The sequence below is a fragment of the Xiphophorus maculatus genome, chromosome 4, assembly GCF_002775205.1.
Source record: "Xiphophorus maculatus strain JP 163 A chromosome 4, X_maculatus-5.0-male, whole genome shotgun sequence".
NCBI lineage: Eukaryota > Metazoa > Chordata > Actinopteri > Cyprinodontiformes > Poeciliidae > Xiphophorus > Xiphophorus maculatus.
The window spans coordinates 33721782-33793870 of NC_036446.1; the positions used below are offsets into that span (position 1 = coordinate 33721782).

The 72089-nt window shown below is 40.0% G+C and overlaps 2 protein-coding genes and 1 long non-coding RNA gene across 3 annotated transcripts; 1 reads left to right on the forward strand and 2 right to left on the reverse strand.

The window, feature by feature from the left end:
- Window positions 1-23108: 23108 nt before the first annotated feature.
- On the reverse strand, window positions 23109-32525 carry LOC111608454. The gene is made up of 3 exons (XR_002752674.1): window positions 32408-32525; window positions 23291-23380; window positions 23109-23192 (listed from the first exon to the last, which is right to left on the reverse strand). It is a non-coding gene; the product is annotated as an uncharacterized LOC111608454 (long non-coding RNA).
- A 168-nt stretch (window positions 32526-32693) lies between these two features.
- ccnd1 (cyclin D1) lies at window positions 32694-38482 on the forward strand. Its single transcript, XM_005802664.2, has 5 exons — window positions 32694-33234; window positions 34504-34719; window positions 35334-35493; window positions 35596-35744; window positions 35842-38482. Exons 1-5 carry the CDS (start codon window positions 33037-33039, stop codon window positions 35995-35997), a joined length of 879 nt encoding a protein of 292 aa, XP_005802721.1. The 5' UTR covers window positions 32694-33036; the 3' UTR covers window positions 35998-38482.
- Window positions 38483-51228: 12746 nt separating this feature from the next.
- oraov1 (oral cancer overexpressed 1) lies at window positions 51229-53691 on the reverse strand. Its single transcript, XM_005802680.3, has 5 exons — window positions 53571-53691; window positions 52990-53095; window positions 52570-52640; window positions 52084-52201; window positions 51229-51914 (listed from the first exon to the last, which is right to left on the reverse strand). The coding sequence occupies exons 1-5, from the start codon at window positions 53627-53629 to the stop codon at window positions 51843-51845; spliced, it is 426 nt and encodes a 141-aa protein (XP_005802737.1). The 5' UTR covers window positions 53630-53691; the 3' UTR covers window positions 51229-51842.
- Window positions 53692-72089: the final 18398 nt, after the last annotated feature.

The following is a 72089-nucleotide window of genomic DNA, read 5'->3' on the forward strand; positions in this document are numbered from 1 at the left end:
ACCCACCAGTGTGACCACACCCTTCTACACCATTTACTTTTGTAATAAAACTTTTTGGTTAACCATCCTCTTGTTCTGGCTGATTCTGCTTTTAACATTACATTGGGCTTATTTTTTTCTAACGTCGCTAACAAACCTAATGAGCTGCGTTTTTTGGGGCTTGTTTTTTTAACATAAAGTTGCTCATTTGGGCTTGGAAAATGCAGAGACACATAAGACCCAGATGTTATCTGAGATCCGGGTAGTTTTAGTCAGGCTCCCCCTGTCCACCATTTCCCGGATGAACAGGGAAATGTTCATCTGTGTCTTTGTTAATGTTGAGGTAATATAAATATATGTATAAATACAAATATATTTGTATACATATAAATATATGTATTGCCCTGCGACAGACTGGCGGGTGAACCCTGCCTCTCGCCCAGAACGTAGCTGGAGATAGTCACCAGCAACCCTCCCGACCCCATTAGGGACAAGGGTGAACAGAAAATGGATGGATAAATATATGTATATACATATGGTGTGTATATATATACACCTCTCCTTGGGCTGCCACCTTATTGTGGTGGAGGGGTTTGAGTGCCCCAATGATCCTAGGAGCTATGCTGTCTGGGGCTTCATGCCCCTGGTAGGGTCACCCAAGGCAGATAAGTCCTAGGTGAGGGACCAGACAAAGCGCAGCCCGAAGACCCCGATGACGAACAGCAACTTTGGATTTGGTGTTCCCTCGCCTGGACGCAGGTCACTGGGACCCCACTCTGGAGCCAGGCCTGGAGGGGGGGCACGATGGCGAGTGCCTGGTGGCCGGGCTTTTTCCCATGGAGCCCGGCCGGGCTCAGCCCGAAGAGTAAACATGGGTCTCCCCCTCCCATGGGCCCACCACCCATGAGAGGGGCCAAAGGGGTTGGATGCAGTGTGTGATGGGTGGCGGCTGAGGGAGGGGACCCTGGCGGTCCGATCTTCGGTTGCAGAAGCTGGCTCTTGGGACGTGGAATGTCACCTCTCTGGTGGGGAAGGAGCCGGAGCTCGTGTGTGAGGTTGAGAGGTTGTTGCTCCCCATCCCGGCGCCTGTACGTTGGGGTTTACCCCAGTGAACGAGAGGGTAGCCTCCCTCCGCCTAGGGGTGGGGGAACGGGTCCTGACTGTTCGTGCTTACGGGTCAAACAACAGTTCAGATTACCCACCCTTCTTGGAGTTATCAGAGGGGGTACTGGAGAGTGCCAGTACCCTCTCCTCCTGTGGGGTACTCCCTTGTTCTGGTAGGGAACCACCGGTCTGTCGTGGTGAAGAGAGAGATGAGCCAAAAAGCGAAGCTCTCGATTTACCAGTCTATGTACTGTATGTTCCCACCCTCATCTATGGTCATGAGCTTTGGGTCATAACCAAAAGAACAAGATTGCGGATACAAGCGGCGGAAATGGGTTTTCTCCATAGGGTGTCTGGGCTCTCCCTTAGAGATGGGCTGCTCCTTCACATCGAGAGGAGCCAGTTGAGGTGGCTCGGGCAGATGCCAGGATACCTCCCTGGTGAGATGTTCCGGGCACGTCCCACCTGGAGGAGGCCCCAGGGAAGACCCAGAACACGCTGGAGGGACTATGTTTCTCGGCTGGCCTGGGAACGCCTTGGGATTCCCCTGGAGTAGCTGGAACAAGTGGCTGGGGAGAGGGAAGTCTGGGCCTCCCTTCTTAAGCTGCTAACCCTGCGACCTGAACCCGGATAAAGCAGAAAAAAATGGATGGATGGATGGATGGATGGATGGATGGATGGATGGATGGATGGATGGATGGATGGATGGATGACTCTTCAAACCACTCTTTGCTTTTCTCTTCTGCCTGTCTGTGAAAACAGCGGCTTTCACTTATCGTTTACATAACATCTTTGTAAGATTGTCCGTTAGCTACATCAGACATATGAGGCCTTACCTTCGAAGGTTTTATGAAGTTTGACGTTGTTGGAGCGTTTGAGAATGTCGGAATAATTTTCTAAGCATCATTACTAGTCCTGTTGCGGACGGAGCAGCCATTGCTAACATACTGTTTGTTGCCTGTGCACCGGAAGTGCTAAAACCACAGTCCGTAGCATATAGTGTTTTAGTAACTTTAAGTAATTGTAAGTCATTTTAACAATAGGTTAAGAGATGTTCTGGGCACATCCCACCTGGAGGAGGCCCCGGGGAAGACCCAGAACATGCTGGAGGAACTATGTTTCTCAGCTGGCCTGGGAACGCCTTGGGATTCCCCTGGAGGAGCTGGTACAAGTGTCTGGGGAGAGGGAAATCTGGGTCTCCCTTCTGAGGCTGCTACCCCCGCGACCCGACCCCGGATAAAGCGGAAGAAAATGGATGGGTGGATGGATGGGTAAATGTATATAGATCAATCAAATTTTATTTAGAATAGAATTACTTTATTCCTCCCAGCAGGGAAATTACTTCGCAGTTACAGCATAGAGACAAGACACAATAACAACTACCACTGAGTAGTAGCTGTAGATAAAATAAAAAAATAAATAAAATATAAAATGCTATTAATTGTAAAAATATGAAATGCTGTTAATATAAAAAGCAACTTAAGAGCAGTCCCAAAGATTTAAAAAAAATGCAGATATGTAGGCTATATGTAGATATATGTACAGCAAGTGTGCCACAGTGCAGTTGTGCAAAATTGGACTGATTAGTGCAGAACAATGATTTAGCTTTTATTGTACAGTGAGATGGCATGTGGCAGGAAGGATTTCCTGTATCTGTCCCTACGACAGCAGAGCTGGAGCAGCCTATGTGAGAAGGTGCTCCGCTGTCTGTCCACTATGTGGTGGAGAGGGTTTTGTATAGCACATTTCAGCAGCAAGGCATTTCAAAGTGCTTTACATCATATCAAACACAATGCAACATAGAATCAACAGTCAAAACATGACATTAAGTCAGGTTCCATTAATAAATTTGTAATTGATTACGTTTCAAATACAATCCTAAACAGGTGGGATTATAGTCGAGTTCACATCCATAAAAGATTTACCTGTTACACTCCTACTGTGTTATATGGAACAAAATACCTATTGCTATTTTTATTCCCACTCACGCTCACAATCACACAGTTTAAAACGATGTAAACAGCGCAGTTGCAGCGGCTCATTGCTCTCTCGGTCGGTATATATACATATACAGTCTGGACGATCGGTGCCCGCTACGAACTAGATGTTACAGCTGATTTTCAACGCTTGTTCAATATTCCGGGGGACATAGCGAGGAGCCCCGGCGCGCCGTGGATTACCATCGCAGCAGGGAGGAAGCGTCGGCGGCGTAGAGAGAGAAGGCAGAAGCGGGGCTGCAGGGCCGGCGTGCTAGCTAGGCTACGGAGGCAACCACACAAACCACCGCTCCCCAGCCTGTTTCTCTCGAACGCCAGATCCCTTGCAAACAAGATGGATGAACTGAGACTACAGGCTGCATCTCACAGCGCAGTGAAGGACAGCTGTATTCTTCTGATCACGGAGACCTGGCTGCATCCAGACGTAGCGGACTCTGCCATCGAGCTAGCAGGCTACACAGTACAGCGCCGCGACAGAACGAAGGACTCCGGTAAGAGCAGAGGAGGAGGCTCTGTGTGTACGTGAACAACACCTGGTTACTAACACAGCGACTGTCATCAGCCATTGCTCCCCAGACCTGGAGTATGTGACTGTTAGATGCAGACCAATATACCTCCCCAGAGAGTTCACCGTAGTCATGGTAACCGCTGCTAAAACAGCTATTGGACTTTTGCATGGCAGCATTAGCCATCTGCAGAGCATCTATCCAGATGCTGTGCACATCATAGCGGGGGACTTCAACCATGCAGACTTGAAGACAGCGCTCCCCAAATTCCACCAGCATGTAAAGTGTGCTTCAAGAGAGGCTAACACTCTGGACAAAGTCTACTCCAACATCAAGCTAGGCTACAGGGCTAGACCACTTCCTCACCTGGGTCAGTCGGATCACCTGTCCCTGCATTTAATTCCTGCTTATGCCCCGCTCAGGAAAACTGCTCCAACCATCACCAAAACCATCAAATCCTGGCCCCAGGATGCGACACAGCAGCTGCAGGACTGTTTCGACAGGACAAACTGGGATGTTTTTGAACATCAGGACCTGGAGGTTTTTACGGACAGTATACTGTGCTATATCAAGAGCTGTATTGACACTGTAGCTGTATTGACACCCGCATCCGGGTTTTCCCAAACCAGAAGCCCTGGATGACTCAGGAGGTCCAGCGACTGCTAAAGACCAGGAATACCGCCTTCAGGTCTGGGGACAGGACCGTCTACAGTACAGCCCGAGCTAACTTGAAGAGCGGCATCAGAATGGCTAAATCTGACTACAGGAGGAGGATAGAGGGCTACCTTGACAGCAACAACAGCAGGCAGGTGTGGCAGGGAATCCAGCATCTCACCAACTACAGGACCAACTTCACAGCTGCGGAAGGCGACGCCACGCTGGCAGAGGAGCTGAACCTCTTCTTTGCCCGCTTTGAGGTGAAGCCAACAGAGGCAGCCACACTACACCAAGCGACCCACAACACCACACTCCTCGTTGTAGAGGAGCACGAGGTGAGGCGCACACTGCGGGCTGTCAACCCAAGGAAGGCTGCTGGACCTGATGGCGTCCCTGGACGTGTCCTGAGAGACTGCGCCAATCAGCTGGCTGGAGTCTTCACCAGGATCTTCAACCAGTCCCTAGCCCTGTCTACAGTCCCATCCTGCCTGAAATCTTCCACCATAGTCCCCATACCCAAGAAACCTCACATCTCTTGCCTCAACGACTACCGGCCAGTGGCACTAACCCCTGTGGTGACGAAGTGTTTTGAAAAACTCGTCCGGGGTCACATCACAGCACTTCGCCCTCCTGGCTTTGACCACCACGTTCGCCTACAGAGCCAACAGATTCACAGAGGACGCTGTGATCACGGCCCTCCATGCTGCTCTGTCACATCTGGAGCAGCAGGGGAGCTATGTGCAGATGCTCTTTGTAGACTACAGCTCTGCTTTTAATACCATCCTCCCTCACAGACTGGTGGACAAATTGGGGGACCTGGGCCTCCCTCACTCCACCTGCATGTGGATTCTGAGCTTACTGACCAACCGACAGCAGAGAGTTAGGGTGGGAAAACATACATCCACTGCCCCTCAGCCTTAGTACTAGCTCTCCACAGGGCTGTGTGCTGAGCCCCCTGCTCTATTGTCTGTACACATACGACTGCACCTCTGCCCACCACAGCAACACCATCATCAAGTTTGCTGATGACACCACAGTGGTGGGGCTCATCTCAGGAGGCGATGAGTCCGCCTCCAGGGGAGAGGTGGAGCGGCTGTTGCAGTGGTCCAGGGAGAACAATCTGCTCCTCAACAACTCAAAGACAAAAGAACTCATAAAAGATTACAGGAGGAATAAAACGGACATTACACCACTAACCATTGGGGGAAAATGTGTGGAGAGGGTAGCTGATTTCCGTTTCCTGGGGGTCCACATTGAGCAGGGCCTCACATGGAACATGAACACCTTCGATCTGATAAAAAAGGCCCAGCAAAGACTGTACTTCCTGAGGGTTCTCAGGAAGAACAACGTCAAGGAGAAGCTGCTGGTGTCCTTCTACAAGTGCTCCATAGAGAGCATACTGACCTACTGTATCTGCGTCTGGTATAACAGCAGCACTACGGCTCAAAGGAAAGCTCTCCAAAGGGTTGTGAATACAGCCCAAAAAATCATTGGCTGCCCTCTCCCCTCACTGGAGGACCTGCACAGTGACCGCTGTCTAAGAAAAGCACAACACATCACAAAGGACACTTCTCACCCTGGACATTCTCTGTTCACACTGCTGCCTTTGGGCAGAAGATACAGAGCAATCAGAACAAGAACCAACCGTCTCAGAGACAGTTTTTACCCGATAGCAATAACAAAACTAAATGCAATCAAAAACAACCATTAATCATCATAAATGATGTATGTGAGAATGTGGCTGTTCTTATTTATTAGTTGTTTTTCTTTTTGTTTTTTTGCCAGTTTGTTGATTCTTGCGTTGTGTGTGAATTGTGAGACAGTTATTTTTTGTTTTTGGGCATGTGTACTGACTGATGGCACCTTTTAAATTTCGTTGTCCTTGTGACAATGACAATAAAGATTTATCTTATCTTATCTTATTTTAATGGGGTTCTGGCACAAGGCTCCGTACACCTCTTTCACGGAATTTCGAGCTGGGACTCCGCCATCCCTCACGGATTTTTGTGCAATTCTATGGTACCTGTTAGTGTCTAGAATTTACAGGGTTTGTGTTACGCGCAGTGACCCTCAGTCACTTGCCGTTTTTCTTCCGGCACTAGGCTCCGTACACCTCTTTCACATAATTTCGCTCTGGGACTCGGTTGTCCCTCGAGGATTTTTTTGCAATTTCAACATAGAATCAGCAATCAGATCATGACATTAAGTCAAGTTCCACTATTAAATGTGTAATTGATTACATTTCAAATACAATCCTAAACAGGTGGGTTTTTAGTCTAGATTTAAGGGATGTCAGTGTTTCAGCTGTTTTACAGTTTTCTGAAAATTTGTTCCAAATTTTTGGTGCATAGATGCTGAAAGCTGCTTCTCCTCGTTTTGTTCTGGTTCTGGGGATGCAGAGCAGACCAGAACCAGAAGACCTGAGAGGTCTGGAAGGTTGATTCAACCAACAGCAGATCTTTGATGTATTGTGGTGCTAAACTGTTTAGTGATTTGTAAACTAACAACAGTATTTTAAAGTCTATTCTTTGAGCTACAGGAAGCCAATGTAGGAACTTTAAAACTGGTGTTATGTGCTCTATCGTCCTGGTTTTAGTGAGAATGTGAGCAGCAGCATTCTGGATAAGCTGCAGCTGTTTGATTGATGAAGACGCTGTTGCAATAATCAATGCGACTGAAGATAAACGCATGAATTAGTTTCTCTAGATCTGGATGAGACATTAGTCCTTTAATCCTGGAAATGTTCTTCAGGTGATAGAAGGACGAGTTTGTAACTGTCTTTATGTGGCTCTGGAGGTTCAGGTCAGAGTCCATCACTACTCCCAGGTTTCGGGCCTGATCGCTGGTTTTTAGTTGTAATAACTGAAGCTGTGCATTGACTCTAGATCGTTCCTATTTAGGTCCAAAAATAATAACTTCAGTTTTGTTTCTGTTCAGCTGGAGAAAGTTTTGGCACATCCACACATTTGTCTGTTCTAAGCATCTGTTCAGTGATTGGATGGATTCTGAGTCACCTGGTGACATCGTAATGTAGAGCTGTGTGTCATCTGCATAGTTATGGTAGCTAATATTATTTTCTGTTATAACCTGAGTTAATGGGAGCATATAAATATTGAATAAGAAGGGTCCTAGGATTGAACCTTGGGGTACTCCACATGTGACCTTTGAAATAGATATATATCAGTGACGTTCGGTGAGGTTCATAGCTGATGAGGCACTGACTTAATCATAATCAGATTACAAATATAGACCCCCTTCATGTTGTTGTTTACATAAGGAAATTTTGTACATGTGTACAATGCTGGAGGGCAAAAATACTATTCTTTTACATGTCATGCATAGCTGCGCTGCCGCCATAGAATAATTCCATTAACTCAATCAAACTTGGACATGTAGATATTATTAATTTTGTGCTGTGCTCCACAGCAAAGGGAAAAACCGTTAAAGTACAACTCAAAACCACATCTTTCTCACTCTCGCTAACAGCGCAGTTGCCATAGGAACTGACAACGCCACAAAAAAAAAAAAAAATTCCCACACAAAGAGCAGAACATTCAGTCTGTTGCAGTAGTATGGTTTTAGGCTTAACGTTTATTTTTACGATTATTAATAAGTGATTGTTGTGGTAAGAGTAGAAAACTATAAATATATTGCTGCACTTCCCTTTACTGTATGGCTGTATGGCCAGCTCGCTGTTACTGTTTATTACTCTGCAGTTGTTTAGTCACAATGTCTGGGGTCATGAGCGCCCCCTGCCATGAGGCAAGAAAACTGCCTGCCTCACCCCAAATCTGTTCTCTGCCGTTTCTGATCGCTTCTCCGCACACAAAACTCGTTATACACACAGTTGGTGACAAAAAACACTGTACATTATATAATTATTATTATTATAAATTATCAAACTACATTTTGTTTGCATTTGCCATGTCAATCTGCTTGCATTCATAGTGCTTTCCTGGGGTTTGGAGTGGAAGCACTAGTGGCTCAGCAGGGGTGGGCAATTATTTTTTCCCTGGGGCTCACTTATTTACCTCCGTGAAGAGATTGTTCCCTGTCGTCGTCCCTTTTAAAGACTGCATAGCTGCCAGCTCCTCCATAACCTTGAAGTCCGTCGTTATCCCACGGAGTAATATGAGTAGCTGGGCTGTGTCGTGGACATCCTAGCTCTCGTCCAAAGCCACAGAGAAAAAGTCAAAACTTGGCACTTCACAATGCAGCTGTAGCTCCCGGTTCCCAGCATTGTCCTCGATCCTCCTCGTCACAGTCCGCTTCGACTTGCTCAAATGCGGCTTTTTTTCAGGGCATATTAGCACTGCAGAGTCTACCAAGCACTCTTTCACAAACTCCCCATCCGAGAATGGCTTGCTGTTTTTGGCTATTTTGTGGGATACAAAACTGGTCTTGGTTGCTGCATTTCTGGATGCGTGGAACTTGGTAAAAAAGCCTTGCTGGGTTCGCAGTTTAGCTAACAAAGCTTCCGATTTTTGCGCTTTTTCGGCGTCAGTCAAGTTTTTCTATTTCTCCCCGTGTTTCGTCTGGTAATGCCGATTCAGAGTGTAGTCCTTAAACACAGCGATCTGCACAAACTAAACACACGGCTTTACCTCCAACTTCAGTAAATAAATACTTAGCCATCCAATTTTTGTTGAAAATCCTACATTCGGAATCTACCTTTCTTTTTTTTAGCCTGAGCTGACATTTTGAGGGCTAAAGTAGTCTTCTGATAACGTTCAATCATGTGCACGTCTTGCATAAATAAGAAAAACAGCAACTTCAGAATAAAAGCAGTGCATCTTTAGTCCATGAATGAGGTGAAATTAGAAAAAATTAGAATTTATTTTGGAATTTCCAGTTAACCTTACAAGGCTGTAAGAGTCAAGTAAAGTTATGTAGTCTGGGCCGTACAATGCCCAGGTCTGTCATACGGGCCAGTCAGGGTCATCCAACTGGCCAGATGTGGCCCGCGGGCCGGATTATGCCCAGGTCTGGCTTAGCGGAACCCTTGTTTGAGGGGGCGTTGCTTCCGGGTTGGTTTTGGGGCGGACTTCCGATTTGCCTGAAACGCAATCTGGATGCTAAAGGCAGCCCTTGCTGATTTCTAATTTATTATCCTTCAGTTCAGTACACGGTGGAAACACACCAAAACTACTCTGTAAAATGTTTACCCCTTATTTGACCAGTATATAGCACTGTGTTACGGTGCCTGTGCACCATTTTGCCAATAGTTGTCAGTTTTATCAGGCGAGGGTAAATTTTGCGGTATGCCAGCCTGCGGTGGGAAAGTCCCGCAGGGAAGGTGATTAGAAGGCTGTGATGTCTTACTTACTCTGGGTTTTAAGAGTTTGATTTTGCTTTTGTTTGAATTATATTCAATGTAAGTTGTGTGTTGACTCATAAAGTAGCTCATGAGTGAAGTGAGTCCAGTCAAAGCTAAAGGTAGAGAAACTAATCTTTGTTCATAAAGTGTGGGAATTGAGGTTAAAGTTAAAATAATGCTAATTTAAATTCCGTATTGTGTTTTGTAAGTCTTGTCATTCTAATTTTTGATTGATATTCAGTTAAAATCAGTGTACATTTTGATGCTCATGCCAGTTAATATACAGCTAAATGCAGTAAAGCTCTAAAACAGTTGATTTATCCTGTTTGACACACTGTACCTTGGTTGTCGTCATATAAGTGAAGGATGGAAATGTGAAAAGGGTAATGTGTGAAGTTAATTATTGCTTGTTGGAAAAGTAAACCTGTTTTATAAGACAATGGTAATGTAAAACATTAATATTGTACACTGTAAAGGATTTGTTTATTAACAAATAAAGAAAAAACGCAATCTGGATGCTAAAGGCAGCGCTTTGGTCGTCATTGCTTACTCCTGTTTTATTATCCTTCAGATTGTGCTCATCACTGTTACAGCAGTGCTGACACTCGGGACCTGTAACATCAACACATTAAACACAGGGACTCTTACATTACTTGATGTTTTTCCCTTTGAATAATTGGGGTATTAATGTCTTTTAAAACATTAAGAGGTAAACATATGTGCAGGAGACAATATCTATGCATCTAAGTAGATGATGTCTGTCTTTTTTGCTTTAGTGTGAGACACAATATGGGGCTTGGCACTCCCATGTCTGGTATTTACTGCAGAATCCCAACGAGGCTGGAGGAGAGCCACCATCTCTAGGCTCAAAACATTCTGTTGTGAACACTGGAAAGACCGGCCCAACTTGAATTAGATCTCTAACCTCTTTGTCCTTTAGTTGACTAAAACCATAATCATAGATTATGGGGTTCATTAGCCATGTGTTATTCCAAGCACCGCATTAATCCTGGGAGCCTGTTTCCTAGCTGCTGCCACCATATGGGACAGAAACTGGAATACGCTCACAAAATGGAACATTTAATGCTCACACATACAATAGGCTCAGGTGTTATGTAATAGTCTTACATCTGCTGATTAAGTTGTTTTGTCTACATTTTCAAATCAAATGTTTCATCACTAAATCTCCTTGATTTCTTGATGGAGTAAAAGATCAAACAAAATATATAAAAGTAAATGAAATCAATTAATGAAGCACTACTTGGATATTTTTCTGCAAGTGTCGCATGGTCACATAAAGCCATGACAAAACAAGAAGAAAAACAATTCAAGACAAATAAATGCAACCAAAATTGAGTTCTGCAGGACGAAAAAAAGCTTTTATGGAACTAAAAAACAAACTATTACAGAAATCAGTCAAATTTTAGGATTACATAATTGAACAGTCTAGATTAGAAGATGACAAGGACCAGAAGAATCAAGGCCTGAACTGATTATTGACAACTCTGAAACTATAAAGAGACTGAGAGATTAAGAAAGCTTCCCACTGCTGAATCATTTGTTTGGTAAAAAGAACTCTAGTAGATCCAATCAGACCTGAGGAAAGATGTGTGTCTTTCTATTACTGCTATGAAATTCAGAGGATTTCATGAATTAATTAAGAGCAATTTTGGGGGCAGTCTCAAAATATGTTCGCAGTTTGCAAAAAAGTCTTAAAAATTATTCTGTAGAATTGCTGATGGCAAGAAGAAAGTGTGGAGACTAAAGATAGCTGACCAAGATCCAAAACAGAACAGCTCATGTATTAAACATGGCAGTGGGGGAATGACAGGAAGATTTGGTTCTGGAACAATGCCATTCATATGAAGAACCTGATAAGGAACAAGGAACTTACTGCTTTTATATACTTGCTGTTGCTTCATTCCAAACAATAGCAGGAGCTGGTGAATAAAAAAAATGCATCAATTTCAGCATGGTAGAACTTAAATAATCTGGAATCTTTTAAGTGTGGAATGCACATTTTACCCTCATCTGAAATATCGGTATCAAGATTTTAAAGTGATGACAATAGAGGGGAAAGCTATGCCAGATGTTTATGAAGGACCTTAGATATTTTTGTCAAAAATGTCATAGCTGTAAGATTTTATGACTACTGCCTGCATAGTCAACAGTCATAAAATCTTACAATTGCAACATTTTTGGAATTGTAGGATTACAATTAAGATAAAAATATTTAGGTGTCAAATATATATATTTTAAATTTTTCATTTTAATCAATTTGAGTTCTTGTAAACAACTGAATTGATAGATGTGTGATAATCAATAGGTCTATCAGCTGTAGCCAATGATTTAACCGCGGGGGGTTTAAGAAGTAACCAACAACAGATCCAGACCATCCAGCATTAATGGTTCAGTCCTTCAACTCATTTCAGAGAGATTGTCCTGTGAGTCCATTGTTTTGCTCTTTAAATCAAAACTGTTAATCTGCTTGTGGTGAGGTATTAATGTGATTTGATGGATTCCTGCCTGTGTTTCTGATTACTGTATGGGAGCTGACTGTATCGGTGTGAGCCCTCCTGCTGTTAGGGTGTGTATCACTAATTCTATAGGAGCATTGTTTTCTAATTGACACTATAACAAGCTTGTACATGTCTGCTCTGCAGGCTCATCACTCGGCCTCCATATGGTGGAGGATCCCTGGTTTAAAAGGTGCTATCATAAAATAATGTGGACACACTTCTGTTGGGATAAAGAGTAGACACAAGAGATTCTCCCAATACAAATATCATTAAATCATGCACTTTTTAATAAATACTGAAAAAAAATTATGGATTTACAAGTCTTTTAAAATGGCTGAAATAAAGTGCTAGTGTTTGGGATAACAGTAAACAGTGGCAGAAATAGTTCATTCTACTGTATATTGTTTCATGACAATATTGGCTCATTATTATAGGAGTTTCCTATAAACAATGTCTGGCTGCCATTGTGTGACTGAGAGTCATAGGAGATGAGAGATAACCATAGGAAGAAGTAAATTGTCTGACTGGCCATCACTCAGAAGTTAAAAATATTGGAATAATAATGACTTTAACAGACCCCTGTTCCTTCAATCATCCAGAATTTAATAACGTAGTTTTATGTAAAGTATCCAATAACAAAAAAATTGGATGAGTTTATTTCAGTGTGATATAAATAATTATTTAATTTTCTCTTGATTGAAGGTTTTGTGACATAACATTGAAAACTGGCTGTTCAAAGACAGACAAATGATATAACTTATTATTTTTGAATAATAATAAATGATAAATTTGTTTGTACCAAAAAGAACACAGTGCAGAACTTCCACGAGCGTAGACTTGTTGAAGATTATTTGGCATGAGTGGAGATAATCCGTATGAATGTGTCATCCAGAAAGTCGAGAACAAACAATGAAAATCTTGCCAGGAATGGAGCATTAGGTAATTACATCCAATCCATATCCATCATCCACACACACACAGAGTAGTGAGTCATATTCCTAATCCCCCGGGACGGGTTCGATGTTCCATCTGGGGCATATGGGCGAGGATGGCGCGCGTTTAGCATTTGTTTACGCCTCATCGGTTGCCCGGCCATGACCCTCCTGCTTTTGATCCTATTAGCAGGTGAGTGAGGAGATGGACATCAGACTGACAGTCTGAGTCTGGCCTCCGTTTGGCCACCTGACCTGAATACTCATTAACCCACACATATGCTGTGGTAAGGACTGGCATATTGCACTTGGCCTCAGCTAGCTCTAGTCTGAGCTAACTGTGCCCAGTCGCTAAAACTGAAATGTTTCACCAGGGTTGGGGGAAGAAGAGGAAGGGCTACAGACAAGTGATCTAACTGAAAGTGGGCCTCGGCTTTTCATCAGCAGCAGAAACTTTACACTACTGAGCCCTCTGATGGAAGAATTGCTACCTAAACATCTTCCAGAATTTGTACTAGTAGAAAAGCTTAACTTTTTAATTAAGTGATAATTTATTTCACTCTTATTGTTTTAGTGGTTTGTAATTATTAAATAATGACAAAGGCAAAATAGAAAAGTTTGGGAGTTTGTGTGTTATATGCACAAAAGATGCAAATTTTTCAGTGTTTAGCATGAGATCCTTCAAGCAAAAGAAAAATAAAGACTTAGCATCTAACTACACTATTCTTCATCATTCCATATATATACCACAGTCAATGAGTGAGCTGCTCCAATAGCGTACATAGGAACGCCTGTGGCATCAATGACATGTCCTAAATAATAATAATAAGTTACACTGACTTGCTTGAACCATCTGGCCACATTTTTCTCGCTTTACCCTGAACTTGTAGTCTTCAGGCCTCTTCATTGCTTCCTTTAAGTCAGTCAGGTGGCTTTCTGCATCTTTATCAAAATATCATCAAGGTAGAAAATAACACCATCCACGCCCTGAAGTATCTGATCTATTATTTTCTGGAAATTTGCAGGATCATTAGCAACATCATAGAGCAACTTGTTGTATATATGCAACCCTTTGTGATTGTTTATTGTCAGGTAACGCCTAGAGCTCTCCAACTGGACTTACTGGTAAGCATGGGATTAGTTTAGTTTGATGAATTTCTCACCTGCTAATTTTGCAAACAGATCTGAAGTTTTTGGGAGTGGATACTGATCCACATTTAACTAGGGATTCATGGTGACCTTGTAGTCTCCACATAATTTCACACTGTCATCCTTTTATGTCAGCATTGCTGCACAAAGATGCAGACTGGATTTGGTCAGAAAACTGACCAAATGCATTTAAGAATGCAAAGAAGGCTCTTCACTCTGACAAAGTCTTGGTACATTTTGATGCAGAACTACCAATTAACTTAGCATGTGATGCATCTCCTTATGGAGTTGGTGCTGTAATCAGTCACTAAATGAAAGATGGAAGCAAAAGACCAATTGCTTTGCATGAAGAATGTTAACTAAGACAGAGTTACTCACGGATTGAAAAAGAAGCACTTGGTTTATTGTTTGGTGTTTTAACGTTCCATGACTTCCTCTATGGAAGGAAATTCATCTTGGTGACAGACCACAAAACATTGCTGCCATGGTCTTTCTTAGCTGCGGAACGTAAACCAAACATGACGGACGGAAGGTGGTCAGCTTCTAAGCAGAAGAAACAAAATCAGATGAGTTGAGAAAGAGGAATCGTGGATGCAGAGCCGCAACAAAGAGGAGAGAGAGAAGGAGGCTTTCATAATGGACAATGTGAGATTGCTGGTAAACAACTTGGATCAACTCCAAGCCCTAAGAAGGACTCGGCCAATTTAGGAATGCAGTATTATGTGTTTTATTGAAACATGGCTGTAGGGTCATATTCCCAACTTCATCTATCTCCTGGGCTGAAGTGTTCTAAACAGACAAACTTGACTTGTGTATGAGACAGTCTACTGTTATATCCTCTGATAATCAATGTATTAAAATAGATCTATGTATTGGTGACAAACTACAGGTACTGGCAAAGCTCTTTTTGCTTTATTCTCCCCCATGCACCCTTTTCCTCTAACCCATGCCTGCAAAAATGTGGATAACCGCACACACGCCTGCACGCCTACACACAAGTAAGTCTTTCTGTCTTCCTAAGGACTTTGTATTGACCTCTAGCCTAACTCTAACCCTAAACCTAACCATTACCAGTACATGCCTAACCTAAACCTTACCTAAACTCACTTCACACCTCAGTCCTAAACCTAACCCTTTAGCCAAAAGCATGGGTCCCAGGCTGTGGGCCTCACAAGGAGCAGTGGGTCCTCATAATGTAGCATTTGTTGAAAAAACTGAGCCTTACAATGTGAGAAATGCTGAAACACACACACCAGCACACACACTCTCTCTTTCTGATTAAGGCCTGGGCTTGAGATGAAAGGCAGCAGGACCAATCATTCATGAGTTAGGGGTACCATGGGAGGAAGTGGGCGCGCCAGAGGCATTCTAGGCCGTCTAGCTGCGACTGTCAGAAGCAGAAACAAACCATAAAATAGAAAGTGAGTGCAGTGGAATGTAATCAACGTGGGGGTTTCTGGCATTGATTTCACAAAGTGCGCTGGTATATAATGTGTTCAATTTATAAGTGACGCATTCATTCTTGTTGCTTTTTTTATTAATTGTTCACATAAAGTATGTAATTTTGAAAAAATATTTTTTACATATTTGTTAAAACTGTCACCATATCATGACAGTATAATATGGTATAAAATGAACAGTCTCCTATGGTCCTGCTCTTTGCATAAATACTCTGTCAGAAACAACCAATCAGAGCCAGGAAGAGGGTCTTAGTGCTGTCAATCACCCTCTTGTACAAGCTGTTCACCTCATCCCCTTTCTTTCTGCAAGGCTGCAGCTGGTTCACCACAACGGAATCTACCATGAATGCAAAGGCTAGTTAGCATGGCTACCGATGATAGCTTACCGGAATTCTGACCCATTCTTCCTGACAGAAGCGATGTAACTTAGTCAGGTACTCAGTTAAATTGACTTGAATAATGTCTTGAAGAGAACATACTTTCAGAAGTAGCTTTACTACTCCATACTTTTTACTCTTATTTGAGTAAAATTTCTATCTCCTCTACCCGCTGTGAGTAACCTCACTGAATAAAAGACAAGCTTGTTTCAATCCATAGATACCACACAGTGTGGGATACAATTTATGTTTAGTGAGATTTCTTTGGAGATAACTTTGTTGTTTTAACGTTATTTTCTATTTGCCTTTTGGAGGTCAAGTGATTATAGAGAAAACAGTAGATATGGTCACAGGGACTACTTTGTTCTAATATATATACATTACTTCCTGTGGTTTCATAGGTATTATGTTGAACATTTAATTTGGGAAAACATTTCTTCTGCATGATGTATTTATTAGATTTTTTTTTAGCTTTACCCTTTGAAGTACCAGAATTTATATATAACTTAAAATGTGTGTCTGATTACATAATATAAAGATAGATGTTAGGATCAGTTATTTGAGTAGCCTTTTAACAAAATGCTCTTTCACTCTCTTGGACAGCCCTCCATACACACAGACAAAAACATGAGCCCCCAATTTAGCAAATATTGGGCTCATGGTGACTGAACAGAAAATCACTGTGTTCAACATGATTCCAAAATCCCCAGCATAAAAATCAATTTATGGCCCCAGAATTCTCAACAGACAACGAATGTCCTTGTGTGGGCTGATTATCAGGCTTTACAATCAATAACTTGTATTACTATATTCTGATGAGGATTGTGCAGCAGTGCATGTTTATTAAGGGCAGCTGCTGGGATCAATAAGGACAATTACACTTCAAAGGTCGGTCCATTGCATGATCAGGAAAAAGTAAATATTTTGTCTGTATTTCAGTGTTCTGATCTGAAGCACTGTGAGATCAGTACAAAGTTTTTACAACATTTTCATGGTTTGAAAATGCTTGAACCTTTTTATTTACTCCATGTGTTTAAATATCCACATTTAAACACATGGAAATTTGTTTCCACTCAACCATCGGTGAGACCCATGGGCCTGTCTGAAGAACACAGGGATATGTGAATAAAGAAGAAAAATAGACATTGGAACTGTTCTTGTGTGAAGTTAAGATCTTCATTCCCTTTGTTAGACTCTCATCCCCTTGCTGTTTCTGGTTTGGTTCTTACTGTCTGTTTGGGATTCTGGGTTTTTCACAGTTTCTTCACCAACATTCAGCCCTCTGAAGGGAACTCTGACTCATCCCACCTTTATCATCCCTGCACCTCAGCTTCAAAATACGTTTTATGTACGTGTAAGAAATAAAAAGCAAGTAAAAACTCTGATTTATGTAAAAATTTTCCGGATAAATTCTGGAAACATTTTAGTGAAAGCTTTCTACAAAAAGGACAAGTTTGGGGAAATTAAGCCAAAATGAAACAAAATGAAGACTTAATATATTGATAGAATTATGATTTTAATGTTGACTCCTTGAAACAAGTAACTATAGCAATGCCATCTGAGTGAGAACAAACAATACAAGAGACCTGCCTTCATGTTTGGTTTTTGATTCAGTATAACACCAGAATTACAGAATAAAATAGAATACAAAGGGGAAATTCAGGTGTGATATCAGCATCCAATATAAAGGTACACACAAAAATATCTTTGTGTTAAATTAACAATAACAACAATAATAATATACTGTACAAGACTATTACATAAAAATACTGTGCAGTTATTAGAAATATTAAAAGAGATGTGCAACTGAGTCAGATTACCTTCCAAAAATGTGTCATATGTGCATGTTGATTAATTGTTAAGAAAAACAAACTATTTACAATACACCACATCCGAACAGAACTACAGATGTGCAGTAACAGTGGAAATGTTACTTGAAATGAGTAGAAAAGGAAAAAATGAGTTAGAAGTTTCTAAATGAGACAAAAGGTTTAACATGACTTGGTCACACACTATACAAATACATGTTCCAACTACAGCGTCTTGGTACCTTAAGTTCCAACAAAACCATTCTATGAAAATGCTAATTCAGCTGGCTTGCGACAACTGTTCCATGTACTTCAGCAGTGGAGAATTTGGATGTGTGACATATGGCCAGACAGATGCTCCAATAAGCTCCAGGGGATTCAGCAGCTCACTGGTGGTCTAACTACATCCTAAAATGCTTAGATGATGTGTTCATCTGACATCCAGGAAGCTAATCATTCCTCAGTTACATAATGGCAGCCTGACTGTTTGTCATGCATTTACATGTAACCTTGGTTCCTCCACAGAGTGGTGAAGGTGTCACAGCTGTCAGACAGGTCTAACAAATGGCGGTTTCAGTTAGCCTTACGCTGCACAGGAATATGTTTTAGTCTAATTTAATATGGCCCTGTGTTCATCTACAGAAATACACAATTCAGTTAGAAATCACTCTTGTGTATGTACTGCTCAGAGCTTCCCCTTAGCTCTCTGCTACATCAGCTTCTTCACTTCAATACAGCCTGTTATGAATTCTCAGGCTAGTTAACATGGCCACCAATGACGGTGTATGAACAGTTTTGCAGAAACGCTAACTTTCTCCGTCATGAGCACACATAGCAACATGTACGCAAGGATGATGGTGCTTAAACCGTCTTCCTGGCTCTGATTGGTTGTTTATGACCAGAAGGGGCGCATTTCTTTAGACGCCAATAGTAGCTCAGGCAGGAGAAGGAGGAGCTTGATCTTTTCTCATGTTATCTGTCTTATACTGTCACAACATGGTGATAGTGTGAAGAAATATGTTAAAAACATTTTTGGAAAAGTTAAATACTGCAGCTTTTAGGTACTTATTGCTTAACAAGCAAACTGAGGCGTGCACTGCTGCTAAATAACGTGTGAAGCTTCCTTATGATGCATATCATCATCTCTCTGTTTACAGATCTGTCTATCTGGTGATGATCTGTATTTATTCAATCTTAAAACTTATGCAAGAACTTGATAAGAAACCTTTTTCCCTAAAATAAAAAAGAGAAACAAGATCACAGACATGAGTTTGTCCTAAATAGTTAAATGTATAGTGAGGTATCAGGTTACAGGGATTTTCCTTGCTGTGAGAAAAAGAGAAGTCCTGCAGGTTAACTAATGCAAGTATGTGAAAATGTAGCCAAGAATACATATTAGTGCAAAGTCTATGCAAATGTTATGCAAATAAAATGGGGAGTGGAACGCTGTACACTGATTTTCCAACTGAAGACTTTCTTTCTGATTTACAGCCTACATTCAGTATGTTTCTTAGACTGATAAGTATCTTTGCCACTGATAGCATAGCATAGCAGTCTAGGAAACATCTGGCATGTAGCAACACAGTGACTAACCACCAATCTCACCTAAAGAGAAAAAGCTGTGTCTCTATTCTGCATAAAATGCACAAGGTTTATGCTTGAATACCACAGAGATACATAGCTCACTGTTAAATGAAAAGATAAGTAAATAAAAAAATAAAGCTGGAGTTGCAATCAGATTCAGCTTAAAGTATTTTTCCCTGGTTTTTAACAATTTGACTTTTTTGGGTTGCCTCTATTACCAACTCTGATAGATCATCAGTAGAGCAGGCGCTGAAATTAGCTAATCTATCTGTGTTAGATTAGCTAATAGCAGCAGTAGCTAATCCACGAGAGTGATCACTTATTAATAATCATAAAATAAACATCAAGTCTAAAAGCATAATACTGTAGCGGACTGAATGTTCAGTTCTTTGTGTGGGAAATGTTTGAGTGGTTTTTGGTATTGAATTCTGATAGATAAAATGGTGTTTTTGTCAGTTGATATGGCAACAAGTCTGTGTGTACCGTAGCAGACACAAAGTGAGAAAAAGGAATACACAGTTTTTCTGTTACTTTTCCCTTTGCTGTGGCACACTGCACTGAATTAAGAACAGTTACATCTCCAGGTTTCATTTTGTTAACGGAGTTGTTCTGCCATAGAAAAGGTCTTCTTGTTTTTAAGCACTGTGTTAAATTTACAGATGTAAACAGTAACATGCAAGGGGTCTATACTGTTAAGTAGCATAACAAAATAATCTAACACTAATTTGGCTACTTTTTGTTGTTTACATTTTAGTGACTGAATATGTTTTGCTAATTTAGCATGTTTTGCTAACAGCAGTTAGCCAGGTTACCTAGCTTAACAGCGTTGTTCAGTTGACCTGAATTCCGTCTTCTGGGTTAAATGCGATGGCCCATCAGTGTTCTTATTGGTTTGTAACTAATTAAATTAGTTATTAACTTAAATTGATGTCTTCTGTTAAAGAGAGAAGTGAGAAACTGTTTAGGGAAATATTTCAATTTTATTAACTAATTCCTTTTTAAAAGCAGTACTGGAGCTTCTTTCATTCACTTGCCTGCTAGCTGGTGAAAGCCTGAGCTATTGGTGCCATGAGCCTCATTCACACATACTTGTCAACGTAGAGCCCTGTAGACTCAACTTGTTCTGAGTTTGTATGATATGTGATGGATTCCAGCTCACCCTACCCCCATCTAAAACTCCTACTGACCCATTGTGTTGTGGGTGTTTTCCTCTTATTCTTGCCCTTGGCCCTACATGGCCCCAAAGCACCCACCCATCTAGCTGAGATGGAGGTGCTGTTAGGTCATTTGTGGTGCAGGACATGGAGAACCACACACAGACCGACCCCTGACTATCTGTGTTCGCGGATCACTTCACAGGACAATCTCCCTATCCATCTTTGTGGGGTCATTGTAGACCTGCCCTCAGCTGATAAAGGAGCTTCATTCACGGGGAAAACCCTCCTTCTCTCTTTCACTGTGTGGGGAAAGCCCTCACACACTGTGTGTGTGTGCAGGGGGGTGTGCGTGCGTGGGGGTGTGTGTGTGCTATTAGAGGTCATATTTAGAATATGAAGAGGCTTCAGGACTTCAAAGGTGGACATGTAATGTTGGGGAAGATAAACTCCACCACTTCAACAGCCCTGCAAACTCATGCAAACAGTTCTGAGTTTGTTTTACTGGATTAATATCAACATACAATTAAGGAACAATAAAGTAAAAAAAAAAAAAAAACTAAAATTATGAGAGAAATAGGACATGAATGGTTAACAACTGGTGAGACTTGCACTGTACAAAAAACATTTATAACATATTGAACTAACCCTATTACCTTAAGTTATAAAAATTCTGTATATATGAAACATAACTTAAATAAAATAAATTTGACTTGAAATTGGCCTTTGTCTCTTTAAGAAACTCCTGTTCTTTCTGACACTCATCAGGTCATCCCAACAATGCTCCTCCGTTATGCTGTTTACTACCATTAAAGGATCGTTGGACTGAGCAGTAGCTCTTATGTTAAGTTCAGCAGATGTGCAGTTGCTGTTTTTTATTTTCTCTCTTCTCACTAACCTGCAAAATTAGTCCTTTAAAACTGTATTGTGTGGATTATCTTATTTGTTACTGGTAAAAAAAACACTTTGCTGAAAACATTGGTTGTGGAGTGTTTACAAATGAGCTTTTACCAATTTTTCCATAGTCAGCTGTTGTCGACCCCTGGCTTTCATTAAAGGAGCAGTATTATGTGAAATTGACTCGTTTTGGACTTTTTTTATGATGTTATTCCCTCAACAAAAACATACCTGGAGTGTTGACTTGATTCTTTCATGCATGTTTGAGAAATCCTTTGATCTCCATGGTAACCACTCAGCTATGCAAAATGCCTGGGTAAACCAAGCCTTCGAGACACACCTCCCACTCAGACCTGCAGTTTCCTGACTTTTGAACTTCCGCCTCACAGATCAGTCCTACCCTGTGAGTCCTCCACTCAGCTCCTTGAGACTAGCCAACAGCAATTAGCATATGCAAAGGCGCTTCAGCAGACCAACGTGGATTCTCAGTCATTGGATGAAAACAAATTACATCACAATTAATCACAGACATGTGATTGGTTGGTTGATGGACAGCACATGTCTTTATAAATAAACCCTGCCCCAGTCAATATTTTTAATGCTGTATTAAAATCTCTATAAAAAATACATATATTATTCCCTTTCTTTAATACAGTGAGGGCTGTATTAAAATATATTCATATGATATTGCTTAAATGCAACATGTTCATATATGAGGAACATAAATGAGGCACAGATTTTTTTTTCTTTATTTCATTTTATTTTTTTGTTGTTTCCACACAAAGTAAGACATAAATGCTTGTCCACTGTCCACTTCTGGAGCATCTGGCAGTGTTTTTTTTTTTTTGTCCAAACATGATCCAACATTGTGCTGCGTTCAGGACAGACCCGGCGTCTCTCCTGTAGTGTAGACCTGAGGTCACTGAGCTCCTGGATGAGGGAACTTGGGGTCTCCACATCACCACAGTCTGCATCAACTGTTAACACAGAACAGACAATCTTTATAAGCTACAGGCATCTTTGTTGTCTTTATGAAACTACTGTGAAATTTTGTGGCAACTTCCAGCTTAGAATGCACACACAAAACATTAAAAACTCGTAAAAAAAAACATCCTTTTAATACATTCTGACAGAACATAAAAGAACTTTAATGGAAAAAAAAAATAGAAAACACTCAGACAAAAAAAAAAATTAAAAGCACTTGGTGCGATTTCATTGATTGATGTCCAAGTTTTTATTTTTTCCAATTGGCATTATTAAAATGAATGATTAAAAAATGTGCGATGCAAAGAGTATGGCACCCTTTTCCTTCTTGAGCTACCGCCTAGCGGCCGGTTCAAAGCAAACAGCGGCAAAGTGCGTGGCTCCATCTGTACTTAAGCAGGTGGAGCGGATAGACTGAGCACAGCGGACTGCTGTTCTTAGCGTAAAGGTAGCTTTATGGACAAACTGGAAAATAAATTTACTACCACTGCTCACAACAGACCGCATAACCACCTATGAGTTGTCATCAACTTGTAGGTGGAATTGAGAACATTATGCAAAATATATAATCACCCAGCTGAAATTTGGTGCAATAAATAGTAAAATATAACTCAGTGCATAAGACAACCAGCCATTGAGCGATCGGGAATCAATGCAGGGAATGAACATAATGCATACCAGCTTCTTCCCGTCCCTGTGTCCTCATATTGAAGATCATGTCCGCCATGTTGTATATCTCTTCTGCTTATCACACTCTGCCTTGCTGTACTGTGTTATAACAAAAGAAATAAAATAATAACCAGGAGATAAGATTTACTTACAAAAATATCTGAGTGCTCATCACTAATCGTGAAGTCATAACTCACTGAATTTCACTTCGTCCTGGTGGACTCTGGAAGATCGCCTCGGCAGCGAGGTTTGAGGCCTGGCTGTTAAGGCTGAGCCATTTTGCATGTCTGAAAAAATAAAAGAAGATAAGAGTATTTTTAAGAGTTTATAACATCAGATGTAATAAAAATACAATAAGAAATCTCATCCTACATGTTTTGGCATTATGAAAAAGCTTTCCCTAAGAAACAAATATGACGCTTGTGTTCATGTGGAGATTCGCTACTTTGTAAATAAAAAGCCTTCCTACTGTGAGTTTGGCCTTGTTGTAGCGCCGTGGTGTCATCTGTTGTTTTCCGCCGGGACACTGCTGTAATATCAATACGATACTGAAAAAGTAACTGCGTATAATAGTACTTTTTTCACACATGTTGGTACATGTTCATTACATGTTGGTAATGAATGTTTGCACTGAATGTTGAACTGCAACACCAACATGTATTTACATCTCCATTTGAAGGAGTACATGGGGGAATACAGGCTTTTTTGAGCCTGTATTCCAACACGTTACAATTGCAACACTCGCTTGAGTGTTGCAATGAAAACTGAGAATGTTTAATCACAAAGTCCTGATTAGGAGGTCATTTCAGAAGAGTCAACAACTTAATATGCCATGAACATGTGCCTATGGTGACCAATATTTTACATGTGTAAATGATTGGAACTTTGTCAGATGATGACACAACTGATGTGCTTTATGTAAAGCGCAGTGTTTTCACGTCAGCAGAAACCCTTCTCTTGGAAATATGTACAGCGATGGCTCTGTCTGCATTCCATTACACAATCTTGGATGAGCTTGACAGACATGCAATGTTGACAATGTATCATCAAATTTAACCTAAAAATTTTACTTAGGGATGGAAACTTGGTTATATGCCTAAGGTGAGCTAAGTGTGGCCAAGCACTGGATGATGAATGTCACTCTGTATTTGTTCCATTTGTATGACTTGGAACATTTGAACATATTCGGCATTAATGCCTGTTTTATACTTAAACAAATCTCATTATTTCTCAAGGTAATAACACTGAGGGGTTTTGGTCGGGTCCTGGAACTGGTAAACAGACCTGGGTGGTGCACAGAAGGGAAAATGGGTGAGCTACGACAGAAACTACAGTCAGAAAGGCCGGTGATCAATACTTGGTTTGCATTTGCATTGGTCCCAGAAACTTATTTTAAATATGAAAGCCTCACCTAGGGCCAAGAGGAGGGGAATGATAGGGCAACACGGACTCACACAGTGTTTGTCAATTCTTCACAGTTCCCTACAATTTCCCATTCTGACAAAAACTCTTGCTGATTGCCCTCAGTCTCTAAGCGCACGGCAGTGCTAGGTGTCAATAGCTGTCGAATATCAGCCTTTACTTTCAGTGAATGCTGGTAAAAACGTTGTTAAAGGGTTAATAGAGAAGCATGTTGTAATCACTACCTGAAGGCAGAGTTCCAGAAAAAGCAGCAGGAGGAGAAGTGACAGAGGCCTAAATTCAAGGTATTAAATTGCAAAGTCAAAAAATGCAGAATTTTTATAACAACTGAAGGTAACATAGTTACTTGGTTGTGCTATAAAATCCCTCTGTATGCCTAGAAAATTTACAGGAGGAATAAAACGGATATTACACCACTAACCATTGGGGGAAAATGTGTGGAGAGGGTAGCTGATTTCCGTTTCCTGGGGGTCCACATTGAGCAGGGCCTCACATGGAACATGAACACCTTCGATCTGATAAAAAAGGCCCAGCAAAGACTGTACTTCCTGAGGGTTCTCAGGAGGAACAACATCAAGGAGAAGCTGCTGGTGTCCTTCTACAAGTGCTCCATAGAGAGCATACTGACCTACTGTATCTGCGTCTGGTATAACAGCAGCACTACGGCTCAAAGGAAAGCTCTCCAAAGGGTTGTGAATACAGCCCAAAAAATCATTGGCTGCCCTCTCCCCTCACTGGAGGACCTGCACAGTGACCGCTGTCTAAGAAAAGCACAACACATCACAAAGGACACTTCTCACCCTGGACATTCTCTGTTCACACTGCTGCCTTCAGGCAGAAGATACAGAGCAATCAGAACAAGAACCAACCGTCTCAGAGACAGTTTTTACCCGATAGCAATAACAAAACTAAATGCAATCAAAAACAACCATTAATCATCATAAATGATGTATGTGAGAATGTGGCTGTTCTTATTTATTAGTTGTGTTTTTTTTTGGTTGTTTGTTTTTTTACCAGTTATTTGTTAATTCTTACATTGTATGTGAATTGTGAGACAGTTATTTTTTGTTTTTCAGAATGTGCACTGACTGATGGCACCTTTTAAATTCCGTTGTCCTTGTGACAATGACAATAAAGATTTATCTTATCTTATCTTATCTTATCTTATCTTATCTTATCTTATCTTATCTTATCTTATCTTATCTTATCTTATCTTATCTTATCTTATCTTAGCTTAACTTATCTTAAAATACATCATACTGCCCCTTTGAAAGATGTTTTTGTATCCATCCCATGACTGATACTTTTCAATAACATTTTCTCTGATTGATTGGATTTTCTTCAGCCTTCATGCTGTAATGGTAGCCAGAAATCCTGATTAACTAGTGACTGGACCTTCCAGAACCAGATGGTTTTCTATTACAATTACTGAAGACACTTACTGCAGACAGCTGATCTGCAGCCACTCTGTGATGACTAGTAGCAACTGATTGGACCTCTGATGAATGAGCTCAGTTATTTTAAAGGTGGTGAATGTTTATGTACCCACTTATTGTTTTTCTCTGTAATATTTTAATTCAATTATTTTGTTGAAATCAGTTCTCATTTTAATGTTAAAGGTTTTTTTTTGTCAGAAAGCCAAATAATGTTGATCATAACTGATTTGTAAAATCAATAAAAACGCTAGAGCATTCAAGGGGTAAATACTTTTTATAGACACTGTATTTTGGAAGTAGCAGTAATCTGATCAGGTGTTCCTATTATCCAGCTAGGAGTTATTTTTATCAAGTTACAATGGCAGATAAGATGTTTACTATGAAACATCTGACATTCTAAATTACTCCCATAATATCATCTGTGGACCAGAGCGTTCAGAGTAACCACATCACTGTCTTCTGTGATGTGTTGACATCTACCTCTTGTTTCTGCCCGAATACTCAGGAGACAGAACAAGGGCCATATTGTAAAACATATTCAATAGTTAGAAAAAAGTTTTAGCTTTTTAATCTTATCTTAAGCAAAACAAAAGCTTTGGAAGTGACTCAACCAGCTTATCTGGGTAACTGTCAGACGTTTTAGCATTTTCTAAGACAGTTTTTGCTGAAATGTACAAAGTTTTAACTGGTTTACGTCAAGCGGTTATGAGTATTGAGTATTTTGTCTTCAGCGGACTCAATTACTGAATAAATTGTGTTTGGAGAATAAAAGAGTTAAATGAACAACCAGTAAAAGCAGAAGCCCTTAATAACTTTCTGCAAACTCAAACGTGAAACATTTAAAACGGTTTAGGTTGGGTTTTTTATTGTTTAGCACAACTTTTAAAATGACAGTCTTCTGAAACACCCAAAGACTAAATGAATGATTTATTCAGTCGTCAGAATAATTAGGTTTTTTGTGTTGTTGTTTTGTATTGAATTATTATTGCACAGTGTTCTGTTTTCTTTTCTTTTTTGACACAGCCGATAGTTTTTTTCTCACTGTGATTGCTTTGTTGAATTAGTAAGGCATGTATGCATGCAACAGGCTGAAATGTACAGTACATGAATACGTAGATGTAGAGTGTCTTCCCCCTCTGTTTCTTGATGTGTGTGGCAGTGTGTATGCTGTGTTATTCATGGACAAGAACAAAAGCATTAACCTTTTGCTGAAAGGAAAATCAAGAAGAGGAGTTTAAACATAGCACCCGGATGGGGCTACATCTTTAAACACAATTGAGACACACACACATTTCATTTTCTTTTTTTTTTGTAAGTGCCCGCTGTAATGACTCCATAACGAGCTTCTCTCTAATGCACAACTGAAAATGTTGTTCTTACATTAAACTGCACTAAATACAAACTCAAAAGCAAAGTTTGGTTCTTTGAAAAGCTGTTTAGACTCGTATTGTCCTCTTATTCGACTTATTCCAGAATGGAGGAAAGTTTTTGAAAACGGGAACAACTCTAAAGCAAATGGAATTGGAGATGTGATCTGGTCAGGAATAAAAAACAATCCATGTACAGATAAGGTAGAGGCTAAGTGGGTTAGTTGTAACAGGAGAAGTTGGACAGATAGGCATAAAACATAAGACCTCATCCTGTCAGAGAGACTGTAGTCTATATTGCCAAATTATTGGAATCAGGTGTTCCAATCAGTCCATGACCGCAGGTGTATAGAAACAGTCTGCTAAGCATGCAGACTGTTTTTACAAACATTTGTGAAAGAATGGCTTGCTCTCAGGAGCTCAGTGAATTCCAGTGTAGGACTGTGATAGGATGCCACCTGTGCAACAAATCTAGCCGTGAAATTTCCTTTGAAATCGTTTTAGACATAACTTTCCCGTGTGGAGCCTCCTTTCTGCCTACTGCTCTCTGTATGCATAAAACCATAAAAGTCCTGTTCCTGTATTATTGTACCCTGCAGCTTGCCAAAGTTGACAGATCAAACTTGGATTGTTCTGGTTTCTTTTGGAACAATGTGTAATCATAAAAACCTTTGAAATGTATAGAAGCGTAGAGCCACTGCCCACGCAAAAGAAAAATACAACAACATCACTTTATATTGTTAAAAGTTCAAACAACATACTTGTCATGTTTGTACTCGTTATTACAATACACTCTTCAGATTTGAAGAATAAAGTTATGTATGAATGTAACATGTTTTTTGGTATAACATGATGAATATGTTTATTTAATGTGATAATACATATTATATTGTAGAAACATGCATGAAGCCAGAGGATAATTCAGTCTCACAACAAACTGCTCAAAGCTCCTGTTTATGTAAAAGTTGTCATACCTGCTGGAGAACATCTGATTGATGCACTCAATTGTACAGTCAAGGTTAAATGTAAGAATCTGTAGACCATATAAAACAGATTATTTTTATCAGGTTTTTGCAGGTAAAACACTGGAACAAGAATTATATAATACTGCTCTAAATAAACTGAACTGAACTGAATCAAGAGAAAGTGGACTTTGTTTTTACATGTGTAAACTTACTCACTAATTATCATCAAGACTGATCATGAAATAAATGCCTCCCTGCTGCACAGAGGGTAAAATCTAATTGAGTTTATGGTGCATCTCCCTAACATGCTCCTGCATAGGGAAGTTTCTCCAACTTCTCTGAAGTGAGTTGTTTTTATTTGTACTTTAGACAGAAAATCAAACACAAATCTTCTTATGAAAGATTTCAGCTAAAGTGAAAGTGTTTATATGTATAGGTCAAAACAATAGTAGTCTTATGGTGTATTCATACGGGATAGTCTGGTAGACTCGGTTCGATTGGGGACTAAAATTGCAACATTTGTTAAATTTTCAGAACTCTAGTTCACATTCACACTGCGCTGTGTCAAACGACTAAAACTAACTGACAAACCTGTTAATCACAAAAATGATCACAGCGCCTTTATTTCTTACCCAATTTCTACAAACATGGCGTAACTTAGGCAAGGCAAGGCAAGTTTATTTATATAGCACTTTAAAACAGTACCACTGACCAAAGTGCTGTACAATCACAAGATTAAACAAATAAAAATCAAAATTAAAACACATAAAAACCAACAATGCAGTAACGTAAAACACTCTATATAATACATAAACATACCCAGATAAATACAGAAAAGCAGCATCTCAAACTGAATCAAAGGCCAACTGAAAAAGGTAAGTCTTAAGAGCAGATTTAAAAATTGCTAAAGAGGGGGCCTGTTTTACCAACATAGGTAAAGAATTCCAAAGTTTGGGAGCTGCAACAGCAAACACCCTGTCTCCTCTCTGCCTCCTGGAAGTCCTCGGCACCTCCAGGTTCATTTGGCTCGCTGATCTAAGAGCTCGAGGAGGACAGTGTGTATGTAGCAGCTCAGAAAGATAGGAGGGAGCAAGGCCATTTAAAGATTTAAATACAAATAAAAGAATCTTAAAATGCACTCTGAAATGTACCGGCAGCCAGTGCAGAGAATATAAAATCGGGGTAACATGTTCTCTCTTCCGCGATCCAGTTAAGAGCCGAGCAGCCACATTCTGGACCAGCTGAAGACGGGACAAAGAAGACTGGCTGACACCCACATATAAGGAGTTACAGTAATCCAGTCGTGTTGTGATAAAAGCATGGATTAATATTTCAAAATAATCCACTGGTACAATATTCCTAATCTTAGCAAGCTGCCTCAAATGGAAAAAGCTCGTTTTCACAACGGCACTCATTTGTTTATCCAACTTAAAATTTGCGTCCATTACAAAGCCCAAATTTGTAACAAACTTAAAGCTGAGAAAATTGCTGATGTTTGTAAGTATTCTCCCTTGATATAAATCTATAAACAGTTTGGTTTCTATCAAGATGCAAGAGAGGACTAAACAAATTCCTCCATCCTATTTGATGTTTATATGTTCAAACAAACTTCAGTTTTTGTCATTTATTAAAGGTTTAAAAATTACAGCAGCTGCAGAGCGCCACGGCAATGGGACAATAAGCTGATAAAAAGTTGTAAAACAACTTCAGACCATTTATATTCTGCTTTTCCTTGCTTAGTGTTGGCACCCAAACCTGTTGATATGACAACCGACACAACATCTTAGTTAATCCGCAGAGCAGAGAGTAATATATTGACCAGAATGTCCTGCACTGTTGCTAACTTCCTGCTTTTGAAACGGTCTCTAGTCAGGTTGCATTCAGAAAGGTTTTCTACCGTTTTAGGGTCCACTTCAACCTGACCAAGACCGAGGTTTTTAGACGGATCAGACTTCGGTTTTTAAATCCGTTTTGGAATTCAAATTTGCATTCAGACCTCCCCAAAAACTTAGACTTTCTAGTCATCTGAAAGTCAGAGTTTCAGACTTTCAGATGACTAGAAAGTCTGATTCAGAAATTAGAGTCTGATCCAGAAATCTAATCCTGGGTTGGACTGAATACACCCTTAATGTTTATGTTCTTTAACAATACGTTGTACTCTTTTCTTTTATTAAACTTATTTGTTCTTTCTTCAATTTGTTATCACACTTAGTTTACACATGATGTGCTATCAAAGTATACTTTATTTAACTTGATGTTTAAAATTTACTAAAAAATGTAAAAGCAGTACTGCTTCAAATAGTTTTATTAATCAATCACAAATTCAAAAAGTAGCTGAAGTTAATTTTAAATAAACAGTACAAGTGAGGGCAAACCAGTACAGGATCACCTTATGTCCCTGCTGTTAAATAAACATAAAATAACAATGTGTACATTGTTATTTTACTCTGAGGAGTAAACTGCTGCTCAGATTCTGCTTATGAGTGCATGTGATCCCAGTTTTGAATCTGTCTGCTGGTATTTAATGAGCTTCCACTGTCCCTTTAAATTTTTCTCTGCTGTTACCATAAAGGTGCTAGAAGAGGCTCACTCCAAAAGTCACATGCTCCAGCTCCCTTTGTTTCCCACAGAAAGACTCAATGTTTCTGTGCATGAGGGGAACTCAGAGGGCCTTTCTGCTGATAGAAACCACCAGGATCAGAATCAGAGTTGGTTTGAGCTTTCATGTGTGTTCACGTAGCAGATTTATTTATTTTTTTATATAACATTACATGAAGGAATGTAAAAAGTTCAATTAAAATAACTGAGTGATTAGTTTCACTAATAGCACATAATATAAAAATGTTTGGGTGTTTAACAATTGTGAATTATTGAATTGTGAAATGGCATCAAGATACAATCAAGGCCCACGTTTTTAGTTTTGTGAAATACATACTTTTTTTTCTAATATGTATTCAGAATGTAATACAAAATGTTAATAAAGTGGAACATTTTGTTGTACAGTATTTAACAGTACTGGAAACTCAATAATCAATGTCTACAGTTCATGGGAGTTTTATTTGAAACCAAATGTAAAAAAAACAGATAAGTTGAATAAAGTTTAGGAAGAGATGGCTGTCAGGTAATTTAAATGCCTACCACATGTGTCTTTACAAGGTGTGTTTCTATTTGCATTGCAGAACAATGTTGGTTGTCCTAACCCCCACAACAACAACAAAGTCAAACTATGTTCTGAAAGTAAGTCAGGCTGAGACTCTTCAGGCAATACGGTAGTAAACCCCACAGCCAAAAGAGGAATTCCTGGAATGTGAAAAGCTCTCATTCATATTGAAAGTACAATAAAACATTCTCAATTGACACATTTAAAACTGAAGTTCCACAGATCAATGTGCACAGTGTTGTAGGTCTAAACTGGTGTAATGTGTATTAACTTGTAAATGTGAGAATCCACCGCTCTACATCGAGTGAGGTGTCTTTTATTGAGTTTCACAGGTTTTGTGGTTGAATACAGCAACATAATGTTGTCTTATTAAAATAGCTTATTTGAAAATCTGTGTCAAAGGACTTTGATGGGGTTGTCAATGATACTTTCAACTTTTGCAGTACAATGAACTTTTCCCCACATAAAAAGTTACAGCACCAGTAATAGTCTGCCTAGTAACAGCAATTCTTCCTATTGGTCCAGCTCCAGTCTCCTCCTGTATGTGTCTGTGCATGTGTCTGTGTGAGTGTGCAAGAAAGGCTGTTATTTCATGCTTTGCTCTCAGATGTTTTAAAGTTCTCTTAACTAATTTGTAGATAGATTAGTGTAATGTGAAATTCCCGCCCTCCCCTCTTCCAAATTGCTCAGTGGATACAGTAACCAAGTCCAGATCTGTAGGCAAAGATGTTTATTAATTCAGGTGTATTGTTGTTAAATTACTTGAGCAACTAAAGGACGAGGAGATCCTCATTTACTGAGTTTATAACCAGTTGCACTGTGGTTGGGGTGCCCTTACTTGTTTCTTTAACAGAACCCTTAGTAAAGGAATATTTCATCCAGTCTCCTTTGTCGCAGGACTGATATCTGGAGTAAATAGGATGAATGAATAAAGCAGTGTTTCACTATTCCCCCATGTGCTCACCTCATGTTTGCTCACAAAGCTGCTGCTTTCATTCAGCCTCAGGAAGACACAGGAAGAAGCATGATGAGGAGGGATGTTATCGCCCCCTACCGACTTTAACCTGACAGGTCGGCCAACAGACGCTCCTCAGACTCCGTCCCGGACCTCTCACCTCCTCCCCAGAAGCTACATGCAGGCGGAGGGGGGGTTTCAAAAGGGAGGTCTTCCCCTCCCTCCCTTCCTCTCTCTCTCTCTTTCCGTCTGTATATAGGCCTACATCTATATGTATATAACACAATCCTTCCTCGCGCACATTTCTTTGATCCCCCCCTCCCCCTTCAACAACAGCTGACGTCATCGCGTGTATCACCTCCTCCTCCCGGAGTGCAGTTAGTGTGTGCGGCCGTGCTCGAGCACAAGCAGGTCTGGGCGCGCGGAGAAGGGGTTTTTGTCTCGCGGAGCGAAGTGGTCTGTTCCTCAGAAGGCTCGCGCACACCGAAGGAACAGCAGCACGCAGCAACGAACAGAACAAAGGGATTTAATTTAGCCGCCTGTCTCCTCGTGCCTGCTCCGGTCTCTTCCTGCTGTAAGCTAGCCGGGGACATTTCACCAGGACAGTCCTGCCACTACGTTCTCGACCGAGGTTTATTATGGAGGAGCAGCTGCTGTGCTGCGAGGTGGACTCTATCAGGAGAGCCCACCAGGACGAGAACCTACTTAATGACCGAGTCCTACAGACTATGCTGAAGGCAGAGGAGAACTACTTACCGTCCCCCAACTACTTCAAGTGTGTTCAGAAAGAGATTATACCCAAAATGAGGAAAATACTAGCCACTTGGATGTTGGAGGTTAGTTTTCAGCGTATTTGCTTTAACCTAAACGACAGGAATTTTGTTTGTTAGATTTATTTGTAAATCTTAAAATAAAAACCTAAAAAGGAACATTCTAATTAATGTTAAGGTTATAGAAGGATAATGCACACAATGCCATTCAAAGCAGTAGCTTGAACTGAGTGCTGGCTGCTTCTTCGCGAGATTGTCTTCAAATCCAAATTCCCATCAATATAGCCTGGTATATGGTTGATTATTATTATTGAGTCTATAAAATCTACACAGCTGCTTTTATTTCCTCCAAAATAACAGCAATGTACACGTATGCAGTTTGGCCCGTGCCAGAAGCCTATTACGCGCCATCTTTGTTGTTGTCCTTTAAGGAAGATTTTAATACCATTAAAAATCTAGAATGCAAACAGGAGTGACAGTGAAGCGATAAAATCAACAAGAAATCCACGTCCTCCATGAGACCTTTGTTTAGTGTGTGCATGTCGCCATTCTGCTGCTATTAACTGCTAAACTTTGTCTTCCTTCTTCTCAACTCGGCTCTTTCTGTGAAGGTCGCTCAGGGAAAAATGCGTTTTTTAACAGATCTCGAAGTAAATTCGCAGCGTTAAAAGTCGGGTTTGATTGCTTAGATGTTATCAGACATTTACATCAACTTTTGGATAAAGTTCTTCGCCGCTATATATTTTTTATTAATTTTTAAAGTCTCGCATCGGAGCGATGTCGGGAAGTATCCCCCGCAGCACGTGAAAAGGCTTCGTCGGAGAAATATTTTTTTTTAAATTCCATTAATGTCGCATTCCAGGATTTTTTCTCCCAATCCGATCAGAAATTCGATAAGGATCATTTAGATGCCATTTTTAGCCGGCTTAGTAATTTTTAAATATTTATAATTATTTTTTGAAAAGATGACGAAGTTGAAATTAGAGTGAAACTTGCATCTACGCCACCTTTGTGTCTCGGTCAGAACTGACTACGAACTAAATCCAGATTATTTTCACTGGAGCTAAAAAGCTTCTATAAAGACTTCGTTGACTTTGTAGTTTATATTATTTCGTGTTTAAACCACATTTGAGTTTGCTTTATAAATTCTGATCCCAGTTTGATTTATTTAATACCAAAGCCACGTGAGGTTAATTTTGTTATGTTTCTATCTTTTGTCAGTCGAAGTAATTGTCGCTGGAGCTCATTTTGAGTTCAACCAGTTTATAGCTGATAAAATGGGAGAAAATGTTTGTGCAGCAGCAGCAGCTTCTAACGCGCTTTTCTCACCTCCAGGTCTGCGAAGAGCAGAAGTGCGAGGAGGAGGTTTTTCCGCTGGCGATGAACTATTTGGACAGATTTTTATCAGTGGAGGCCACCAGGAAAACAAGACTGCAGCTGCTAGGAGCAACCTGCATGTTTCTAGCATCCAAGATGAAGGAGACTGTCCCCCTCACTGCAGAGAAGCTCTGCATCTACACGGACAACTCGGTCCTACCCGGGGAGCTGCTGGTAATTACCTTCTGCAGACATGGCTGTTTCATAACACTTAACAGCATATTATCAGCATGCACGGAGGACGGAAGGTTATCTGCTCTGTCAGCCTCACAGGCTTCCATAGAAATGAAAAGACAAAGACCAGGAGTCTGGTTAAAATAAAGGTGATAAACGTGGTGCTTTGTCTGAATCGGCTGCCTGGTACTTTCCCATGGTGACCGTAACCTCTCTCATTTCATGAATGGACACAGAACATGCCTTAAATAGGATTTACAGCGACACCCAGTGGTCACAAGGCTGAAATGCAGACAGAAGAATAGCTTATGATGCTTTGAATAGAAACGACGTTTGGTCCAGCTGTAGCCCGCTGTGTCCATGTGATATAAAACTATTATCGCAATAAATTAAGACGCAGGGTTTTCAGAGCACAGTATAGATAAATGATATGACTAAATATGATCTGATTTATTGTGATGCAATATAAATGAAATTGCTGAGGTTAAACTGAGCCGACCTGCCCTGCAGGCCCTGAAGTTAACGTGAGTGCTCACATGGAGACATTGTTGGAGGCAGATGAGGGGATGAGGAGATGTTTGTCCCTGAGTATGTGCTCCTGTGTCTGTCCACAGCAAATGGAGCTGCTGGTTCTCAGCAAGCTCAAGTGGGATCTGGCTTCAGTCACTCCTCATGACTTCATTGAGCACTTCCTGTCCAAGTTGAAGATTCACCCCTCCACAAAGCAGATCCTCAGGAAACACGCTCAGACCTTCGTGGCGCTCTGCGCAACAGGTCAGCCACCTCAATAATGTCCTAATATATCAGGGATCGGCATTGACTTTACCATGACTGATGCTATGTGTGTGGGATAAAATGATTTTCTTGTTTCACTAGATGTCAACTTTATTGCTAGTCCTCCATCAATGGTGGCAGCAGGAAGTGTGGTGGCTGCTGTTCAAGGTCTCTACCTGAAAAGCCAAGACGCCTCCCTCTCCTCACCAAACCTCACCAACTTCCTGTCACAGGTCATTCGCAGTGACCCGGTATGAGATCAGTCCTCTGTCAGCACCAGTTCATTCATGTGCTCCCATGTGTTGTCTGTGTAACAGTCCTGATGTTTCTCCACTCCCCTGTCTTCAGGACTGTCTGCGGTCGTGTCAGGAGCAGATAGAGTCGCTATTGGAGTCCAGTCTGCGACAGGCTCAGCAACACGGTGGCGCAGCAGAAACCAAACGCATGGACGAGGACGCCGACCTGTCCTGCACGCCCACAGACGTGAGAGACGTCAACATCTGAGGAAGACCGCATGTCGCACGATGAACCTGTTGATGGAGGAGACAGAGGGAACTGATGGAAGGCTCGCTCCCATTTCTGCGTGCCCATCTTTTCCTGCTCCTGCTCCTGCTTCCTGGTTGGCCGCCAACAAGGCTTATAATTCCATTATGTGCTATGGCTGCCATGACGAGACAGAGTGGCCTGCTGCCATGCAGCACACCCCATGTCCCATTTCTTGCCAGTGACCCCCACCTACAGAAATGTACCTGAGAAAAGGATGATGCTGGGCGTCTTACAGGGCTGGAGCTGGAGCCTCAGAAGCGGACAGTCTAGTAGATAGCTTTTGTTTTTCTTTTAATACACTAGGAATATTTTAATGACCACAAACAGTCTTCAGTTTCAGGTCTTCTCCTGGTCTCTGGCCTTTATTAAAGCTGTTTTGTTTATTTTTTTTTTCCATTCCCTTTGTCTTATATAGAACGACTTTATTCCATCTGCCCAACTTCTCATGTTTGTCTCATTTATCCCCTCTTGCATATGTTTAGTCACTTTATTAATTTCCTTTTTAAACATCATTAGTCTTATACCTCTTCTGTTCCATCCTGTTTGGTTTGGTAGAGCCAGCATAACGAGTGACGCTCTGTATTCTGATCTTTGAAGCTAGCAGCTACTGATGTGGACAAATGGAAAGCCTTGTTCGTCCTTCACAGCCTTCGTTCTGCTCATTCTAGTCTGCTGTAATGTGACAACATCAAACTAGTGCATGTGTAAGCAGAAGAGTCCACATCCACCCAGACCATTCCAATGGTTGTTTTTCTATAGAAAAAGCACTTTTGGTCAGTAATGCTGGCGCAAGTTAAAAAAACACAAAAAAAAGACTCACATTGATAAAGTTTGTGAAAAATATAAAAAAGGACTAGTGAGATGGAGTGGTGAGCTGGAATGTTTAGGAGAAGATGATGTAGAGTGGTATTTGCATACAGTTGCACCTGCTGAGACAAAGAGATGATGAGTGGCAGAGCGGCTCCTGATGCTCCTCCCAACCTTCACTGCAGCAGAACTGCTTCGTCTGATACGTCAGCATCAGGAGCCAGCTGGACAAATTCTGAGGAAAAGAGGAAAAATATATTGCATTTCTATCATTCAAATAATGTTTTGTATTTTAATGTACAAATAGAATTTATTTTTATAACTTTAAGCAGCTCCTAGCAAAACCTGCTGGTGTTAAATCTCAAAGACGGGCTTTTATCTTCCTGCAGAGCAGAAACGGCTCCATGAAATCTTCAGTTCGTCTCTGAACCCCCAGAGCTGCACCCCATCCCACAAACACAAATACTCCAACTAAGTTCAAACTTTGCTCATGGATTCCAGGAAACAGATGAAGCTGGAAAAAAAGGGGAGTGGTGAGACTATTGACATGATTTTGCACAAACCTGAAAGACATGGGAAGTGTTTGTTGGGGACAAAAAGGCAGAGAGCAAAGTTGGCAACAGTACCAAGGAGTGAAAGTAGCATAAAGGGCGTGTCTTATGGCTGTAGAGTTAAAGTCCAGGTTCCTGCACACGATGGATCAGGTTGATACAGGCTTTTATGTCAAAGGATGTGAGTGTGTTGAACTGTGTAGGAGCTCTGTCTGCTAGGGTTCTGATTGTACATTACAGATAGAGTGTAGGAGAACAACACTCCTTGTATTCTGCTGCTATAGAACCAGAAATCCCAGCTACGTGTTAAAACAAAAAGAAAAAGGTGAAAAAAAATTTAAATGGATAATAACAATGCTTTGTTTCTTGTTGTTTGCTGCTATGTTTTGATTGTTTTTGTTTTATACATATAAATGTCAATATACTGCCATTCTAGGTTTGAATTTTCTCATAGAAAATTGTTATTGACATCCTCATTTGTTGTTTTGTGTAGAATATATGTGCTCCTTTTTTATAATTACATAATATGATTCTCCAAACAATTTCCAAAAAACAAGGAAAAATTAGATATATAGAGAAGTGTTTGATCCATTATACCTCATGCGACAGTCAAGATCTATCTCTGACTTTTAGTCTTTTTGTTTGTTTTAGTTCTTATTCTATTTTGCCTGTTGGGTCAGTGCCTAGCAGCTGTGTTCCACCTGCTCAAGGTGAAGCATCCATGATGGAAACCAGCGAGTCCAGGCCATGCTTTTATACTGGTGCCATAACAGAAAATGGGATATCTATTACTCTGTTGAGTGTTAAGCTGTCTCGGTAAAAAGAGACTTTATCCCCTTTAGGCCCATTGAGGCCTTTCTTCCTCCCCCCTTTTTATATTTATAAAGAGAAAAAAAGCTTTGTGCTTCAATTGCTGAAATGTCAGTGCGTTGATTTGAGTTTGTAAATAGATTCATGCTCTGTAAGCCATAGACTGTTCTTGTTGTTTTCACAAAATTCTTCTACACAGTTGAGTCTGCTCGATTGGGACACACAGTGTATTCATCTTTGTGCTGACAACACAATAAAAACATGAATTAGATGAAGTCTGGTGACCTCGCTGTCTTTTTTTCTTCTCATGCATAAGCTCTAAGGTCCCCAGATCCAGAGTCACAGCCTTGCTCCATGTCTTCATCATGACAGGTTGGGACTGACAGTTCCCCAGTGCATTTCCTCCAGGGTCTCCAGTTTTCTCCCCAGGTCCAAAACATGCATGTTAAGTCAAGTGGAGATCCTGAACATACCTTGAGTATGGATGTGAATGCCAGATTATCTGTCTGTGTTGGCTCTGTGATAGACTAGCGAGCTGTGCAGTACTCCACCTCTTCCTGTCTCTTGAACCCTGGACAGGATTAGACAGATATAAACAGTATGTTCATATATGGATGGACAGAACCAAGTATTTATGAAAAAAGCATGTTTTCATGCTAATAAAATCAGAGAAAATTCAACAGGCCTCTTTTGGAGCTGCGCTGATCATGGGAAGATTGAGTTTCAAGAGAAAATGTAATGTTTGGTGATTTCAGAAGGAAAAATAGGCTCATGCAGCACATACAGTTCATTTTTGCAATAGTTCCAATTTCACACACAATACCAACAAACTCAGTTCAGTCAAATACAAACATTGTTGACTTTGATGTATTTATATGCAATTCTGTCTCTTAACTATAATTTAAAAGATTCCAATCAAAATCCAAGTCTAATATTCTTCAAACTTAAATGACTTGCAATATTAAGTCACACTTGTAGAAAGAAAGTGTCTGCCAGTCACTTCCAATTGAACATAATTTTAATATCGCATAATTATTGGATTCATCTCATTACTCCATATTTGACATGGTAATTTGATTCATATGCAAAACAGTAATATAAAAACAGTCATATACACAGGGCAAGATATACAAAGATACGGTGCAGGAGGGAGCGAACAGTAAGCTGGTGGTACCGGTGTGTTGAGCTGTGGTGCTACATTGATATTTTTAGCTAAGTACTATTGCTGAGGGGCAGAGACTGACCTCCTGATGCACAGATAAAGAAAAGAAAATTGAAAAAAAACCCCTCAAAAATCAAGGATAACAGGAGCAGGGGCTCCTCCACCGCCCTCTGCATGTCACTGAGGATGTGAGTCCCTGGGCTGGAGCCTGGTTTGGTGACCTATTTAATAAAAAAAACATTTTACTAATGCTTATTACAGTGTAGTATTAGGTAGTCCTATACATCAGTAGGTATGAACTGATGCAGAGTTTAATGCGTCCTCTGGACTGTAGCTCCAGTTATTCCTCTAAAAAATAACTATACCTTCATAATTTTCAAATACTTGAGTTTGGTCTATATTCACGAAAATTAATTTCAAGTGATATGGACCTATTAGTTTTATATGAAGTATAATGTTGGCAAAACATACACTCATTAAGAAAAATAAAAAGTGAAACAAAAACTCCAAAAAATGACCACCAGAAAAGTGATTGATACATAAATGTGTCACTTAAAGCCAACAATTTTCCATGGTGTTCCATCAGGGCCTACAATAGATATAGACATATACTGTATCTACGACCTAAATTATAATGTTTGTTCAGTTAAATGTTCTTAATTTATTTCGAATAATCTTTTCTTTTTTTTTGTGATGCTTTTATTGGCTGTGCCACTGTTCATGTCTGTGTGAATCATTGATGTGTTGTCCAATCAGATTTCAGTATCTATGAGCTTCAAGCTAATCTGGCCAGGTCTTCAGAAGGCCTATGTAAAACAAATAGTATGTCAGTGGAACTGTTCACAGAACCAATCAGATTTCACTGCATGAAAAGTGGGATATTCGACAGCTATTGACACCTAGCACTGCCGTGCGCTTAGAGACTGAGGGCAATCAACAAGAGTTTTTGTCTGAATGTAGGGAACTGTGAAGAATTGACAAACACTGTGTGAGTCCGTGTTGCCCTATCATTCCCCTCCTCTTGGCCCTAGGTGAGGCTTTCATATTTAAAATAAGTTTCTGGGACCAATGCAAATGCAAACCAAGTATTGATCACCGGCCTTTCTGACTGTAGTTTCTGTCGTAGCTCACCCATTTTCCCTTCTGTGCACCACCCAGGTCTGTTTACCAGTTCCAGGACCCGACCAAAACCCCTCAGTGTTATTACCTTGAGAAATAATGAGATTTGTTTAAGTATAAAACAGGCATTAATGCCGAATATGTTCAAATGTTCCAAGTCATACAAATGGAACAAATACAGAGTGACATTCATCATCCAGTGCTTGGCCACACTTAGCTCACCTTAGGCATATAACCAAGTTTCCATCCCTAAGTAAAATTTTTAGGTTAAATTTGATGATACATTGTCAACATTGCATGTCTGTCAAGCTCATCCAAGATTGTGTAATGGAATGCAGACAGAGCCATCGCTGTACATATTTCCAAGAGAAGGGTTTCTGCTGACGTGAAAACACTGCGCTTTACATAAAGCACATCAGTTGTGTCATCATCTGACAAAGTTCCAATCATTTACACATGTAAAATATTGGTCATTTTAGTACCATAGGCACATGTCGATGACTCTTCTGAAATGACCTCCTAATCAGGACTTTGTGGTTAAACATTCTCAGTATTTAATCACAAATACTGGAATACAGGCTCCAAAAAGCCTATATTCCACCATGTACTCCTTCAAATGGAGATGTAAATACATTTTGGTGTTGCAGTGCAATGGGCCAAACAATTTAACACATTTTGAGAAGTCTGCAGGTATTGTTAAGTTATACAAGTATGCCATGAAGAAGTATGATTGGAGAAAGAATATTCAAACAATGATCTATCTTATCCATTAAAATATATCTTACAGGTGTGTTAGTTTTGGTTGAATTGATGTTATAAAAGCAGAATATACAGGATTACATACAATAGACTTTTGTTGAACATGATCTTACTTTGACATTCCACCCAGCTGTAGGTTTATCATTTCATAACTTAATCAATAATAATATTAATCATAATAAAGAAAAACATGTTCCAGAATGGTTCATCATACAAAAAATATTTTTGTGAACAATATTCAAACTAAATGTTACTCTGCACTGATTGCTTTAAAGACCCAGAGTCCGGTCATATTGGAGTAGCAATCTGCATTAAATACCACAATATGAAGAAACTACAGATAATTTATCACAATTCCCTGATTAACTCTTGAGTTTAAATTGAAGAGCAAAATAGTTGAAAATATGTGATACCTTTTGATAGAGTATAAAAGTTTTGTTCTTTTTTTAAAAAAGTTTTGTTAGTTAAACAATAAATATAACTCAGACATTATCAATATTCTGTATAAACTAAAAAAGGAGATAGCTCAAAGTAGAATTGAGTAAATAAACATCTACCCAATTAAAAACATTTAGTAATTAAATATAATAAAAATGAAATATATTGTCACATAATTTTTTGAAAAACAAATCTTCTACAATTTATTTTTTCTGTCAACTTCCATTTCACACTCCAGTCCAATTGGTGGCAGTAATGCGCTTTTATAGTTGGTCAGGCACCCGCCACTAAACTCCAGAAGATGATCTGCACAAACGCTGAAGCCAACAGTTTGTCCATAAAGCTTTAAGAACAGCAGTCCGCTGTGCTCAGTCTATCCGCTCCACCTGCTTAAGTACAGATGGAGTCACACACTTTGCCGCTGTTCGCTCTGAACCGGCCGCTAGGCGGTAGCTCAAGAAAAAAAAGGATGTCATACTCTTTGCATCGCACATGTTTTAATCATTAATTTTAATAATGCCTATTGGTCCAATTGAAAAAAAATAAAAAAACTTGGACATCAATCAATGAAATCGCCCCAGATGTGGCATGTTATCGGCCCATTTCATAACCTGCTTTGGCACAAATTACACATCATTTCCTACATTCTGTGTACAGATTTTTCTTCTGATGATTTTTTACAATACCAAGTGCTTTTAATTTTTTTTCTTCCAATTTTTCTGAGTGTTTTCTTTTTTTTTTCTTTAAAGTTGTTTTATTTTCTGCAAGAATGTATTAAAATGATGTTTTTTGGAGTTTTTAATGTTTTGTGTGTGCATTCCAAGCTGGAAATTGCCACAAAATTTCACAGTAGTTTCATAAAGACAACAAAGATGCCTGTAGCTCATAAAGATTGTCTGTTCTGTGTTAACAACTGATGCATGAAGGCAGAGAGTACTGGCAGCAGAGGAGGTGGCATTCTGGGAGGATGGCACCTAGGAGGGGTGTCAGGATGGACTGTGAGGGACCCCAAGTTCCCTCATCCAGGAGCTCAGTGACCTCAGGTCTACACTACAGGAGAGACGCCGGGTCTGTCCTGAACGCAGCACAATGTTGGATCATGTTTGGACAAAAAAAAAAAAACACTGCCAGATGCTCCAGAAGTGGACAGTGGACAAGCATTTATGTCTTACTTTGTGTGGAAACAACAAAAAAATAAAATGAAATAAAGAAAAAAAAATCTGTGCCTCATTTATGTTCCTCATATATGAATGAACATGTTGCATATAAGCAATATCATATGAATATATTTTAATACATGACTATACACAATGACTATATTAAAAAAATATATATATTATTTTTTATATAGACAGAGGATTCTCAGCTATGACCGGTTCCACTGGTTACCGCCTCTGAGGTAACCTGGTAAAAACCAACAACTTGTCTGACACTCTTTGTTTCATCCAGCAGGGGTGTCAAACTCCAGTCCTCGAGGGCTGCAGTCCTGCAGTTTTTAGATGTGCCACAGGTACAAAACACTGGAATGAAATGGCTTAATTACCTCCTTGTGTAGATCAGTTCTCCAGAGCCTTAATGACCTAATTATTCTGTTCAGGTGTGGTGCAGCAGAGGCACATCTAAAAGTTGCAGGACACCGGCCCTTGAGGACTGGAGTTTGACATCTGTGATCCAGAGGGTCTGGGCTTTCAGGTGTTGAGAAATTATTGCTTCCTGTTGCTCTCATTTGTATGTGATGTATGTAATGCGCCAGTTCAACACTAAGAAACGTAGCAGAAATTGCCTGCTCTGTTAACAACCATCGTCCACTGCGAAGAGAAGAGCTGATCCGAATGAAGCTGCTGCTAATCTTTCATAGATTATCTGTTTCATGCCATGCTGCCACGACATGGTGACAGTTTTAACAAATATAGAAAAAATATATTTTTCTAAGTTATATACTAAATTTTCAAACATTAAGTTAGAGGTCAGACTAAAATGTTTGTTTTTTTCTCAAAAGAGGCCTCTTTGTTGTCGCCATTTCCATGTGGAAGTGGCTTTAGACATAACGCCAGTCATCTACACATTATGCCTTGAGTCAAATCAGGAGGTGGTCATAAAAGACAATACAAAACATAAAAAAATACTTTTCTCCCCTTACAAGCCTTCCAGTCTGCAGGCTGTACAAGGTCAGGTGGACTAAAGAAAATAATTTATTCAAATCAACTCATAAAAAAACAGCAGGACTCAGCACATCTAAAACTATAAAAACATGAAAGTCAAATTAATAACTGCACACTTTAAGGCCCAATTCATTTAATAACTATTTAAATAAGCATTTAAAAATTTTACATTGTGCTACAAATTCATTTTCCCTCTTACAAATTTTATTATATCATGGTACTAGCTTAAATTTAAGGAGAGGGCATGAAAACTGTTTTAAAGAAACCAGATGTTTGGAGAAATTATTAACTTGTGCTACGTGTGTGGATGAGGGTGAGACAGAGAGACAGACAGGCAGAGTGAGATAGAGACAGAGAGAGAGGAGGAGAGAGGGAGAGAGAGAGAGAGAGAGAGAGAGAGAGAGAGAGAGAGAGAGAGAGAACTCTTGATTTGTTATGCAAGGAATGTCTTTGATGGGGCTTCAGTGTGGAGGAAAAGGCGTGAAACTCTAATCCTTTCCCACAGACCTGCCAATACCAACTGAATCAGCAGCAGACAAAGACCATCAACACACATTACATACAAACAACCATGTATCCAAAGGCCTTTTGAGACATAAGACACGGAACATTAATGCCTTCATCAGACTGTTAAAACAATGACATGCTTAATGTCAGACCAGGGTCATATTTACACTGATGTTCAAAATCTCCAGTTCTGACCTTATTGTAGTTTCACATAGCACCTTGTTAAAAGTAGAGTCTGAATGGGGATTTTCCATGAAGTTTACAGACATAATCAATCTCAACAACACAGTGCTTCATGCAGAAATGATGGCAATGTCAGAAATGTGTTAATAATGTGTTTTCTACATCACTTGAATTTTAGTCATTCTTAATAATTCAGAATTTTTAATTGGGCCTTTTCTAGTTACTCTATTATTTCTGAGCTTAAAGCTGCCATATGTATGTTTTATAAGCCAAATGTTTATATATATATATATATATATATATATATATATATATATATATATATATATATATATATATATATATATATATATATATATATATATATATATATATATATATATATATATATATATATATATATATATTTGTTCAAATTGTCACCATGTCGTGACAGTAAAATATGAGACAGATAATCTCCTCCACTCCTCCCCAGTTGTTCTACTGCCATCTGCAGAAATGCACCGCTCCCAGTCAGAAACAACCAATCAGAGACAAAAAGAGGTTTTAGCGCTGTCAGTGACTCTTGTGTACACGCTGCTCAATGTGCTAATGGTGGGGAAACAAGTTACTGCCACAGTCATCGGTGGCCATGCTAACTAGCCCTAGCATTCAGGACAGACTCTGCTGCGGGGAACCAGCTGCAGCGTAGCAGAAAGAGAGGAGATAGGTGTGAGCGTCACACAGTGAAAATGTGTTTTATTTTGATAGTGCAATTATGTATATATTTGATCATTTTCAGTGCATGATTTTGACTTATTTTATTTTAATTTCTTGTTTGTGGTGTTTTTGCAATGTCAAAATAAAACATTGTTTTCATCCAACAGTGGACTCTTTGGACAAACTGCCTGGAGATGGTCAGCAGTTTTTCACAGACCTGCCAGAGAAACTAAAAGGTGCGTTGGGTAACAGCCAGACAGAACCACTGACTGTGATCGCCAGGTGAAGAAGACGGATCGACGTGATGTGCTGGTCCATTCTCACAGCAGAAAGGACAATCAGTAGAAAACAACATGTTGGATTGACAGCAGGGCAGAGATGAACCTCTAAAACTTTCCTCTGACATCTGCAGTGGAAAGTTTTAGAGAACACTGATCTGTGTTCCTCCTTATTGGGAGGAACACAGATCAGATTGGCTCTCTTGACGGTGCTTCTGGCCAGCGTCTGTTTGTTTTCAGGGCAGTGAGCCTCTGAGAGGGGCCTGTTGTGGATGACAGCGGATCTGCAGCCAATAGAGAGACGGCTGCGGGATGGAACCAGGAAGTTCCTTCTCTTCCTGGATTGGACTGGTGTGATTCCAGCTTAAGCATCCTTTAATTAAAAATGTAGAGAACAATCTGATTCTGGACTGTGAGACTGTCCACAGAGACATAGACCTTCATTTCTGCAGACATGAAGGTCTCCAGTCTCCAGTTGGTGGGTTCTTGTCACATTTCAGTCAAGATCTCATCTCCATCCTGACATTTTGAGTTATTTTATGGACTTTTAGCTTTTAAAAGCAGTATTTTTTTAACTGTACAGTTTCCTTAAAAATGCCTTATTTACTCCTATTTGCTCCCACAGGAATAAACATGCTAAGTCAAACCTGGTCTCTGTTTTCCTGCTTTCTGACTAACTTGCTCTCCCATATTGTCAAATAAATTCTTGGTGTGGCACTAAAGACATACCAGCTTAGTGTTACATGAGCATGATTGACAGTGTTAGGCTCCTCCTCTATCTTATGAAGTACACCAGTTCTTCCTGCAGCAAATCCCCACAGCATGATGCTGCCACCACATACTTCACATTTAGGACGGTGCAAGTGTCCCACTCTTTCCTACAAATGTAAGGATGGTCATTATGTCCAAACATTTCCACTTTAGTTACATCAAATCACATGTCTCCAGAAATAAAGGTCTTTGTCTCTGCGAACAATTATAAACTGGCTTTTTATATTTCTTTTGGAGTTTTGGTTTCCTCCTCGCTGAGTGGCCTTTCAGCCCATGTTGGTACAGAACATGTTTCAGTGTAGACAATGACTGTATTGGCTTTTGTTAGAGTTGATTCACACATTTTGGACCAGAACCGTCTCCTGAGGACTATGATTGGACATTCCCATCATGTCTATACTTGGATATAATTGAACAGATGAAGGCTGCATGAATACCATGATTCTCATCACCATCCAGAGGATGGCGGCACAAAATATCCTAAAGATGACTCCAGAGTTCTACTCGATATTCCCATGTTAAAGATTGCCTCAACATATTCCTCAACTGCTTGTCACACTGATCACAATAGAGTTTACATACATAAACTTGATATGCATGACTTGGATCAAATGTTCTGAGTTTCCTTCCACAGTATTTTTCTGGAGTTCTGCTTCATTCCTCCTGACAGAACCACTGGAACTGGGTCAGGTTTGTGACTGTCTTGCTCACACACACTTTTTGAGTTCTGCCTATAAATTCTCTGTAGGACTGAGGTCAGTGCTTTGTGATGGCCTCTCCAAAACATTGACTTGGTTGTCTTTTGAACTAAGTTGATGTTTGGGATCAGAACTGCAGACATCCTGTCTGGGCCCAGGACAAGACAATCTAAAGCTGCTTCTCCATTGTCAAGTCCCACTCTAACCAGTAAATCTCAGGTCCAGTTCTAGCCCAGGTTGGAGCGTCTCCATTAGGGTGAGAGCGACTGTAGCCAACCTCTCTGACCACAGGAGAAACATTTATGACAAATTGAGGAGAAGGATGACAACAACTGAGGAGCCCAGAACAACCTCCAAAGAAATCAAAGGTCAAGGTACATCAGTGCCAAATCCATCATTGTTTGAATCAAAGTGGACTTCATGGGAGACGACCAAGAAGGAAAGCACAGCATAAAAAGTGAGACTGAAATTTCCCACAATGCATGCTGACAAGCCACAAAGTTTCTGAGAGAATGTCCTCAATAAGACGGGAGAAAACTGGAACTGGCTCATCAGCTCTTTGCCAAGAAAAGAACTTTGGGAAACATGGAGGAGGCTGTGTTATGCTCTGGGGCTTCTTTGACTTGAGTCTGTGCGGGTTTGAGGAAATCTCAAGACTATTGAGGCATTCTGGAGATATATTTAGTTATAGGCATATAGCTATATATAGACATAGAAATATAGATAGACGGGTAGATAGTGTACTAAAAATAAAAGTTGCCACACAGTTTTACAACGCATCAAAGCTGCTGTATGACCAATCAGGCAGGGATGTTCCACCATGTTTTAATAAATTCTTCAGTCTTCTATAACCAGATAATTGATAGTAATGTGAGCCAGACATGATGTCATACTATCGCATGAATGAAAAATGTACAGACGTGTCTCAGTGTTCACTTCCAGGACAGAGGGTGTCTTCTACTATAAGGAGGTTTTTCATTCTTCCTCTTCTCCTCCTCCTTCTCCTCCTCTTTCTTGTCCTCCTCCTCCTCGTGGAGCTGTTGCTGTGCTTGTGGGGAAATCTGATGCCACCATTTCATTCAGAGAGCTCTTCTGTGGCCGCTGCCGGCCGGCTGCATTTGTCACCACTGCTTTTCATGTCACCACTCACCACCTGCTCCCTGCATTCCTCTACATTCTCTCAAAGACCTCGGTCCCTCCTCCTCTAACTCCTGTTCTTCCTCATCCTCCACAGTCTTTTTTCTTCCTTTTATGATTTCTAGTCCACTAACATCTAGCCATCTTCAGCTGCTACACTCGTTTCCCATATTTTCTATCTTTGAATGAGTGCTTTGATAATTGCTCCTCCTGTCTCTAAATTTTCTAACCTAAAGGCTCCATATTGAGCTGCTGATCTGAATGGAGCCTCTCTCCCATTTGGCCCCAGCCACCCTCTCCTCACTCCTCTCCCCCCATCCCTCCCTCGTTTTCTTTTCTATTTGGCTTTAGAAGCTGCCGACTAGAAGACAGCATTCACCTGCCGCCTGCCGCCGCATAAACCAGCTGCTACTGTACCCTCCACACACATTCAGGGCTGTTGGGTTATTGTCAGCGTGACTCTGACAACAGCCGAATAGGAAAGCCGTTAGACAAAAGCTAAAATAGTCTCTTTGGTCCTTTCTGGTGCCTCCTGATTCTGCTGCTGCTGTTTGGTGGAAATCAGGCCTGCATGCAGCTTTTTCTCCAGGCAACTGAGTGCTGATGTGGTTTCATTGAAAACAAAGTCACAGATCAGGATTTGCATTGTAGTCATAGAAACTGACTGGCATCTTTCAGATGGTAGAAGGAAGCATGTGTGAGACATGATCAAGACTTTACTGCTGGGTAATTGTGACTGAGGTTAATGACAACATTTCTGCTTCTGCCACTGCTGCAGCATCCAGCATCCAGCATGTAGCATCCGGCATGTAGCATCCAGCATCCAGCATGTAGCATCCAGACCTCCAACCTGGACCTCATAACGCCAGGTATGCTCCTCTTCTCCATTCTAAGTTCTCATAAGTGATTTGAAATCACGTAGCAGCAGTGAACACACTCAGGATGGCCAGTTATTCTTTATCTATTATCATTAAGTAGATAATGGATCCAGATTTATATTGGTATAAATGTCTGGTATATCACAGCTGAAACACAGAGCACAAGGAGAGAAGGTGTGGGGGGACATGTGAGAGCAGGGTTAGGGTTAGGGTAACCCTAAGGAGGCAGATTTCCTTGTGCCTTAATTCTCAGGTCATTTTCATGCTTTGCACTAAATGTAACTATACCTAAAAACAGAAGTTATTATTTTGGGGCCTAAAGAGAACAATCCAGAATCAGCACACAACTTCTGTTATTCTGCTAGAAACTAGTGATCAGGTCCGAAACCCAGGTGTGGTGATGGACTCTGACCTGAACCTTCAGAGACACATAAACTCAGTTACAGTCAGCCTTGTATCATCTAAAGAACATTTCCAGGATTAAAGGAATAATGTCCGAGCAAGATCTAGAGATACTCATTCATGTGTGTGTCTTTAGTCACATTGATTACTGCAACAGTGTCTTCACAGGTCTGCCTAAACAGTCAATTAGATAGCTGCAGCTGGTCCAGAGCGCTCTGTATCTATAGAACCAGAACCAAACATAGAGAAGTAGCATTCAGCTTCTATGTGCCACAAATCTTGAATAGAGAACTTACAGAAAACTGCAAAACAGCTGGAACACTGAGTTCCTATAGATCAAGGCTAAAAACTCAGCTGTTTAGAATTTCATTTGAACCATAATAAATGGAACATTAACCAACATATGTGATGTGCATTGGTGGTTTTGTAGATGGCACTTGGCAAAATGCAATGTCTGTTGCTGGTTTAGTTGTTAACTTTATGATGTGCTTATTACATTTATTTGTTTGCATGATTTTTAACTGCATTGTTGTTGAATTGTACTATGCCAATAAACTTGATTGATTCATACATACTGTATACATACATATATTCTATTCTCAGAAGTATTTTTGATTCAATCTTCAATAATATTAAAAATATTATGATGTTTAATATCTAAGAACTTTAAGCTTGAAGGTGGAGAGTTAGCTGGTGTGTTTATTTCAAATCTCAGATTTCAAATATATAGATGCCGTGAAACTTTCAGAAACAGAAACAGTCTCAACTGTATCTACTTGTGGTTCAATCAATGGCTTGATTCATTTCTTACATATGACCTGCAGTTTTCAACACATTTAGCATGAACAGTTTGTGAAAAACCCAATACTGCCCCCTTGTGGCACAAAAATTGTGCCTTTGAATTTTTCTATATGGAGGACTAAAACGGACATAAGAATAAAATCAGCAATACACACACACACACACACACACACACACACACACACACACACACACACACACACACACATACACATATGTATTTTGTCTTTCCTTTTCCTTACTCATACATTTTCATCAAGAAATGTTTAGATTTTGTCTTGTCTTTTTCTTATACGTGTTTGTTGTTTTTACATTTCCTATCTCCTCTTTCTACTTTTCTTTTCCTTATGCATTTCTGCCTCATTATGCAAAAGAGGAGGGTCGGTGTCTAACATCTGAGTCTCTCTTCAAACATCTCTGATTCAGAGCTCCTAATTGGTGCCGATTGAAAATGGAGGCGTCTGGCCAGTGTCTCCTTAAGAACTTGAAATGCAGCTTATGATGCATTATTTTCTCTCTCTCCTTTTTGCACTCTCTCTGTATCTCCCCTTTCCCTCTCCTGTCCAGTTAGCTATGACTTTTGTTAAATTAATCTAATTTTAAGTTATCCCATGCATTGCTTTCCTTTATTTGTTATGGTTCTACAGTCAAGTCAAAACAAACTATATGCATTTATAGTGAAAAATGCATGAGTAAGCAAAAAGGAATTGAGAAACAAAGATGGTCCTAAATAGAATAGCTAAGCAAGTACACACACACACACACACACACACACACACACTCTCTCTGTCAGAGTAACTAAATATCATAACTCCAGTTATTACTGAAAATCAACTTCAGAAGACGTGATGATCGATAGTCTATAGTGACTTGAAGTCATTGATATTCCTGAAAGGTTTAGCGAGAGGCTTGACTTGAACACAGTTTGTTTCTACAATGACAAAAAATAAATAAATACCGATTATGAAGAAAAGTATCAAAAATATTTGACATCCTTTTTTTATTAAAATGTACACAAAGAATCTTTTTTGAAGTTGGAACTCTTTTGAGGTTTGCCTTTAAAAAAATTTAATTAGAAGAAAACCATCTTGGTCAAGGAAATAATGTGACAAAGAAGAACATTTCCTAGAATTTTTCTTTTCATAACTTCAGTCTCCATTCAGTCGATGAGTACAAAGTATTGAGGGCCTGACAGAGCTGCTTCCCTCGGTGACCGACAGAACTCAACCCTCCGTCTGCTTACTGAAGACAGAACCACAAATCATTTTCTAACTCAGAGAAGCAACATCAGCTCCCTGATCTAAAGCCTGTTTAGAAAGCAGCAGCTTCTCCATCAGTCATTGAGGATCCTTATCAAGGCAATAAATCCACCCAACTAGTTACACTCAAAACCATTTTTGGTTCCCCCAGTTCCTTGAGTTAATGTGAAGTCAGGACAGAACCAGAGCGAGTTCTCCAGCCCTCTGAGCCACTGGCCTCTGCTTCCACTGCTTCCTGTGAGGCCCACAGCGGCCCTCTCAGTCTGGCTTCGTTTCTTCTGGCTCTGCTGTCACGCCACGCCACGCCACGCCACGCCGTGCCACTCCACGCCACGCCACACAGTGCCACTCCACGCCATGCCATGCCACGCCGCTATGTCACTCAGAAAGACGTCCCTTCAGCTGTTCTGATGTAATCCTTAAAGTCAGTGGGCACATTCAGCATCGAGCAGACCTGCAGGACAGCAGATAGAGAACAGTGTTTTTTTTTTTTTAAAGAAAAGCTCATTCATTTGCTTTTAGTTGACATTTATTCACTAAAATTGAAGGTTTCCCACTGACAGAAACAACACACAGAGAGTAAGAGGGTCACTGTGACTGCAACGGGTCAGACTGATGTCTACCTGTCTGAACTTGGCTCGCAGCTTCTCTGTGTCCTCCTGCAGCTTCACTGACTGTGGGTCATCAAGGGGAAACTTCTGGGTCAAATTCAGCAGAGCTTCCAGAGCCTTCAGGCGCTTCCTGGGGACAAATCATCACGTTAGCTTCTGGGTCAGCCGAAATGTCTGGCTGCTTTAACCATGTTCTGCACCAGGAGTCCTACAGAGCTACCATCTAAAGGCTGTTTATTATTGTGACTTCATTAAATACACAAAAGAGATGCAAACATTTTCATTTTTTGTATTAGAATCATAATTCTGTACAATTATCTTTTTGCAAAAATAATTATGCTAACAGACAGGAAAACCATAACCTCACTGTTACTTTCCTACATATTCAGAGTTTATTAACTTTCTGGACTGACGGAGTTCTGCAGCTGTTTCATAATGACATGAATCTTCAGAGGTGCAGCTGGACAGTGTGGAGTCAGAGCGCCGAGCTGGTCGTACCGTGATCTGTCATCAGACTGGCGCTCCAGCAGACATTTCCAGCTGATCGCAAAACCGTAATAAAAGGAGATCTGAAAGAAAAAATATCAGACAGTTTTTAAAGCGACACACCTCAATTCAACTGGAGTTAGAATTAGAATGGTGTACCTAATATAGCCACTTTATTAGGTACACCACGCACACCAGTTTGCCTTTAGACCAGCCTCAGTTCTTCATGACAACATTATATTAGCATTCAACATTAGTCAGAAACGGTTGTTGACATGATGACATCAAAAACAGCTGCTACAGCATTATCGGTGTTATATCGGAGAAACATTTAAAGATCTAGTATGTTTGAATGTTTCAATAGTTCACAATTCATGTTACCGTTTGCTTTAGAATGGATGACTTGACCTGAGCCTCATCAGCCATACTCACCTCAGATGACAGCTTGGCTCCGTGAGACGCCCCGTGTCTCCAGCCGTTGTGCAGCCCCCGCTGGGTCCCCCTCTGGAAGCCCTCCTGGTAGCCCTCACCGCGGAACCTGGAGGTCAGAAAGAAGCTTTCAATCAGCAAGATGCTGCTGTCTGTGATTGGACAACTGTCTTCCACTTACTGGCCAACCAGGCGGGTTGTTTAATGAGAACAGGACCAGGTCAGCTATATTTTCTGTTTTAATTTATAAAGCAGATAATCTTTTTTATTATTATTGTAACTCATTTCATAATCACCACACATAGTGTCAAATATTTCAAGCCTTTATTTCTTGTCATTTTGATTATTATGATTGTACAGTAGTTTCTATTTCTATTCAGCCCCGTGGATCACATCTGTAGGCTTTTTACAACAACTTATTAATGCAGACAAGATGGACAGGGATCAGTCAGTGGCTGGTCTATTTCTGTTCTCTACCTGCTTCTAACCTAACCTGATATTCCAGAGGGTTCTGTATCCCTCCGCCTCTGAGTCGTTGGCTCTCCTCAAACATCGCCCGGTCAGTTCTCACCCACAAAACTCACCTTTCATCCGCGAAAAGAATACTGTCAAACAGATCCTCAGCTCCCTGCTGTCCAGCCATGTTTCTAACGCACTCCACTTCTTGGTAAGTGCATTTCTTCTTCTTCCGTTTAATGGCTGTTCAGGTTTTAGGCGCATTACCGCCACCTTCTGGACTGGAATGTAAATCAAAACAGCTTCGAAGTCAAAATGTTTATTTTTCTGATTCCAAATAAACTAAAAAAAAAAAAAAATCTAAACACAATCTAAATAGAATCGACAAGATTATTTTTCCAACAATCCATTAATCACTAACGGAGGCCTCAGAGAGTCATTTTTAAATTTTTATGCTGAATTTGCAGCTATTTATAAATATCAAGCGCATCACTGCCACCTCCTGTTCCTAGCATGTAAAAACCTGATCCATTCAGTGTTTCTAGTAAAGTCACAGGTGGACAAAAGTATCTTTAAAGGACGTCCTGTTAACGAAACAACCCAGAACCTGTGCTTTTGTTCAGTTCACAAAGCCATTGTTCATGTTCAAATGAGTTTTATGGTATAAAGCTATTAGAAAAACATTTATTAGAAAAACGCATTTGATGTCCTTGACTGTGTACTGTAGGTATTTTTCTATATTAACCTCTGATTACTGGCACATTATATTAAAGATTTGGTTGTTGGTTTAGCTTGTAAATAAACTGAACACCATGTTTTCTAATCATTCTGAACCCTAAGTGATTTTTTAGAGCCACGTTAATCCAAGTTTAAGGCAAATACTCTAACAATCTAAGCTCAGGTTAAAAAGTTTTTTTTTTTGATAAATGTAATTAAAAAAGTTTAGACTTTGCTAAGCCAACTATATATTTTCTTTTTATGTCTTTCCACTGAAAGGACACCAGGTCCAGTGTGTGTGTGTTCCTTTCTCAGGATAAAGTCACTTAAGGAGGTTTTGTTGCTCTTAAATATGTTAATCTCTTTGTTTTTCAGTACTACATTCTCATAGCTTCTCTCAGTTCTTTGCTTTACATATTGAAGTAATAAACTGAACTGAACTGCAACGTTTGAGTACTGGGATCAAATTTAAATATATGTAATTGATTTATATTTGATTCCTGGAATGTGCCATTTTGTTGGACTTATTAAAATGGACTGGATTGGAATTGTTTGTTTTGTAAAATGTTTTGTGATGCTCCTACTGTAGTTTGATTTTATACTAAATAAATAATATTGAAATTAACTGAAAAAGGACCATCTGAAATCTGCGTGACAGCAGGGGTCACTGTAAAACAAGCAGGAATTTGCTGATCTTGAAGAACTGCGGATGGTCTAAACAGTCCCAAAGTCCAGTTCTACAGACCTGGAATGTGGAATCATGTTTTTTTTCCCTCTGGCAACTAAGAAAACACAGCTGTTTTGAAAATGGAGTTATCAGCCACATCAACACACTGTGATGTGTAAACAGTGCTCTGACATGAAGAACTTTAAAGCCATAACTGGAGGGCAGTGAAAATGCCCTCAAAAACTCTTGTACTCCTCTAAGGTGATTTTTATAAATGTTTCAAGAGCTATATAATATTTCCACATAATCTCTAACCTGTTAGGAGAATGTTGAGCTTTGACTTTTCTGTCTGGCGTACCCACCCTGAACGTTTTGAACTCACCAGAGCAAATTTGTGCAGAGGTCAATAATAAGTCTGTCTATTTCTTCAAAATTTGTAATATGTCATAATCCAATAAGTCTATTAATATGCATCTATAAACTCAGATGCTACCCAAAGTCTTTTTCTCTCTATCTGATCAATAAAGCCAGGTTTATAGATCAGATGCTAATAATAATAACAATTACGGATACTCGTCAAGATAAGATTAGATAAAATATGTCTATTTTATCTTGTAAAAATGTTTCTATTTTATACACAGATTTGAATGATATTCATTTGGATAAAGTCTTTTTTGAGGTCAGGGTTAGTCAGGTTTAGGTCTTGTAGTGAGTCTACAGGTCACTACAAGACAAGTCAAAATAATAAAGTTTTAGAAGCAAAAATCTGTCTTTGTGTGTCTGAGAGAGATGTATTATTGTGTTGCTACTGAGCACGTGCAGACTAAAAACTGGCAGGACTCCATAGCAACTCAGCTGTGCAAACTGCAGCTGCATCACATTCAGAGTATACACAAAATGTTTGAGGTGAAGTAAAGGAAGGTTTCTCTGGAAGTTCATTTGGATAGTTCCATGTCAGACTCAGTAGGTCATGCAGTGAGCTGGATTCTCAGAAACACCAGGATTTTCTAGTGACTTTCTGTCACCTTTGTCTCACTTTGTAAACTCCAGCTGTGATGCTTGAAACTCTGCAGATAATAAAAAAATACAATAGATCAAGTCAAGGTTAAATGGAATATATTGCTCTGTTGTGGATTTTTAACAAGTCTCGTATTGACACAATCTCCAACTTATTCATATTCCAGTTAAAAATAAGAAAAACAGATGTATAATTATTTCTTGTAGATAGGTTTATTTTTCCCCCATCTAACACAAAAAGGACATGTTCACAGAAAGAAGAATAAGTTTTTATCTTTTGAGTTTGCTCAGAGTAGTACATGGTGATGTCTTCTCTATGAGGCTGTTGAGCCTTTTCAGGTCTCTGGTTCTGATGAGAGTCCCCTGTGGGGCTCTTCAGGTGCTGACCACATGGCTAGATGTTTGACTCTTGAGTCTCACAAACTCTGGTCTGTTTATCAGGTCATCGTTGATGCAGGCAATTGTTGAGGCCTCCACTGGCGTCTCAATGTGGCTATCAAAGAGAAGTCCAGTTTGTAGCCTCAAAACAAACCTGCCAGACTTCTTTTGCTTCCTGTCACCACTTTCTCAAAGTTCTCTTTATTACAGGTCATCTCTGAACAACAAGTTTATATTCTAAGAAAACAAAGTTGTTCTTTTCCCAGAAAAGATTTGAAGATATATGAATCAATGACATTACTGTATATTGAGATCGAAGAATTGCATGGCTAAGTGGTTAGAGTGGGTGCTCCATATACAGAGATTACAGACCTCAACACAGCTGTTGACATCTGGAGCCTTTATAGACTACAAAACAGGAGTTGGACTCCTGTTCTCAGTTCCTGGACTTTCAGAAATACCAGAAAAATATTGTATTGACTGCAATGGAGTGGCGACTAGTCCAGGTTTGGGCCTCTCGCCCAAAACGTTCGCTGGAGATAGGCACCGCACCCTTCTGAGCCCACCAGGGACAAGGGTGTACAGACAATGGATGGATGGAGACTGTATTGACAAAACAGATGTCAACACACCAAGCAGGTTTAGTTTCTAATCTACCACTTATCATTTCCACTATCAGAAAGCAACAGAATATGTAATGAAAGGTTTGATGAAGAGTCAGAAGTTTCCATGCTGCTGACCATCTGTGAGATGTTTCAACCTGTGTTCATTCTGTGATCTACAGCCTCTCATGTTCTCATCGTCAGGTGTATTTGTCTGACAAAACAAATCAGATTAAATTTATGTGAATTTACAACATGGATTATCTTTATTAACTACTATATCCCTCTTCCCACTTCTGTCTTCAGGCTGAACCATAGTAACCTCTGCCTATGTCACAGAAGTCAGAGGTTATCCTAAAGGTGACATAAAATGCAAACAGGCAACTTCAAAAGAAGAAACTCTTCCCATGTCATCAGGAGGGTGTGTGTTTGTTGTGCTGTTATACTTTACATAAATTGGATCAGAATGACACATCATGCAGTAACCCTTCCCTCCACCCCCTGGCCTGTCCCTCGGGTGAAGGGCACAGCTGTGTGAGGCTAAACAAGCACAAATAGGATTGTTCTGTCTGTTTGTTCTTGATTACAAAGACAGGGCATTGAGAAACAGAGGCGTCCATGATGCATGTTGTCAGTATATCAACCTGGGTTTCTGTTGAATGAACCAGGTTCATTATCAAAGAAAGTTCTTAGTCAGTATGCATTTGTGATGGACCCTCTTTATCAAATACATTTTAAGGTTCCTCCAATAGAAACCTTTCATTTTTTTTAGCTGTCAGCTTTATAAATAAATTGACATTGACAAAGTTCCAGCAGCTTTATCTTGTTTTGCATTTTTGCATCAGTAGCAGAGACAACGGCCAGTGAAGAAAACCACACAGACATTCAGAGGACGGTTCCAGAAGAGAAACTGCAAGCCAGTCTAAGGGTTCCTGACAGAACGAACACATCTCTCCTGTTCTGGTCTCTCTTCATTGACTCCCTGTGCAACTGAATTAATTTTAAAATGTTATCTTATAAAAACCTGAATGGTCATGCTCCTTTGTACCTGCCAGTCTTTCTCCAGCTGTTTTTAAAACTCATAAGAGTTTTGATAAATAAATGTAACTAAGCAGCCTTTGTCACTTCGGAACAACAACCGGGACCCCCAGAAGTCCCGGGAATTCTTATATTACTATAAGTAATATAGTAAAATAAGAAGTCAACATTTCAACATTTCATAGTCAACATTTTATCCACATTCTTCCCAGATAACGTAAAATGTTCTTATATTTAATCTTGACCTTTTGTTTGCATAACAAAATGTGGAACAAAAGAAAGTAACATGAACAAATTCATTGTCAGATTCATATGTTACGATATGATGTTCCTTTAGTTAAGAACAGTTTTTAAATTTATATTTTGGGCTATCAAATATGCATTCAATCAATCTGCTATTTGTTGCTATTGTAGCAGTAGTTTTCTGTCTTTCGTATAAAGTGCTGCAAACCCATATATCCTCCATCAAAAGATGTTGTTTGTTTGGTGTGAGGTATGCTGTACATAGTTTATCTACCGTAGCATCAGAGAATCTGTGATCGATCTCATGGTCTGCTGCAGAAATCTGTTGAAGTGCATTCACCTGAATTACTTCATCCTGGCTCAACATAGCTGCACCTCCTGGCCCTGGTTTGGTCTTTGTGAAACGGACAAAAGCAGGATGAGCTAATGATGCTATGTTAAACCTGGATTTATCCCTTATCCTGGATTTTGTAATCCCAGTTTTATGAAACCGTTCTCAGGGTGACGCAGTTGGTAGCGCTGTTGCCTTGCAGCAAGAAGGTCCTGAGTGCACTGTATTCTCCCAGTGATACATGGGTCGTCTCCAGGTACTCTGCCTCCAGAAGCCCCAAAACACGACTTTTAGTTTAATTGTCTCTCCAAATTGATTTTAGGTATGTGTGTGTGGTTGCTTGTCTTGTAATTGTATATTTACAACAGCAGATGGCTCAATTGCATCACTCAAACAAAATCAAAAGCTTCCAAAGCTTGTTGAAAACTTTGGAAGCTTGTTGAAATCAAAGGCTTCCAACAAACTTTTGTTGGAAGTTTTGATCCCAAACTTTTGGAAACAAAAGCTTCAGAGCTTGTTGCATTGCTTGGACTGCCTGCCACACGTGTCGGGACATGCCCACTCAGTTCTATGGGCCACACAGATACAGGAGCACGTGTGTGTGAACAGCTGTGTTTGTAAATCAAGTGTTGCAAAATACATTCAGCAACTAATATGACCATGTTTTTCTGTCAGATGTCACTGAAATGGAGGAATCATATTTTTCTTATCACCATTTTGTCACAAGACCTGTGACAAAATGGTGCATGTGCAGGAACATTTTGTCAGAATTTATATATATATATATATAAAAGTAAGCAAAAGACATATAATTGAATGAATAGACATGCTGTGGTATCTCTTTCCCTGGCTGACTTTCTAGCTGACATATGCTTATTCGCAATGCATTAATTTTGATCAATGAATTGATTAATTTGTTAATCACTGCAATAATTAATGTATTAATTTAAGTTTTATGCATGGTTACATCAGAGAAGTTGTGAATCAAGCTGCAGATGTTGATGTAGGATGTGATCTGGAGGTCAAACTCTGCATCTTCATATTTAGTAAAAATACGTGGTTTCAAATTGAAATGAGTTTAACTATATCAACCTGGGTTTTTGTTATTTTGGAAGATTTAAAGAAGTTTGACATCTGATAAAAGTTGAATGTCAGTAAAATGTAGGTGTTCATTAATGATAGTTAACCCACTGCAGCTGTAACAAGATAGTTACTTCACGTAACACACGGTTTGTGACCAGACTGTTTGGGCTCATTATGTGTCAGTCCACCAGGGGGCAGTGCACGACTTGAAGTGATAGCAATGCCTGACAAACGAATGCAGTAGCATAGTTCAGCAGTCTGCTTATTATTAAGGAACATACTCCACTGTTTCATGTCCTCATATCGTCACTTCCTCACACCCCTCCACACATCTCATATAGCAGGGGTGGCGAACAAGTTAGACACAAAGAGCCGAAATCTTTAACTGTGAAAGTCCAAGAGCCACACCACGCGCTGACCTGCCAAGACAGACACACACACACACATGCGCACACAAACACACATAATTAAAACCATATATTTTTCTAATAACACACTCCTCTTCTTACAACATAACCCTCAAGTGTCGACCCTCAACACACACATCAAATGCAGCTTAGCCAGAGGTAATACAGCAACTACCCTGGAGGTCAGACACCTCCCTCTCCACACAGGCACTGCTCTCTCTATCCCTCGCTCTGACACACGCAACTAATGAACACACTTCAGATACATAGATAGGGCCTGTATAATGTAAATTGATCAATATTGAAATATTCACACAGGCATGTTTAGTCAAATGGTATTTTTTTCAAACTACATCACAGAGTTTCTTACCTTGCTGGAGGTGATGGGGTGATAATCTCAGTGGGATTTCTGGCATCTCTTGTTTCTAGTAATCCTCTGCAAATCAGGTTGGTATTCAGTTGTAGCCACTCGGAGCAGTTCCTTTACGTGAGTGTCAGTCAGAACGGACCGATGCTTGGACTTCACGTGTTTCAAGGTAGAAAACAGGGATTCGCAGACATATGTTGAGGAGAACATCGACAGCAGTTTGAGGGCGGCTCTTTTTTTTTAGCACGGGCAATATTCCATGCCACTTTATAGGATGCAAGTGTCACAGCTTCTCCACGCTTGGTCAATTGCTGAAACATTTGAGACTGTCTTTTTACCTGGCTTTTCAATGTGCTCAATTTTTGCTTCCGTAGTTCAGTACCTTTGGGGAAATCCTTGTCAATATTAGCATGGAGTGTGCTAAAATGACGCTGAAGGTTTGAAGCCTTGTAATGTGATATCGTGGTATCGCATAATAAACAGAGCGATTTGCCATTCCGTTCAATAAAAAAGTAAGCATCTTCCCATTCTTCCAGAAATGTCCTGTGTTCATCGTCATATTTTCGTTTAGCTTTGCATTTTGCCATTTTTACAAAGAAGGTAAGTCTGCGGTCTGCATGCATATAAAATGTTTACCTAATTTCCCGGCATGAGACGTAATCCGCGCATATGATTGGCGGTCACTTACGTCTCTTACGTCTTACGTCTCATAAAAAACACCCAATCTGTCAAATTAATTTATTAATTTTAAAATATTATTATTTGTTTTTAATAACCCCTGATGGATTTAAGTGTGTTTAAATATAAAAAAAAAAGAAGAAAAGAAACATGAAACGAGGAAAGAGCCACAGTATATAGAAAATATGGTAACAGGCAAAGAGCCGCATTCTTATTGGTCGAGAGCCGCATGCGGCTCGAGAGCCGCGTGTTCGCCACCCCTGTCATATAGTCTTCAACACTAATAAAAACACCTGTAGTAAAACTCCTGGAATGTTATAAGATATATTCAGATATTTTTGAATTAAAGTGAACATCTCTGCATTTTGGCCCACACGGTGGAGAAGATGGTGACACAAAGCAAGAAGGTTGTGGGTTTGAATCCTGCTCTGGAGTCTTTCTTCCTGTGCATGCGTGGATTCTCTCCAGGTACTCCAGCTTCCTTCCACAATCTAAAAACATGACTGTCAGGTTAACTGTCACTTTAAATGTTCCATAGTGTCCATAGAGTGTGTGTATGTGTTGTCTGTCCTATGTCTCTGTCCAGGGTGTCCTCTACCTGGAAACAGGCACCAGAACCTGATTTCTCTGTGTTTACAGATGACTTTCTAAAACTGGTGTTAGCTCATCTTCTGAGCTTAGTTCAATTCAGAAGATGGTTGGATTGATTTTTTTTTCTCTCTGATGTTGTAACATTGAGAGTCTCATGTCCAGGTTGGCACTTCTACATGTTTGCTCCATGTGACCAGAACTGGTGAGGATCGCTGTGGACTGAGGCTGGCTGCTCTCCTCAGTGCTGTGAAGAACTGGGGCTGCTGGGTCTCACCGCTGACGCCTACTGGGAGGTCTCTTCAGATTTTTGTCTGACAGCGAGGGTCCTCAACTCTCTTTGGAGAGCCCCTTCACATCCAACTTCCATAGACCAAGGCCTGAGCTGTGGACACACACAGACACACACATGCACACACACATACAATTATTCCAGACAAATTATGGACACTTGGGGGATGCTTCGACCTCCATGTGGTCTGGATGGGGAACATTTAACTCATTGTTGCCCTCTAATCCTCACCTCCACCCTTCCTGTGACCCCCACTGGTACACACACACAGCACCCCACCCCTTCAAAACTAAATTGTCCTAAGTAAAATTATAAGTTTAACAAAAATAATACCTGAGCTGTACTTAAATCCTATTTTTACAAATGTTTTTTGAATGTGTAACACACATACAAACTTTTATTTTCCTCTTTCTTCATTTTCTTCCTGTTTGTGGCCGTTTTTTCCAATCACATGGTCTGTCTGATGTCAGGACCAAAAGAAAGCAGGAAGGAAAGAGGTAATAAACAAATCTTGATTGGCTGTAGGTAGAAAAAGGTCAGAGGTCAGGCCAGGGTGCTTTCAGAGGGACTATAATACGAGAGTGACCCTCATTAGATTCAGCCCCTAATGAGATGACAATGTGAGCTGATGAGAACAGTCAGGTGTAACGAGCAACATAACAACAGTGGTTTGCTCGCTGAAAGCCAAGCAGCAGGCAGAGACAAAGCTCCGGCAGCCGCTGTCTACACATCCAGCATGGGCTCAATCAAAGGAGGCTGTGGAATCGTTTAGATTAACTCTGCAGTCAATGGGTTGATCCCTGTTCTCCTCTTTAGCTCTGGGTGAAAGAGTGAGGTTAACAAAAATCAGATCTGGAACAACACCAGCCTCAATCATATGACAGCAAAATCAGATAAAATACATGATTACTTTATCATTTCTAAGATGATTGATATGTTAAACATAATAGAAAAGAAAAATACTGCCTAGCCTTTACATATGGAGAAGGAAAACTGAATGAAATTGTTGGGCAACAATAGAGTCTCAATTAAAACTGACTGGTCAGAATGGAGGCACTGACAAAGTGTGAATATAGTCCAACACAAGCATATAAGCAGAGCAGGTCTAACTTCATCATAATAGAAGCTTAAGAGTTTTGAATTAGATTTTTTCCCACTTAACACTAAGGTCGCCCCCCCTCCCCCACCACCTCCAGGCTGAGCCTAGGAGTTCAGACACAGTAGAAAACAAATTCAGCTTTCTAGCCTTTGACATTTGCTACTAATGGTGTCTGTCTTTGTTAAAATAACTTGATTACCTACTTGAGAGACTCCGGGTTTGGCCTCAAGGACTGTTGACACAAGACATGGGAAAATAAGAGGAGGCTGATTCAAGTATATGAGTCCCAGGAGGTAAATGAGACTGTTTTAGGCTAGGAGCACAGTGAGGGGGCAGTTTGATAGTGGAAGATTAAAGCACTGAGAAGGAAGGGAGGCCTTCCTGATGAGAAAAAATGTGATTCAGAAAGAATGAGTCACCATTGTCTGGTCAGGCATGATGGAGACATCTTCTTTAAATTATTTTCTACGAAAATCAATATGCCACAAAAATTTTAAATACAACTTTTTACCATGCAATACAACTCTAGTCACATGCATGAAGGATCTTATACTGCAGAAAGGGCCTTCATAATAGGTCTGGTCTGGTCTGGTCTGGTCCGGTCCGATCCAGTCCGGTCGGCTCGGTTCTATTGTACCCCGGCCCTGTTTGTGTTTTCATTGAACAAAGAACTGCTTCAATAGTGATGGTCATATCAAAACACATTAGTCTGTATGTGACGTTTCTCACTTAGAAATTTCCATTCAATTCAATTCAGTCTATTTTTAACGTGCCAATTCATAACAAATGTCGTTTTGAAGCACTTTATAAGTCAAACTTTTCAGTTCAATCACACATACATTCCAACTGATCCTAGTTATCAAACAGTTCAGTTTATTATTCAGTTTTTATCTAAGAAAACCCAGCAGATTGTATTGAGTCAGTGATCTGCAGCATCCACTCCTCCTGGACCAACACACAGCAACAATCAGTACAGCCATGCTGATTGTGCCATGATTTAGCCATGCATTGTCAGCCACTGTCACTACAATGCATGTAGTGACAGTGGAGAGGAAACATTCACCTTTAACAGGAAGAAGCCTAAAGCAGAACCAGAACCAGGCTTAGTACAAGCGGCCATCTAGCATGACTGACTGGAGGTTTGAGAAGAAAGAGCAGAAACACAAGAAGAAAGAGATGAACTGATGTAGGACTATTTTCTATATTCATAGAAGTAAAAAGTTAATAGCAGGAGAGTGAGAATGATTACCTGATGGCAGCATTATCTCAGCTGATTCCCTCCTCCAGGAAGGAATCACAGCCAAACACAGATCAGATGTAGCTTCTATGGTGAGAAAAGAAATTGAGAGAAAACATGAAGTTAACAGTTGAAATAACATCAAATAATGGAAATTGGAGAGTAGAAGAAGAAACATTGTGAGGTCAAAACTTCATGTTTTACTCACTTTATTTCATGTATGTTTGGTGAAACTTTAAAGCACTTTGGGCAGCTTTGTTGTTTTAAAATTTGCTAGAAAAATAAATGACCCACGGTTCTTACAAATGTGACATTTGACATTGACAAATGAAAGAAAATAGGTTTTAAATATTTTTTAACCAGAAAGGTTTTACAAATTTTGTGTGATAGTTTCTGTAAATGTGGACATCAGCTTCTTTTCTTCATCCTAATAAAACAATCATCCTTCTAGCTCATCTTTCTCTGCAGTAAACACTCACAGCCTAGTTTGCTGTTCTTGGCTCCAACCTTTTAGTAGTTGGGCATTTGGCACATTTGCATTGTTGAGATGAATATTCTATAAATTCACCTAAACCTGGGCTGCTCATTACCATTAGAACATGTACAGATGATAATCTTCATACAATTACATATCAATGACACCAGTTTGTTCATATGATGACTTCTTTGATTTGTAAAGTTAACAAATGAATTAAATAAATACCTTACTACTTGCTGAAAAGATCAAATTTGATGCAGCCTTGCATTAATAATCCACACATATTATTGAGATGAAGTCAACTACATGATGTCAACCCATCTGGTTGTAGACTTCAGCTTTTGTTGTTCTTATTTTCATTACATCCCCACAACCTAGTTTGTTCTTTCACTTTGTTCAGTACTTTAGCTTTGGTTTTATTTTGCACACAGTAAATCTTCCCGTCCTTCTTTACTCCTGCTGTGATTCACTCAACTTTGCTCTGTTCAGTATTATTTTAGATGTCCTATTTACATAATGTGACAGTTATTTGCTTCAGTTTCATTTTCCTAATTCTCCTGTTCTTCTCGCCTCCTTGTTCCTATCTTTCTTTCTCTCTCTCTCTCTCTCTGTCTTTCTCTCTGTCCTCAGTCCACCTTTCTGGTACCATCTCTCAGCTGCAGCCCATTGCTAATCATCCACAGGTTCTCCATCCAGTAATCAACTCACCAGTATTTAAACTCCTCATTGTCTATCAGCCTCTGACTGACATTGTCTCTGTTGTATTCCTCCTGGTTCCTCTGTGTTCTTTCTTTTCTAACCTTTGCTCATGACCCATTAAGCTTACCATCATCAGATCTTACCCAGGAGTCCAGGAGACAGATGAGGCAGAAAGCTTGCTTACATCATACTTGCCATACATATTGATGGCAATCACAAATACATGATGATGTCTTAATCAAAAGCTGTTTATAAGATATACTTGAAATTAATTCTGTTTTGTATCTTAAAAAGCATCCACATAGCATTACTCACAGCTATTACATTACCAAATAGGGAAAAATAGCTTTCATCTAAGTTGATCAAATCTGTATAATTTAGATCTCAGCATGTTGCAGATTGGATTCTTAATCTATTTATATCATTAATTGGACCAATTGTAAAATGAGCCACGGTTCTTACGAAACCGTTCTCACTATACAGCAGGCTTTTCTACACTTCCTGCCTCAAACAGCTTTGTTACCTGGGAGTGACAGCACTCCATGCTTGGGTGATACAGTCTTAAGGTGTGCTTGATGGATGAGCTGATGTCCAACAGCTCTGTTTACTTTGTTGCTTTCAAAGGCCCACTGTGACCTGGTGGGATGGATCAAGATGTGAGTCCCACAGCAGTTACACCGGAACACCAACAGGTTGTGACCTCCAACAACATGATCCAGCTTCATGTGGAGACTGCACATCAATAAACACTTTGAAATTACAACACTGCCTTCGACAGCCATCCATGGCCCCTACAAAGACTTGCAGTGACACAGAGACAACACAATCTGGAAATGGGAATGCCTGAGTGGTAAGAAAGAGGAAAAGAAATAAAGGCTGAGTGGGAGATGGGGTGCTGTTAGGGTGGGATGGAGGAGACGGACAACAAATGACTAGAAGCAGATGCAGAGCAGCAGCCATTTGACTCCTCAGAGGAGTCAAATTGTGGCTTTTCAGAACATATCTGGTCTGAAGTGCTGCAGGTTGTGAACTGAGCTTCTGATGTGACAGCTTTTCTCTCTCTTTCAGTGGCTTTGTGGTTCAGGGACCTGACCAGGGCCCCTAGACACTTATATCACTGAGCCGTGACAGCTACACATATACAAGAACACACAGCACACACAGCGGTGGCTCCAATTCTATTGTCACCGGGTCCTGCTCCACTGATCTCCTTCGTTGCTGAAGGACAATAAGGGGCAGCCAGTCAAACCGGCAGTCAGCTACTGTCTGCTTCCTAGTGACATAGCAGGCATTCGTACAGCCAGAACTAATCTGGGAAAGTTTCTCCTTAGCTTTATAAAAACCTTTTACCTTTTGATGGTAATTTAACAAAATAAAATGATTCAAAGATGAATCTTCAACGCCTTAAACACAAAGCATTTTAAAAAGTAATGAGGAGCTTTTTCTGAGGATAAAATTAGCAAGAATACTGTGGCTGAAATACTAGAAAATTAACTACAAAACATTTTGAACACTGCCAAAGCTGGTCCTGACCGAAAATCTAACGTGTTTTCTAATATGACTAGGAATTAAAATAGGATTTTTCTAGAACGGTTAGTCACTAGTTTCTGTTATGACTCCCACCTTTTCAGTGAGCATGGGGGACGAGAACTTTAATTGTTTCCCCTGCCCCAATATTTTGAGCATAAAGTGGAGGAGCCACAAACAGGGTTTGGTTTTCTTACTAATTTAGCCAAAATCCTTATGTAGTGAAGTGAACTTTTTCTTACTTTTCTTTTCTCTTTTTCAAATGAAGTATAAACTGTATAATGTTTTGCTACCAAAGGTCAGAGCAACGTATTTCTAACTGAGATGAATGTGTAGAAGTATTTTTGAATTGGTGCTGCACGAGGAGTCACCAACAGGAAAACTAAAGATTTGAAACATATAAACTTGCTTCAATGTTTTTGCATTTGCTCTTTTTATTGCATAGGTTCAGGCTTTGCAAACTAATACTGTAGTAGGATAATTATGAAAGATAGGATTCACCAAGAGTATGTTACTGCTTCATACCATAGAAAAATGCTTTCTTTAACCTGAATAAACCAGAGTGACCATCTAACAATCACTAAACAGACTTGACCAGGTGATGAGCAGCAGAGCCTGAGGATTAATGAGACAAAGCAGTCAGGAGTTTTAGAATTACACTTTTTTCTTCCTTCACCCCCTCTCCATCAGTCTGAGAGTCCCTATTTAGGTTGTCCTTCTTCATTTGATGTGGCAGCAATTAGCAAGGGGACTTTTGTCCTTTTGGGCAGACAGGCGGTCCACTCCACTGATCCCCATCTATGCGGGCTGAATGGAGAAAACTGAAGATAGCACGGCATAAGGATCAAACAGATTTGCCTCTCCTCTCTTATGGTCCCTCAGTTCCCACTTCTTTATTGAAGAAGAGGGAAAAGGGGGAGCAGAAAGAAAATGAGGGCAGAAAATAAATACGGTGTTAGTTTTCCCATGAGAATGATCACTGAGGGTCAAGTATGCTTTTGTAAATTTGTTTTCATTTGTGTTACATGGCTTTCTTAAATTAATCAATCATTAATTGAGAACTAATGTGAAAGTTAGTTCGATGCAAATACTGAAGTCTTTCTGTACTTTAAAATTTCACCCAATTCAAGATTCCTTTCTTGTGATCTCCATTCTCACTAGTAGTGAATAATTAGGCCTTGGAATAAATCGAACATCAAAATGCCAAAGCCATCAAACAGTTGTGGTACATTTGCCATTTTATCAGACTCCTGAAAGAGAGCCCCCAACTCTCTCACTCAAGTGAAAGAAAATTTGCGAGGGTGCTTATAAACAGCCATGGGAATTTACTGTTGGGGACAAAACTGGAGGGTAAAGGCAAGCAAGTGAAGACCAGGTTTGTCTGAACAACATGCTGTTTTACAGTCAGCAGGAGGTGGAGGACAGCCCTGAGGGAGAGGCTGTGTGTGTGTGTGTGTGTGTGTGTGTGTGTGTGTGTGTGTGTGTGTGTGTGTGTGTGTGTGTGTGTGTGTGTGTGTGTGTGTGTGTGTGTGTGTGTGTGTGTGTGTATGCAGGGGTGGGGGTGCACAGGGGGGCATGTGCATGTGTGTGCTTGCATTTAAGATGTTTGTGTGTCCAAGTCAATCACTGTCCTCACAGAGTATTTATATGCTCCAGATCTTCCTGACGATGCCTTGTGCTGGTGATTGGACTGATCAGACGTCCTGCCTGCCCTGTGGTCTGGTGTTTACCATGTGTCAGTCTGGGAGTTTGGCTCTCCATATACAACTGATAGGAAGAGGATTATAAAAGACCTGCGGGCATTCACATCGTCAAGCCAGCAGTAGTTTCATTGTGTAGTGTGTGCATGTTTGAAAGTGTGTAAGAGCTTGAGCAACATATCAGATTTTCTCAGCTTTTCGTCTGATCTTTTTTCTCTGCTTGTTCTCCAAAATTCATTGTTTGGGCCACACAATCACTGCCTTTGGCCAGAATTACCTGTTGTTCAAAATTAGTTTTTGTTTTGCTATAGATTTGATTTTCTTGTTATTTCCCAAACCCTGCTCCTAAAAAAACTACACAATGACTTCTTAACCAGAAAGAAAAAGAAAACAGCCTTAACTGTGTAAATATGTGTGTTCTTGTTGGATTATGATAAGAACTCTTATCATAATCCAATGATATGATTGATCATATCCATCCATATATCCATCCATCCAATCCATATGATTGATTTTTAAAAAGGACAACATTAATAGAAATCACTTATTTGTCAAATACCCGAGGTCTCCTCGCTCTGTCAAGCACACAGTTCAGACAGTCAGGGAGGTTTGTAGGGTTTCAATTAGTGAAGCAGCAGGGTGGGCCTGTAACTCACTGGGTTATGTATCACCATCAAACACTTCTGAACTCATGCTGCTCACAATGAACCTTGCTTCCTTCCTTTATGTCTCCCTCTATTTTCTGTGCCACATAATGAGGGAGAGGCACAGATTCCCACAATCACACACAGTGTTTCCCCAAGGTTTGTTGCCCTGTGGCGGGGGGTGCAAAACAGTTAGGCATCAGGAACACAAAGGTGTTTGTGATATTATATCTGTTAATGGCCTTAATGGCAATATAACACAAAGATTCACACAGTCATTTCCATGGTATTCTCAAAGGATTTTAAGCAAGTTTCAGTCAAAGACATTGAACAACTCTGACAACTTCATTAAACTCAGCTTATTGAGATACAGTGAACCCCTGGTATTAGAATCAGAATCACTTTGCTGTCATTGCCAGTAAACAAGTTCACAAGCTAAGGGATTGCTTAGATATAATGGCGCAAATATAAATAATAAACTAATAAAATATGAATATAAAAAAAGTCAAAAAATCTAAATATGCAACATGTATACACATGCAGAGTAAGGAGATAAAATAGTTGTTATGCCAGAGTTATTTAACTATCATTTCTATTCACATGGGCTGAAGATCACAGTTCTGATCTGCAAACAGTGAAAGTCAGTGAATTCTTGAGCTTCCATCTAGAATGTGTGTAAATACTTTTATGTCAAGTTTATTTCTATAGCAGATTTCAACAGCAAGGCAGTTCAAAGTGCTTTACATGATAAAACATATAATACATAAACATTGCATTTGTCAAATGCCATCATCAAAATCATCAAAAATATTCTTCAATAAATATATTGATCAGTGTTGCTATTATTAAACAACGGCAGATCTAAGCGGGTAGGTTTTTAACCTTTACTTAATGGAACTCAGTGTTTCGGCTGTTTTGCAGTTTTCTGGAAGGTTGTTTCAGATTAGAGGATAGAAACTGAATGTTGCTTCTCCATGTTTGGTTCTGACACAGAGCAGACATTAACATCACCAGCTGCCTCGTTCATTTCAGCACTTCCCTCTTCACAGTGAAGGTTGGTTGTTTACAGTGCAGGTTTTATCCGATACGCTTCATTGAACTGGTGTATTATGTCACCTCCAAATGCTTGCGACTGGGTCAATAAAACTTCAACAGAGTTCACACCTCCAGCAAGAATTTCTCAGTAGTTGAAAGTCCAGACCTTGTGGATTTCAAAGCGTAGGTTTTTACCAGGCTGTCTGTTATTTCAGAAATCCACAATCCAAGGCCTTCAGTTAGGTGATTAAATATTTTACTTCATATGATCTTGTTAAATAAATAAATCAACCAAAAAAAGTTGCCTTACTGTTTCCAGAGAGCAAGAAATATCCATCAAGAATATCAATTACCTGAAGAGAGTTCTAATGATACTCATTAGAAATAAAAGCTTCCAGTCTCCCTGTTAGGAACAAACAACAGACTGTTTGCAGTAAATCAGTAGTTTTGGTAAAACTTCCCACTGATTGTACAGACATTTTTACTACACTTTGAATACTACTATTTTCTTAAACATTGTTAATGTAATAAAAATCTGTATATTTGTGACTTACTTTAGGTATGTAACTATTTTTTCTTAACCTTTAATACCAAACATTTGGCCCTCCATTACAGGACTTGCTTCACACACAATCAGCAGAGACTTGACCTCACCTGCTACTGCACTCTGTGTGTGTCTATGCATGCATACATAACATCTGTATTGGTGTATAATTGTGCATGTTTTTGTGGGTGTGGTGGTTTGTTTGAAGTGCCTGCTTGTTGCGTCTGTGTGTGGTCAGACAGACTGACAGACAGAAAGGCAGGGATGGACGGATAGACTGCGACAGGCCAAACAACAGGTGTGTCTTTTGAACGTAACCCGCTGCCATGCGAACGCCCTCTTTACCTTTAGCCTCGCTGATTCTTGTTTTCATCAGCAAAAGAAAAGCCGACTCCTCCTCCTACGTGTCAATGTCTTTCATCTATGGGAGAGACAGACAACCCCTCACTCTGTGCTTTCATGTCTCTTTGCTGTCTCTCATTCATTGATGCTCTTATTTCTTTACTCAGTTATGACTTAGTCTAAGTATTGCTGTTTTGATTAGAATCAAGCCACAGTTAAAAAACTCTTTTGAGGACTTGAGTTACAACCATGAGAGTTCAACATATTATTTTGAATACTACAAATCAAATGATAGTTTTAAAAAAATACTCTAATTCCCACAAACTGAGTATGTAAAGTGAGAGAATGCCTTTTTCCTCATTTGACCAGAATTACATTCTGATATCATTTTTTAAAAAAGACCTAAAAATAATTATCTTTATTAGGAATCAATACTGTTGATGTAAAAGCATCAAAAATGTTATAAAAGTAAATGGAACAGTTTGTGAAACAGTGGTTGTGCGTGGATCTACAAACCATCACTCAGCTGAGACAACAATTGAAAACTGTAGTTGTAGCTTAAAGTGTTGGTTGTTTAGCTATTAATTAAAATAACCACACATAAAAAAAATCAACATCTTAATGAGCAATTGATGGAACATGAAGCAAAACTGCTTTAAAAATGATTCATGTGATGCAGAATTAATTTTTGAATAAGTCCCTTTATTCAAAATTTTTAATTAGGTGGTGGTGTGGGGGGTGTTATTAAAAACTGAAGAAGAATTTAAATCACCAAATACATTAACATGCCTGTTTTTGATCTGCTGGGTGTAGGAGGCCTCAAAAAGAACAGCAATCAGGATGTAGCAGCTATGGCCCTTTAGCACAGGCAGGATGTTAAAAGAAACTCCGCTCATAAAGTGATGTCTGCTTTTCCTCGTGTCAAGACTTGAAA

Excerpts from the sequence above, each read along its gene's own strand:
- ccnd1 (XM_005802664.2), top strand. The coding sequence starts at position 33,037 with ATGGAGGAGCAGCTGCTGTGCTGCGAGGTGGACTCTATCAGGAGAGCC. Across the intron at positions 33,235-34,503 it reads TAGCCACTTGGATGTTGGAG|GTCTGCGAAGAGCAGAAGTG; the intron begins GTTAGTTTTCAG and ends TCTCACCTCCAG. Across the intron at positions 34,720-35,333 it reads TCCTACCCGGGGAGCTGCTG|CAAATGGAGCTGCTGGTTCT; the intron begins GTAATTACCTTC and ends GTCTGTCCACAG.
- oraov1 (XM_005802680.3), bottom strand. The coding sequence starts at position 53,629 with ATGGCTGGACAGCAGGGAGCTGAGGATCTGTTTGACAGTATTCTTTTC. Across the intron at positions 52,641-52,989 it reads GAGCCAAGCTGTCATCTGAG|ATCTCCTTTTATTACGGTTT; the intron begins GTGAGTATGGCT and ends TTTTTCTTTCAG. Across the intron at positions 52,202-52,569 it reads CAGTCTGATGACAGATCACG|GAAGCGCCTGAAGGCTCTGG; the intron begins GTACGACCAGCT and ends ATTTGTCCCCAG.